The sequence below is a fragment of the Micromys minutus genome, assembly GCF_963924665.1.
Source record: "Micromys minutus genome assembly, chromosome: 2".
Taxonomy (NCBI): domain Eukaryota; kingdom Metazoa; phylum Chordata; class Mammalia; order Rodentia; family Muridae; genus Micromys; species Micromys minutus.
In genome coordinates this window covers 57,352,308-57,416,781 of record NC_137971.1, presented here as the reverse complement: position 1 = coordinate 57,416,781, position 64,474 = coordinate 57,352,308, and the positions used below count along the sequence as shown (strand labels likewise).

The 64,474-nt window shown below is 45.1% G+C and overlaps 6 protein-coding genes across 6 annotated transcripts; 1 reads left to right on the top strand and 5 right to left on the bottom strand.

The window, feature by feature from the left end:
* Positions 1-13,895: 13,895 nt before the first annotated feature.
* On the bottom strand, positions 13,896-14,528 carry LOC308417142 (uncharacterized protein; the record flags this gene model as incomplete). The annotated part of the gene is made up of 1 exon (XM_080912274.1): positions 13,896-14,528. One exon carries the CDS (start codon positions 14,526-14,528, stop codon positions 13,896-13,898), a length of 633 nt encoding a protein of 210 aa, XP_080768400.1.
* Positions 14,529-21,153: 6,625 nt separating this feature from the next.
* LOC308417139 (uncharacterized protein) lies at positions 21,154-21,786 on the bottom strand (the record flags this gene model as incomplete). The annotated part of the gene is made up of 2 exons (XM_080912272.1): positions 21,154-21,641; positions 21,759-21,786. 2 exons carry the CDS (start codon positions 21,784-21,786, stop codon positions 21,154-21,156), a joined length of 516 nt encoding a protein of 171 aa, XP_080768398.1.
* A 6,671-nt stretch (positions 21,787-28,457) lies between these two features.
* LOC308417141 (uncharacterized protein) lies at positions 28,458-29,090 on the bottom strand (the record flags this gene model as incomplete). Its single annotated transcript, XM_080912273.1, has 1 exon — positions 28,458-29,090. The coding sequence occupies one exon, from the start codon at positions 29,088-29,090 to the stop codon at positions 28,458-28,460; it is 633 nt and encodes a 210-aa protein (XP_080768399.1).
* Positions 29,091-35,748: 6,658 nt separating this feature from the next.
* LOC308417143 (uncharacterized protein) lies at positions 35,749-36,381 on the bottom strand (the record flags this gene model as incomplete). Its single annotated transcript, XM_080912275.1, has 2 exons — positions 35,749-36,236; positions 36,354-36,381. The coding sequence occupies 2 exons, from the start codon at positions 36,379-36,381 to the stop codon at positions 35,749-35,751; spliced, it is 516 nt and encodes a 171-aa protein (XP_080768401.1).
* Positions 36,382-43,037: 6,656 nt separating this feature from the next.
* On the bottom strand, positions 43,038-43,670 carry LOC308417138 (uncharacterized protein; the record flags this gene model as incomplete). The annotated part of the gene is made up of 2 exons (XM_080912271.1): positions 43,038-43,525; positions 43,643-43,670. 2 exons carry the CDS (start codon positions 43,668-43,670, stop codon positions 43,038-43,040), a joined length of 516 nt encoding a protein of 171 aa, XP_080768397.1.
* Positions 43,671-51,575: 7,905 nt separating this feature from the next.
* Positions 51,576-52,124, top strand: LOC308417144 (uncharacterized protein; the record flags this gene model as incomplete). Its single annotated transcript, XM_080912276.1, has 2 exons — positions 51,576-51,730; positions 51,830-52,124. The coding sequence occupies 2 exons, from the start codon at positions 51,576-51,578 to the stop codon at positions 52,122-52,124; spliced, it is 450 nt and encodes a 149-aa protein (XP_080768402.1).
* Between the last annotated feature and the right edge of the window lie 12,350 nt (positions 52,125-64,474).

Genomic DNA, 64,474 nt, shown 5'->3' with positions numbered 1-64,474 from the left:
TATTCCTTGTGGCTAAAGCCCCATTGCATATATAAACCACGTTTTCTTTATCCACTAGTCTGTGGGTGGGCATCTTGGCCGATCCTATAGTCTGGCTGTTGTGTGTGGACTGAGGGTGCAAAGGAGTCTCTGCTCTGATGATGTGGGTTGCTTTGGCTGTCCTCCCAGGAGTCATGTGCTGGGTCTCACGATAATCCTATTCTTCATCCTTCAAGAACTTCCATGCTGGTTTCCATTGCGGCTATAATTTTCCCTCCAGCAGTGTTTGAGAGTTTCTCTTCATCTTGTTTGTTGTTTTTAACAGTAACCATTTTGACTGGGATGAAGCAGAATCTAGTATCCTTTGGATTTTTCAGTTCTCTGACGGTAAGAATAAGAATATAAAGTCTTCTGAGAGGCATCCAGCTCATGGAAACAGATGCGGAGACCCATAGTGGAACATTAGGTGGAGCTCGGGAAATCTTGTGGAAGAGTGGGGACAGGGACTGAGGAAACCAGAGGGGTCAAGGACAGCACAAGAAGACCTATAGAGCTAATTAACCTGGACCCATGGGAGCTCACAGAGACTGAACCACCAACCAAAGAGCATGTATGGGCTCGCCCTAGGCCCCCTACACATCTGCAGCAGATGTGCAGCTTGGTCTTCGTGTGGGTGTCCTAACAATTGAAGCTGTCTCTGACTCTGTTGCCTGCCTTTGGATTCCTTTTTCCCTAGCTGGGCTGCCTTGTCTGGCCTCAGTGGGAGAGGATGTGCTTAGTCTGCGGTGATTTGATGTGCCAGAGCAGATTGGTACCCATGGGGGCTTCTCTTTCTCTGAGGAGAAGGGAAGAAGGTAATGGAGGGAGTTCTGAGGGTGGGACTGGGAGGAGAGGAGAAAGGGAGGGACTGTTCAGGATGTAAAGTGAGTGAATAAATAAATGAACGAAATAAAGAAAAAGAAGAATGTTGATTTTCCTAGTGTATTTTTGGCAATTTGCACTTAACTTTTTATTAATTTTTAGGTTTATTTATTTTATTTTGTGTGTATAAATGTTTTGCCTGCATGCTCTGCAATGTGTGCCTGGCACCCTCAGTGAGCATCAGATCCTCTAGAACTAGAGTTGGATGTAAACCAAGTGGGTTGGTTATAAAGCCATCAGTTGGGGACTGGGCACCAATCTGGGACCTCTGTAAGAGCAGCTGAAGTTCTCAACAGCTGAGTCACCTCTCCAACCCCAGTGCTTCCTCTTTTAAAAATTTATTTTATCAACTTTGAGAAGTTCCTGAAATGTATTTAGATAATATTTACCCAACTTCTCCCGTAACTCCCAGGTTTGTTCCTACCTCCTACCCACCCCATTTTCATATCCTGTTTTATTTGATTTTGTTAATTTTTTGAGACAGACTCTCACTATATCAGCTTTTGCTGGCCTCAGCTCATGAAAATCCACCTACCTCTGCCTCCCAAAAGTTGGAATGAAAAGCATACACCCATATGCCTGAGTCTTCAGGGCCTTTTAAATTTAACATTTTATCATCTGCAAGATAAATAAACTTCTTCCTTTCCAGCACCCTTCTTTTTCTTTTTTCTTTTTCTTTTTTTTTTTTTCTTTTTCTTTTTTTTTTTTTTTTTTTTTGCTTTATGTCTCTGGCTAAACTTCAAGCCCTACACTAAAGGAAATCAAAGAGAATGGGGCTGAAGAGATGACTTTATGGCTAATGGAACTTGCTGCTTGTCCAGAAAACCAAAGTCGGGTTCCAAGCACACATGTAGGTTGGCTCACCTATCACTCCAGATCTTTAGGGGATCCAACGCTCTCTCCTGGCCTCTGCATTAATATACACATACAGACATTCAGACATGCATGCATACTTACATATGAAAGTAATAAAAATAATAAATATTTTTAAGGGTAAAGAGAATGGATCCCCTGTGTTTTTCCTGATTTTCAGGGAAATAGCTTCCATTTAACCCCATTTAGTGTAATGCTAGCTACAGGTTGTTATATACAGCCTTTAGTATGTTACAGTGTGGTCCTTATCGGCCTGCCTTCACCCACCTGAACAGAGATATGGATATTCTCTCTTGCCTTTAGGGTTTTATTAATCCTAAAGAGGTGTTAAACTTTGTCAAAGGCTTTTTCTGTATCTACTGTCATGATCATGTGATTTCTGTTCCTGGCCCATTGATGTTTAGTGTTTGCTTGTGGACATTTTTCTCTTCTCTTTTGTTTGTAGTCACAGAGTTTGGGGAGGGTATTCCTTCCTTCCTTGTGGCATTAGTCAGGGTCTGTTAAAGAGGAACAGACAGATAGAGCAAGTATATATTAAAAGAGGATTTGTTGGGTTAGTTACATGTTGTGGACTGGGTAGTCTAACAATGGCTGTCTTCACACTATACAACATCGGATCCAGGATGGGACACGTATAAGGCTTACTCGTTGCTGGGACAAGGCAACTCAGGAAGGAAGGGTTTATCTTGGCTCACAGTTTGAAAGTGCAGTTCCTCATGGCCAGAAGGCCTGGTGACAGGGATGGATGCCCCCTCTGCCTATTTATTTACCCAAGCCCACTGGTTGTTGCTGTCCACTGTCAGGGTAGGGCTTTTTTTACCTTTCCTTTAAAATTTTTTTTTAATTTTATGTGTATGGGTGTTTGCCTGTGTGGATGTATGTGAACCACATGCATGCAGTGTCTGAGGGGACCAGAAGAGGGTGCCAGATCCCCTGAAATCGGAATTACAGATAATCATGAGTTGCCATGTAGGTGCTGGGAATTGGACCTGGGGTCCTGTGGAAGAGCAGCCAGTGCTCTCAACAACTGAGCCATCTCTTCAGGCTTTTCTTTCTTTTTTGAAAATTTTATTTATTTAGTTTATTTTAAAATGTGATATTTATTTGAATTTAGTTTTTGATGTTTTGTACATGTATACAATGTATTTGATCATATCCACCCTGGCTCTACTGTATTAATACCAACATCCTGAGGGTGGCACTATTATGATATTTTTAGTATGATGCCATATGAAAGCTGAGACAGGTAATTAGGGCACCCTTTATGCTTTGTTGTGACTAATATGAACCCACAGCTTTCCAAAAATGAAGCATTAAACCTGTAAGAAAGGAGTGGGAAGTTCAGAAGAGTTTCTGCTTGCTGGGGGAGCTGATGTTTACAGGTTGCACGACAGTGCTAAGTGGCAATTAGAAGGTGCCATTGAGGTTGGGTGTGGCAGCCGAGGTAATAGTTAGGTTAAAGTACTAGTTAGGCAATTAGCATATTAAGTCCTAAGTGTATTTCAAAGATTCAGCTAATGGGGGTTGCTTCTGGTTGGAAGTCTGGTGACACTGAGGAGGCTGGCCTGAGCGCTAGGAGATGGAGCCACCCATTATTACCATGATGGAACAGGTCGGGGAAGAGCTGGTTCCAAGGCAGAGCAATGGGCTGGGTCCAGGACCCAGGCTCATCTGTGTGTCCCTCTTTGTCACCCTATAACCTCAGCTATCTGTCTGGATTTTACCCTCACAGGCCTTGGTGCCTGCTAGTTATTGTCACATATGTTATGTAACATGTATCCCACTAAACATGTGTCCAGATGCATAGCCTAGAAGAAGGCCACAAATGTGGCCACTGATAGTCAAGAAGAAACTGGGAGGCCTGAGCTGCCCTTCACTTTAGGACAGTCTGTATTTTACCTTGCAGCAGAAACATGCTGGGATTCTCCCTCAGGACTTGTTCCATAGCTGAGCTCCTCCAGACTAAGTAGCCATGAGGGTTTGATCATTCCAGTTTGGATTACCCAAGTTTACAGTCAGGATAAAAGCCTATTTTAGGGGCTAGAGAGATGGCTCAGCAGTTAAGAGCACTGACTGCTCTTCAGAGGTCCTGAGTTCAATTCCCAGCAACCACATGGTGGCTCACAACCATCTGTAATGGGATCAGATGCCCTATTCTGGTCTGTATGAAAACAACTACAGTGTATTCACATAAAATAAATAAATACATATTTTTTAAAAAGCTGATTTTATCAAAAATATTAACACATTGATCATGTCTGAAACAGGCCTTCACTCAGAAACTCATCCATGTACCAGTTCTCCATACTGACACACGCGTGGGTGCACTCACAGATGGGCACACATACATGCATACACACATTCATGCACACACACATATGCACACACATACATGGGTGCACTCACAGATGAGCAGACACACACACACACACACACACACATATACATATGAACACACACAAATATACACACACATGCACACTCACTTTGAAACACAGAGGATTGCATGATATCAATGAAAGTGACCCCACCATTTTTGTACAGGACTTCTCCTCTCACTACCAGACAGTCAATCATTATGCAGAAGATGATTCCCACACACACACAAAGATGGTGGAGCCCACTTTTATGACATCTACTTGTGTCCATGCTCAGTTTACTCTGGGGGTCCTACACTTGTCATTCAGGACACTTCTCTTGCCCTAGGTGCTGGAGTTCTGTTGTGACTGATATGCAGATCAGGGCAGGTACAAGATAAGGCAAAGCCTATTATTGGGCAGTGAAAAGATAGGTGGGGACAAAGTTTTGGAAGTGTGGAGAAGAGAGAAGAGAGAAAAAAGCTAAAATGAAGGAGGAAGATGGCCCATCTCTGTGTGGCTTCAAATATCTTAATAGGGAAGGATTATTATAGGATAATTTGTCTTATTTAGGTGGTTAGTTTATACCAATATCAATTGTCTCTGAGTTTATTGTGTGGACATTTTGTGGAGTGAGAATTTATTGATATAAATCTAATTGATAAATTACAAGTTTCTAGAGTTTTGATTTTGTCAGGGTAGTGGGAATTGTGATACTAGCCACAGCAGGCAGTTGCTGAAAATGTGAGCAGAGTCTGTAGCAGGGAGCTGTGGGAGGGCAGCCCACTTCTGGAACCAGAGAGTAGCTGGCAGCAGAGAGCCAGGAGGATGGTCACTGATGGGGACAGAGAGTGGGAGGAGGTAGCGTAGCATGTCTTAGAACAGCATGCTGCTCTTTTAATATTTACCGCAACACAGTTCACTATATCTGGCTTTGGCAGTGTTCAGCCACTATTCTTTGGGTCACTTTTATAAATGTCATGGAATCTTCTGTGTTTTGTGAGATGTGCAGCTTCCCTTTGAAAAATATATGCACCTAATCACATCATATGTACAGCCAGGAGCTTAGAGAAGGGATACATGCATGCTAACTTACTTGCTTGTTCTCAGCTCCATTTCTCAACATGTATACAGCACAGGACCCCCTGCCTAGGGAATGGTATTACCCACAGTGTGCTGTATCTTTCTACATTAAAAAACTTAATCAAGATAATCCTACACAGACATGCCTACCTACTATCCCAATGTAGACTATTCCTCATTGAGACTCTTCCCAGGTAGGCAACCCTCACACTTTCCTTTTCCTCCATCCCTAAACTTTTCATGAAGAATCTGGGTCCATCCTATTCTCAGTGGACCTACAACAGCAGGAGGCCTTTCTCTGCCAGTGGCTGTAATGGTAGGTATGATATTGGTTCCTACATTTCAGGGTTTTCTGAGCTACAGACACGTTCTCCTCCATGCTCCATGGAAAAACTCCTTCCCCATAAGCAAGTCAGATACATATAAGAACTGCTAGTGAAAGGTAGCCAGTGCTCATTTCTGGGTTCCCACTCTAATCTAGGAGGAAGCATCTGTTAACTGCAGGAGGTTGAACGCAGCCTTGGACAACATGGAGGTGAACATTTAAAATAGGTTTGTTCCAGACTAGTAGGACAGCTCCTTTGGTAGAGCACCTGCCATGCATCTTGCAATGACTCTAGTTTCATCACCAGAACCCATGTAAAATGCCAGGTAGAGGCTCAGTTCGAGAAGACAAGAGACAGCAGGATCACTGGTCAGCCAGCCTACTCTAGTCACCAAACCTTAGGTTAGTGAGAGACCCTGCCTCAAAGGAGGTGGACAAAGTTTCTAATAATGAGAACCAAGGTTGTTCTCTGAACTCCACACATGTTTATATATTGTGCTGGATATGTCAACTTGACACAGCTAAGGTCATCTGAGAGGAGGTAATCTTAATTAAGAAATTAATTATGAAAGTACCTCCAAAAGATCAGGCTGTATACAAGTCTGTAAGGTATATTTTTAATTAGTGATTAATGGGGAAGGGCTCAGCTCATTGTGGCTAGTGCTATCACTTGGCTGTTGATCTTAGGTTCTATAAGAAAGTAGGCTGATAATACCATGGGAGCAAGCCAGTAAGCAACACTCCTCTATGGCCTCTGAATCAGCTCCTGCCTCCAGTTCCTGTCTTGTTTGAGTTCCTGTCATGAATTCCTAAAGTGAGAAGCAATGATATGATAGTGTAAGCCAGATAATTTTTTTCCTCCCCAACTTGCTTTGGCCATGGTATTTTATTACAGCAATAGCAACCCTAACTAAGACACACATTAAAATAAAATTAAATTGGGTTTATTTTTTTAATTTAATTCTCCCCAAATTTTCATTCATTTTCTGCAGGGCAATTGGTAGTAAAGGGTACCCTGAATCTCAGTTGAGATAAGTGAAACCCCAGGTACCCTAAGGAACAGTAAGAAGCTTCCTAGTCTCCTGAGAGATCAATCCCCCCATGCACAACAGTCCCCTATAGCCCCCTGAAGAGTGGTGTAGGTCACACCACAAGCCCCTCCTCCACAGGGGAGGATGTGACACAAGTGTGGATGTGACATAGAGTCAAGCCAGAACACTGCGCCCAAGGCCCTCCTCTCTAGGCTCAAGACAGAAGCAGGACCACACCCCCAAATATGTAGATGAGGTATTCCCAAGCCCTCAGGCCAAGCCAACAGAAAGCACCTGTTGCCAGACTCTGAAATGTCCCAAAACTGCATATATGAGGCCTGTTCAAAATTAAAGGTGTGCAGAAATTACTCCATTGTCTGAAAACTTCCGTATAAGAGCTGTAACACCGCCACTTGGGGAGATCTGCTCTCCAGATTTACTGCTGCCTAGTCACTTCCCTAGAATCCCTTTCCTGCTATCCTGAATCCACACACCTAGCTGGACCCATCAGCAGAGGCAACAGAGGCCATTCCCCATCCCTGATGTGAGATCTCCATGTGCGGTCTCTGGAATACAGCCCCACAGTTTTCTACATCTTTCTTTCTTTCTTCCTTTCTTCCTTCCTTCCTTCCTTCCTTCCTTCCTTCCTTCCTTCCTTCCCTTCTTCTTCTTCTTCTTCTTCTTCTTCTTCTTCTTCTTCTTCTTCTTCTTCTTCTTCTTCTTCTTCTTCTTCTTCTTCTTCTTCCTCTTCCTCTTCCTCCTCCTCCTCCTTCTCCTCCTCTTCTTCTTCTTCTTTTAAAAAAAAGATTTAATATTATCTATAAGTACACTGTAGCTGTCTTCAGACACACCAGAAGAGGACATTAGATCTTATTATAGATGGTAGTGAGCCACCATGTGGTTGCTGGGATTTGAACTCAGGACCTCTGGAAGAGTAGTCAGCACTCTTAACCAATGAGCCATCTCTCCAGTTCACATATTTTCTTCTTCAAGTAAGATAATTATTTGAGTTTCTGTCTCCCAACCCGTCACTGAGTTCAGCTACAGTAGCAGCACAGAGCAGGCATCCAGTTTTACTAATTTGACCCCAGAAGTAAGAGGCTAATACTCCTTTGTCATTTGCCACCCAGCTAATAAACCGAGGCAATAATTTCTGTAATGAGAGGTTACTGGGTCAACCCAGATGGACCATTTGTGCCATTCAGTCCAGCTAACACTGTCCTTCGGGGAAGTTACACACATCACACCCTAGTTTTCTTTCTATTGCTATAATAAACACAGTGGCAAAAGCAGCTTTGAGAGACAATAATTTATTTTCCCTTACATCTCACAGTTTAATCAGGAAGGAGAGTCATGGCAGGGACATTAAAAAAGGACTGAAGGAGAGGATGTGGAGGAATGCTTCTTACAGGCTTCATCTCCATGACTTGTTATACTTGCCTTTTTATACACCCAAAGATGACATGCTCAGAAAGCATTGCCTGTAGTGCAATGGACCAGATCTTTATTTTTGTGCTTTCCTTTACTTAGAACACAGGTTCCACTTGAAGGAAGATCTTCATGTCACACAGACCAAGGGCCTGTGAAGGTTATAGAGGACATGCTGGCTTCACTCTGCTCCCCTGCTCTTGACATGTCAACGCTGTCTTCATTACACACAGTTCTATGTTAGAGAGAAAGTAGGGGTACCACCTGCAAAAAAAAAAAAAAAAAAAAAAAAAAAAAAGAAAAAGAAAATAACAAGGAAAGGGACATGGTGAGATGGAACACATGTGAGATCTCAGAGACTTGCAGGTCACACACAAATAAGTGAGAAAGACTGAGTCCTGGAAAGAAACTCATCAGAAGGGTAGGACTGACTCAGGACCCTGTAACTCTGGAAGTTTAGTGTTCCTCTGACCAAAAGTACTAAGGCATGTTGAGAATTGAACTCAGGATATCTAGAAGAGCAGTCAGTGGTCTTAACTGCTGAGCTATCTTTCCAGCCCCATTTTATCCTTTCAATGTAGCCACCCCAAATGAGTCTCTTTTCTCACTGTTTTGTTATACTTGTCTGAGTAACTATGGTGTGAGAGCAGAGTGTTTTAATCCAGCTCCTTAGAAGTGTCACTTTTCAACCATAGGACCCTAGGAATTACACTCAGGAATTCAGTGGACAGAAAATAAACATTAGCAGAAAGGTGACCGGAGGAGAACAGAGGTTGAGTGGTCCCACAGTGGGACAGTATTAATTTACCTGACAGACCTGCTTCTCTTCCCCCTAAAGCCAGAATCAGTTGTTGTGACCTGTACAGGGTAGAGCATTAAAGTTGATGTGATGGTTTTGAGAACAAAACCCTTCCTAGGATCCTGTTGAGCTTATCTGGGAAGGTAGTGTGAGGAACAAGGATCCTCACTTCACCAAGAGAGCCCTGCAGGCTCAGAGCCTCAAACATGATTTGGAAAGTATTACAGCTTTGCAAAGCTGAGCCTCAGCCCAGAATGGGCGGCACCCTGGATGCATGCAAACTACATCTTAGAACACTCCTGAATGGAGATATCACCTCTATCCTTCCTTTACAGCTGAGTGATTAGGACAGTACTCACTTACCCAGCAGCTGGTTTCATCATTCTACTGCTCTGGTTTGTCTTTTTCTCAACAAACACCGTGCATAGCTTCATCTCTTCAATTCATGTCCTGCTCAGTTTCAAGCATCCCAGGTCCATGACCTCCCACGGCATCTCGGCTGTCATTAAGTGACTAGTGTCACATCCTAGTTCTGTGCATGTTAGAGAGAGATGTGGGAAGTAGAGGGAGTAGCTGATATCCTGGTCTCATTGTTGGTTTGTTTTCCTTCATTTGAATTTTGACATAGCTGGATAAAGACATGTTCGAATGAATGATCAGAATTTATATCCTATAGCAAGGGGGCAGAACAATTCATGGTTACCAGAGCAATGAATATCACTTTAATAAGAGAAAGTAAGAAAGAGCTACCAAGACTGGTAGGGTCCAGGTCAGCTTTTCTGTGCCTTATGCTGGGGACAGGAGCAGTGTGTGTTGAGATGGGCCATTGCTTGTAGATTAGCAGGGTGAACCAATAAGGAATATATATTCACTTGCCATTTCGACTTCTTCTGACAAGTTCAAGAATTACTGCCTCTCTCAGTGGAGGTTCAATTAGCCTAGGTCTTTGTCCCCCAGAGTTTTTACCCTTACTTTCTAGAAAGAGTCACCATGTGCCTCAGTCTCCAAAGTGTGTTTTGGGTTTGTTTTGGTTTCTTGATATCTCTTCTGTAAATTTCACTCTGCTTATTATACCATGGGCTCAACAGAACACCCATACCTCAACAGATAACCAAAGACCAAGGTGTTTGCACCTTCCCTAGTATAAGGTCGATACCACCAATACCAAGCTAGAACTCTCAAAGACAAAGCCTTTCACCAACATTTGGTGGCCAAAATGAGTGGAAATGAATCCTCACAAACCAATAGATCCCAGACCTACAGACACACAAGGTTCCATTAAAAACCTACTGAGCCATTTGTGTCTGGCAGAAGCAGAGGTATTGGGGAGAACTCTGCTGTGGATTGCGAAGTGTGCAGATATCAAACTTCTGGAGACTCTGTTCTTCCAAGGCAACATGCAGATACAAATGAGTCCCTACAGACTTAGCATTGGTGGAAACAAATTATGGCAAAATGTAGCCTGCCCCAGTATCTCCAAGAAACTTACATGGGGTTCTCTGGCTCCTTCAGTTGTGTGTATGTGTTTCTTAACTTATTTCACAATACAGTTTCTTTCACATCATATCAAATGTAAAATATGGGTGTGTGTGTGTGTGTGTGTGTGTGTGTGTGTGTGTGTGTGTGTGTGTGTGTGTTTGTGTGTGTGTGTGTGTGTGTGTGTGTGTGAGCATGTGTGTTTGTATAGTATGTTTGTAATTGTGTCAGTTTGTAGTGTCATTGTGACCATGTAACGCAGTGTTGAGTTTTGTATGTGTCAATGTAGAAATTATAGATACCTTTTTGATGTGTGTTAATTTATAGGAGAATATTATTCTTTTAACCATTTCCTTAAAAATGACTTGCACATTACAATAATTTACTAGTTTACTATAAGATTGGGGATAAAAAGTAAGCAGTTCTTCTATGTGTCATTATCTCCAAAAATATAAATAAAATGCCAGCTCTTTATGTGAATACTGGGTAAAACATTTTGACCTTGCTGCCTCCAAATGGAAACTGAGAATGAGAAAGCAAATCTAATCCCAGCACTCAGTACAGACAACACATCCTATAGAGCAAGCATCTTAGAGATCAGAAGCCTCTATAACAGGTAAGTAAGAGGAGAATCTGAAAGAGAACACAGGGATTAAAACTAAGATGAAGGTTTTTTCATAGTTTTTGAAGGCTACAGAGATGTTGTTGAGAGATTTCTCTCTAAACAAATTCTCCCTCCTCAGCATCCTCCCTAGCATTCGGATCAGACTCATGCCAACCAGAGCTGGCTGTTTGTATTGTTTTGTTTATTAAACAGGCTGTTATTCTGTATCCAAGGCATCTTGGAATTGGCTCCATAGACCTGGCAGAACTCCACCTCACAGAGATCTGTCTACTTGGGCCTCAAGTGCTAGGGATTAAGCCCATGCCACCATGCTTGGTAACGCCTGACACTTCACATAGGTTTTGTAGCAAAAGGTCAGGTCCTCTTGCTTACTGGGCAAACATTAAACCAACTGAATAGTCACTTTCTCTTCAGAACTCTTCCCTTCCCTTCCCTTCCCTTTTCTTCCCCTTCACTCTACCTCCCTCCTCTTAGTTCCCCTGTTCTTCCCCTTCCCCAGCCTCTTCACCTCTAGCCCTTCCCTTGATGCCTGTTCCCTCTGTCCATTCCCCTTTCCTTCCTCATCTCCTGTTACCTACCCTCTCCTCTGCTTCCCTGTCCTCCCCTCCCCTACTGCAGCACCTCCACTCTCTACTCCCTTTCCATCTCTAACTGTTCTCACTTCCCTCCCCTCTTCTGCCTCTTTCACCTTCCTTTCTTTCCTTCCCTTCCTCCAATTCCCACTCCACCTCTCTACCTTCCCTACACTCCTAGTCCTTTACCTCCACCCTTGATCCTTTCTTATAGTTCCCCTTCCTTTCCCCTTCTTCAGTTCCTTACCTTCTCTTCTGATTCCCTTTCCTTAACCCCCTTCTTCACAATTTATCACCTCCCCTCCTTTCACTCCCCTTCCTTCGCTCCTTCCCCTCTCATTCCCTTCCCTTCCCTTTAATCCCCACCTTAACTAGCCAGGATGTACACAAATTTACAGTCTTTTACAGCTCTCCACAAATGAATTTGGATGCCCACAGCCTTTGCTTCCTGTTAGCAAGGCTGCCTTGGGCATATTGGCACTGCATCCATAGGTAGCTGCTTTTCCACACAAGAGAGAAGGTATGAGGAGTTGAAGAGCACAGGCAGCCAGAGAACCTTCAGCTGGAAGAACCTCTCACACTGCCACCGTGTGGCTCCTGGAGAAACAGCATGTAGCTGCTCCCTTGATCAGATTTGGGCAGGAAGCTGGACACACATATTTACACAGAATTGCATTGTGTCACTGGGAAGCTGGGATACTAACTATGTCTATGCCTGGGTATAATCCAACAGGGCTAGAATGTGCTTTTATAGTGAGCTACGTGGAGAAGAAGTGAGCCCTTGAATCAATCTTTTGACAGGGTTACAGTACATGCTGAATGTTTACAGTGCATTGAGCACATGGGAGCCCAGCAGTCCTCATGGCTGAGCTCAGGTTCCCACAAGTTCAAATTCAGTCCCTAGGTCAGATATCTAAAGGCCATGGCCAGAGAGCCATAAGGCTGCCTCATCAAGAAACATCGCTGTTAAAAGTACTGTTCAGCCAAGCATGATGGAGCACTAGAGAGGCTGAGACAGGAAAGAAAGCTGCTATTTCCAGGCCCCACTGAACTACAGGATGTGTTCATGGTATCTCTTTTTAAAGAAAAAAGAAAACAAAACAAAGAATGCCAACATGGGATTTTACTGAGTGTGTATATATGCAGGCAATACAGTGGGGTTTGAGCCCCCAAATCACTATATAGGAAAAAACCATCTCCTCTATCATGTTTCTATGCATGTATGTACTTATATATGTAAGTATATTTATATAAGTGTGTATATGTTATATATGTGTATGTATATGTGTGTATGTACATTTATGTATGTGTAAGTTTATATGAATGTATAAAGTATGTATGTAGGTAAGTATATATATCAACATATCAACATCATCAAATACTAACAAATTCAATGAATTAAAGAAGCACAACCTTGCTGTGGTGTTGTGGTGCTAACTCAGAATGAGGCCTTTGCTCTCCCCGACCCTCCATTGAGTTCTTAGCTCCCGTTCATTACCAAGCAGATCTTGGGTCCCCATCTTCAGAGTAACACCACGAATACTGCCACCAGCAAGGTCCTGAGCTGCAATAGCCAGATTTAATTCTTTGCTTTGTTTAGCTTAGGACACAGGCTCCTCCTAGGAAAGGGATTCAATGTCTCACAGTCCAGAGCCTGTCTGGGTTTGGAGGACTTGCAAGCTGTACAGCCCTTTTCTGCTCATGCTTTGCAATTATGTCTCCCAGAGAGGCAGCTCAACATAAGTCAGAGGAGTGGATCTGATGCAGCCTGGACTTGTCACAGCTGCAGTGCCATGGTTGGCCGGGAGGTCTAGTGTTCCTCTGATGAAACTAGGAAGGAGTAAGAGATATGAATCCCAAGAGAGGAAGGAGAGAGGAAAAATTAGATGTGAGACAGTAGACCTCTGCTGCCCCAAGTACCACCAGCATTCTGGCAGGGTTCCTCACAGTCTTCCAAGGAAATGAAATCATGGAGTAACAAGGAGGGACAGGATGAATGAATGAATGAATGAATGAATGAATGAGGCAAGCTGGTATAGTTCCATGCAATGTGTTTATTAGTTTGTGACTTTTAATTTAAGAGAAAGCAGGGGTGGCTATTCCTTGGCATATTACTCCAAGTATCTCTGAATGCTCACCTTAGTTCAGGAAGTGGGTGGCCTAAGGTGAAGACAATACAGGCAGCATGCCTGCAGAAGACACTGTGTTAGCACACCGTGGATGAGCAGCTGGCCTCTTCTTGGGCACTAAAATCCAGTTTTGACTTGAAGCTGAGAAAAACAGGAGTGCTAAGGGAACATGCAGGATAATCAGGAACCCAGTGATAAAGTGAGGGCCACAGCAGAGGAAGGTAGCTCAGAGTGGTGGGGACAAGTTGAGAGTCATAGATCTTGCATTGGCAACACATGGGGAAAGTGCAGCCTGCTTCAGCAGCTGTCCTGACAACAGGAAGACCCACAGCCTGAAGAGCAGCAGGGCTTGCAGCAGCTGGACTGACAGCAGCAGGGCTTGCAGCAGCTGGACTGACAGCAGCAGGGCTGGCAGCAGCTGGACTGACAGCAGCAGGGGTTGCAGCAGCTAGACTGACAGCAACAGGGCTTGCAGCAGCTGGACTGGCAGCAGCAGGGCTTGCAGCAGCTGGACTGGCAGCAGCATGGCTTGCAGCCTCCACAGCTGGAGCAGGAACAGACAGGCACACAGCAGCACACAGGCTTGCAGCAGCTTGAGCCACAGCCACCACAGCTAGAGCCACAGCCCCCACAGCTGGAGCCACAGCCCCCACAGCTAGAGCCACAGCTCCCACAGCTAGAGCAGTTACAGACAGGAACACAACAGCACACAGGCTTACAGCAGCACACAGGCTTGCAGCAGCTGGAGCCACAGCCCCCACAGCTGGAGCCACACCCACCACAGCCTGAACAGGAACAGGTGGGTACACAGCAGCACATGGGCTTACAGCAGCACACAGGCTTGCAGCAGCTGGAGCTACAGCCCCCACAGCTGGAGCCACAGCCCCCACAGCTGGAGCCACAGCCTCCTGAACAGCCACAGCAGGTCATGGTTCTGGTGTTTGGTTGAGGATGGAGTAGGTAAGAGGAGAAGGTGGAGAGAAAGGTGTGCAGATGTGAGCCTCCTGAGCCTGGGTCTTTATATCCCTACCTAGGTCACGTGGGAGGCTCACATGGTCACTTCCTGGAGGCTGAATGTGTCATAGCCTAGTATTCTGTTGTGCATGGTGCTATCTGTTCCTATATAGTACTGTGTTTTTCCTATGGCTTTCCCAAACAGACTGCCATGTAACAGGAAATGCTGCCCATTGGTAAACATTATTAACAAGTGTCCATCAGAAGATGTCCTTGCCTTTTCCTTTTTTCTTTTCTTTTCTTTTCTTTCATTATATTTATTTATTTATTTATTTATTTATTTATTTATTTATTTATTTATTGAGCTGTATAGACATTGGCAAGACTTAGTCCCTTTCCTTGGGTACCACTTCTTAGTGTTTGTGGACTTGCCTCCTGGATTCCAAGCTTCACTGCCCAACTCAGCACTCACTGTCAGCAGTCTATACCATTGCTGCTGTTTTCCTCTGGCCTGAGCCCTGTCACTCCCTGGTCACCTGGTCCTCTCCTTAACATAGGACAGGCCAGTTTTGGGTTGTCAAAAAAATGGTTTGATGGAATTGCCCCATCCTGTCTTCCCATTGTGGCCTTGGGTTCTTGGAAAATGTCATGCAGTGCAAATGTAGTGTTTGGCAACAAACTTACCTGAGTGTGGACATAGATGACTTCAGTCCCAGCAGCTGGGAGTCAGAGGCAGACTAAACGATCTGGTTAGAGGTGAGTTCTAAATGATCTGGGTTTATATAAAACATGCTAGTCTCCCAGGGCAACACTGTCAGAGCACCGATACAAATTTGGAAGGCAGATTCTGAATCCCAGGTACTTCCACCTTCTGACAAAGAGGTGCATGGACCCATATGCAGGTAAAGGAAATGAGAGAATTCATTAATATGGAATAGACCACCTTACAAGAGCCAGGAGACTGATGGAATGTTGGGGCAGTACTTCCCCTTGACCTAGACTGCTTAGCTATGTACTGCTTCTGCTCAGACTAATCTGCATATGATGTCGAGACACACAGGAGAACTGGTACACTTTCTTTCTTTCTTACTTTCTCTTTCTCTTTATTTCCTCATTGTTTTAAGATTTGTTTATTTTACATATGAGTACACTGTTGCTATCATCAGACACAACTGAAGAAGGCATCAGATCTCATTACAGATATTTGTGAGCCACCATGTGGTTGTTGAGAATTGAACTCATAAAATCTAGAAGAGCAGTCAGTGCTTTTAACTGCTGAGCCGTCTCTCCAGCCCTATTCCAACCTTTCAATGTGGCCACCCCAAATAAGTCTCTTTTCTCACAGTTTTGTTATACTTGTCCGAGTAACTATGGTGTGGAAGCAGGGTGTTTGAGCCCAGCTCTTTAAAACTGTCAGTTTCCAAACTCAGGACCCTAAGGATTTCACTAAGGACTTAAGTGGACAGTAAATACACATTAGCAGAAAGGTGACCGGAGGAGAACAGAGGTTGAGTGGTCCCACAGTGGGACAGTATTAATTTACCTGACAGACCTGCTCCTCTTCCCCCTAAAGCCAGAATCAGTTGTTGTGACCTGTACAGGGTAGAGCATTAAAGTTGATGTGATGGTTTTGAGAACAAAACCCTTCCTAGGATCCTGTTGAGCTTAGCTGGGAATGTAGTGTGAGGAACAAGGATCCTCACTTCACCAAGAGAGCCCTGCAGGCTCAGAGCCTCAAACATGATTTGGAAAGTAGTGCAGCTTTGCAAAGCTGAGCCTCAGCCCAGAATGGGTGGCACCCTGGATGCATGCAAACTACATCTTAGAACACTCCTGAATGGAGATATCACCTCTATCCTTCCTTTACAGCTGAGTGATTAGGACAGTACTCACTTACCCAGCAGCTGGTTTCATCATTCTACTGCTCTGGTTTGTCTTTTTCTCAACAAACACCGTGCATAGCTTCATCTCTTCAATTCATGTCCTGCTCAGTTTCAAGCATCCCAGGTCCATGACCTCCCAGGGCATCTGGGCTGTCATTAAGTGACTAGTGTCACGTCCGAGTTCTGTGCATGTTAGAGAGAGATGTGGGAAGTAGAGGGAGTAGCTGATATCCTGGTCTCATTGTTGGTTTGTTTTCCTTCATTTGAATTTTGACATAGCTGTATAAAGACATGTTCGAATGAATGATCAGAATTTATGTCCTATAGCAAATAGGCAGAACAATTCATGGTTACCAGAGCAATGAATATCACTTTAATAAGAGAAAGTAAGAAAGAGCTACCAAGACTGGTAGGGTCCAGGTCAGCTTTTCTGTGCCTTATGCTGGGGACAGGAGCAGTGTGTGTTGAGATGGGCCATTGCTTGTAGATTAGCAGGGTGAAACAATAAGGAATATATATTCACTTGCCATTTCGACTTCTTCTGACAAGTTCAAGAATTACTGCCTCTCTCAGTGGAGGTTCAATTAGCCTAGGTCTTTGTCCCCCAGAGTTTTTACCCTTACTTTCTAGAAAGAGGCACCATGTGCCTCAGTCTCCAAAGTGTGTTTTGGGTCTGTTTTGGTTTTTTGATATCTCTTCTGTAAATTTCACTCTGCTTACTATACCATGGGCTCAACAGAACACCCATACCTCAACAGATAACCAAAGACCAAGGTGTTTGCACCTTCCCTACTATAAGGTCGATACCACCAATACCAAGCTAGAACTCTCAAAGACAAAGCCTTTCACCAACCTTTGGTGGCCAAAATGAGTGGAAATGAATCCCCACAGGCTAATAGATCCCAGACCTACAGACGCATAAGGTTCCATTTAAAACCTACTGAGCCATTTGTGTCTGGCAGAAGCAGAGGTATTGGGGAGAACTCTGCTGTGGATTACGAAGTGTGCAGATATCAAACTTCTGGAGACTCTGTTCTTCCAAGGCAACATGCAGATACAAATGAGTCCCTACAGACTTAGAATTGGTGGAAACAAATTATGGCAAAATGTAGCCTGCCCCAGTATCTCCAAGAAACTTACATGGGGTTCTCTGGCCCCTTCAGTTGTTTGTATGTGTTTCTTAACTTATTTCACAATACAGTTTCTTTCACATCATATCAAATGTAAAATATGTGTGTGTGTGTGTGTGTGTGTGTGTGTGTGTTTGTGTGTGTGTGTGTGTGTGAGCATGTGTGTTTGTATAGTATGTTTGTAATTGTGTCAGTTTGTAGTGTCATTGTGACCATGTAACGCAGTGTTTTGTTTTGTGTGTGGCAATGTAGGAATTATAGATACCTTTTTGATGTGTGTTAATTTATAGGAGAATATTATTCTTTTAACCATTTCCTTAAAAATGACTTGCACATTACAACAATTTACTAGTTTACTATAAGATTGGGGATAAAAAGTAAGCAGTTCTTCTATATGGCATTATCTCCAAAAATATAAATAAAATGCCAGCTCTTTATGTGAATACTGGGTGAAACATTTTGACCTTGCTGCCTCCAAATGGAAACTGAGAATGAGAAAGCAAGTCTAATCCCAGCACTCAGTACAGACAACACATCCTATAGAGCAAGCATCTTAGAGATCAGAAGCCTCTATAACAGGTAAGTAAGAGGAGAATCTGAAAGAGAACACAGGGATTAAAACTAAGATGAAGGTTTTTTCATAGTTTTTGAAGGCTACAGAGATGTTGTTGAGAGATTTCTCTCTAAACAAATTCTCCCTCCTCAGAATCCTCCCTAGCATTCGGATCAGACTCATGCCAACCAGAGCTGGCTGTTTGTATTGTTTTGTTTATTAAACAGGCTGTTATTCTGTATCCAAGGCATCTTGGAATTGGCTCCATAGACCTGGCAGAACTCCACCTCACAGAGATCTGTCTACTTGGGCCTCAAGTGCTAGGGATCAAGCCCATGCCACCATGCTTGGCAACTCCTGACACTTCACATAGGTTTTGTAGCAAAAGGTCAGGTCCTCTTGCTTACTGGGCAAACATTAAACCAACTGAATAGTCACTTTCTCTTCAGATCTCTTGCCTTCCCTTCCCTTCCCTTTTCTTCCCCTTCACTCCACCTCCCTCCTCTTAATTCCCCTGTTCTTCCCCTTCCCCAGCCTCTTCACCTCTAGCCCTTCCCTTGATGCCTGTTCCCTCTGTCCATTCCCCTTTCCTTCCTCATCTCCTGTTACCTACCCTCTCCTCTGCTTCCCTGTCCTCCCCTCCCCTACTGCAGCACCTCCACTCTCCACTCTCCTTCCATCTCTAACTGTACTCACTTCCCTCCCCTCTTCTGCCTCTTTCACCTTCCTTTCTTTCCTTCCCTTCCCTCCAATTCCCTCTCCACCTCTATACCTTCCCTCCACTCCTAGTCCTTTACCTCCACCCTTGATCCTTTCTTATAGTTCTTTTTCCTTTCCCCTTCTTCAGTTCCTTACCTTCTCTTCGGATTCCCTTTCCTTAACCACCTTCTTCACAATTTATCACCTTTCCTCCTTTCACTCGTCTTCTTTCGCTCCTTCCCCTCTCATTCCCTTCCCTTCCCTTTAATCCCCACCTTAACTAGCCAGGATGTACACACATTTACAGTCTTTTACAGCTCTCCACAAATGAGTTTGGATGCCCACAGCCTTTGCTTCCTGTTGGCAAGGCTGCCTTGGGCATATTGGCACTGCATCCATAGGTAGCTGCTTTTCCACACAAGAGAGAAGGTATGAGGAGTTGAAGAGCACAGGCAGCCAGAGAACCTTCAGCTGGAAGAACCTCTCACACTGCCACCGTGTGGCTCCTGGAGAAACAGCATGGAGCTGCTTCCCTTGATCAGATTTGGGCAGGAAGCTGGACACACATATTTACACAGAATTGCATTGTGTCACTGGGAAGCTGGGATACTAACTATGTCTATGCCTGGGTATAATCCAACAGGGCTAGAATGTGCTTTTATAGTGAGCTACGTGGAGAGGAAGTGAGCCCTTGGATCAATCTTTTGACAGGGTTACAGTACATGCTGAATGTTTACAGTGCACTGAGCACATGGGAGCCCAGCAGTCCTCATGGCTGAGCTCAGGTTCCCACAAGTTCAAATTCAGTCCCTAGGTCAGATATCTAAAGGCCATGGCCAGAGAGCCATAAGGCTGCCTCATCAAGAAACATCGCTGTTAAAAGTACTGTTCAGCCAGGCATGATGGAGCACTAGAGAGGCTGAGACAGGAAAGAAAGCTGCTATTTCCAGGCCCCACTGAACTACAGGATGTGTTCATGGTATCTCTTTTTAAAGAAAAAAGAAAACAAAACAAAGAATGCCAACATGGGATTTTACTGAGTGTGTATATATGCTGGCAATACAGTGGGGTTTGAGCCCCCAAATCACTATATAGGAAAAAACCATCTCCTCTATCATGTTTCTATGCATGTATGTACTTATATATGTAAGTATATTTATATAAGTGTGTATATGTTATATATGTGTATGTATATGTGTGTATGTACATTTATGTATGTGTAAGTTTATATGAATGTATAAAGTATGTATGTAGGTAAGTATATATATCAACATATCAACATCATCAAATACTAACAAATTCAATGAATTAAAGAAGCACAACCTTGCTGTGGTGTTGTGGTGCTAACTCAGAATGAGGCCTTTGCTCTCCCCGACCCTCCATTGAGTTCTTAGCTCCCGTTCATTACCAAGCAGATCTTGGGTCCCCATCTTCAGAGTAACACCACGAATACTGCCACCAGCAAGGTCCTGAGCTGCAATAGCCAGATTTAATTCTTTGCTTTGTTTAGCTTAGGACACAGGCTCCTCCTAGGAAAGGGATTCAATGTCTCACAGCCCAGAGCCTGTCTGGGTTTGGAGGACTTGCAAGCTGTACAGCCCTTTTCTGCTCATGCTTTGCAATTATGTCTTCCAGAGAGGCAGCTCAACCTAAGTCAGAGGGGTGGATCTGATGCAGCCTGGACTTGTCACGGCTGCAGCGCCATGGTTGGCCGGGAGGTCTAGTGTTCCTCTGATGAAACTAGGAAGGAGTAAGAGATATGAATCCCAAGAGAGGAAGGAGAGAGGAAAAATTAGATGTGAGACAGTAGACCTCTGCTGCCCCAAGTACCACCAACATTCTGGCAGGGTTCCTCACAGTCTTCCAAGGAAATGAAATCATGGAGTAACAAGGAGGGACAGGATGAATGAATGAATGAATGAATGAATGAATGAGGCAAGCTGGTATAGTTCCATGCAATGTGTTTATTAGTTTGTGACTTTTAATTTAAGAGAAAGCAGGGGTGGCTATTCCTTGGCATATTACTCCAAGTATCTCTAAATGCTCACCTTAGTTCAGGAAGTGGGTGGCCTAAGGTGAAGACAATACAGGCAGCATGCCTGCAGAAGACACTGTGTTAGCACACCGTGGATGAGCAGCTGGCCTCTTCTTGGGCACTAAAATCCAGTTTTGACTTGAAGCTGAGAAAAGCAGGAGTGCTAAGGGAACATGCAGGATAATCAGGAACCCAGTGATAAAGTGAGGGCCACAGCAGAGGAAGGTAGCTCAGAGTGGTGGGGACAAGTTGAGAGTCATAGATCTTGCATTGGCAACACATGGGGAAAGTGCAGCCTGCTTCAGCAGCTGTCCTGACAACAGGAAGACCCACAGCCTGAAGAGCAGCAGGGCTTGCAGCAGCTGGACTGACAGCAGCAGGGCTTGCAGCAGCTGGACTGACAGCAGCAGGGCTTGCAGCAGCTGGACTGACAGCAGCAGGGGTTGCAGCAGCTAGACTGACAGCAGCAGGGCTTGCAGCAGCTGGACTGGCAGCAGCAGGGCTTGCAGCAGCTGGACTGGCAGCAGCATGGCTTGCAGCCTCCACAGCTGGAGCAGGAACAGACAGGCACACAGCAGCACACAGGCTTGCAGCAGCTTGAGCCACAGCCACCACAGCTAGAGCCACAGCCCCCACAGCTGGAGCCACAGCCCCCACAGCTGGAGCCACAGCCCCCACAGCTAGAGCAGTTACAGACAGGAACACAACAGCACACAGGCTTACAGCAGCACACAGGCTTGCAGCAGCTGGAGCCACAGCCCCCACAGCTGGAGCCACACCCACCACAGCCTGAACAGGAACAGGTGGGTACACAGCAGCACACGGGCTTACAGCAGCACACAGGCTTGCAGCAGCTGGAGCCACAGCCCCCACAGCTGGAGCCACAGCCCCCACAGCTGGAGCCACAGCCTCCTGAACAGCCACAGCAGGTCATGGTTCTGGTGTTTGGTTGAGGATGGAGTAGGTAAGAGGAGAAGGTGGAGAGGAAGGTGTGCAGATGTGAGCCACCTGAGCCTGGGTCTTTATATCCCTACCTAGGTCACGTGGGAGGCTCACATGGTCACTTCCTGGAGGCTGAATGTGTCATAGCCTAGTATTCTGTTGTGCATGGTGCTATTCGTTCCTATATAGTACTGTGTTTTTCCTATGGCTTTCCCAAACAGACTGCCATGTAACAGGAAATGCTGCCCATTGGTAAACATTATTAACAAGTGTCCATCAGAAGATGTCCTTGCCTTTTCCTTTTTTCTTTTCTTTTCTTTTCTTTCATTATATTTATTCATTCATTCATTCATTCATTCATTTATTTATTTATTTATTTATTTATTTATTTATTTATTTATTGAGCTGTATAGACATTGGCAAGACTTAGTCCCTTTCCTTGGGTACCACTTCTTAGTGTTTGTGGACTTGCCTCCTGGATTCCAAGCTTCACTGCCCAACTCAGCACTCACTGTCAGCAGTCTATACCATTGCTGCTGTTTTCCTCTGGCCTGAGCCCTGTCACTCCCTGGTCACCTGGTCCTCTCCTTAACATAGGACAGGCCAGTTTTGGGTTGTCAAAAAATGGTTTGATGGAATTGCCCCATCCTGTCTTCCCATTGTGACCTTGGGTTCTTGGAAAATGTCATGCAGTGCAAATGTAGTGTTTGGCAACAAACTTACCTGAGTGTGGACATAGATGACTTCAGTCCCAGCAGCTGGGAGTCAGAGGCAGACAGATCTCTGTGAGTTCTAAACGATCTGATTTATATAAAACATGCTAGTCTCCCAGGGCAACGCTGTCAGATCACAGATACAAATTTGGAAGGCAGATTCTGAATTCCAGGTACTTCCACCTTCTGACAAGGAGTTGCATTGACCCATATGCAGGTAAAAGAAATGAGAGAATTCATTAATATGGAATAGACCACCTTACAAGAGCCAGGAGACTGATGGAATGTTGGGGCAGTGCTTCCCCTTGACCTAGACTGCTTAGCTATGTACTCCTTCTGCTCAGACTAATCTGCATATGATGTCGAGACACACAGGAGAACTGGTACACTTTTTTTCTTTCTTACTTTCTCTTTCTCTTTATTTCCTCATTGTTTTAAGATTTGTTTATTTTACATATGAGTACACTGTTGCTATCATCAGACACAACTGAAGAAGGCATCAGATCTCATTACAGATATTTGTGAGCCACCATGCGGTTGTTGAGAATTGAACTCAGAAAATCTAGAAGAGCAGTCAGTGCTTTTAACTGCTGAGCCGTCTCTCCAGCCCTATTCCAACCTTTCAATGTGGCCACCCCAAATAAGTCTCTTTTCTCACAGTTTTGTTATACTTGTCCGAGTAACTATGGTGTGGAAGCAGGGTGTTTGAGCCCAGCTCTTTAAAACTGTCAGTTTCCAAACTCAGGACCCTAAGGATTTCACTAAGGACTTCAGTGGACAGTAAATACACATTAGCAGAAAGGTGTCCGGAGGAGAACAGAGGTTGAGTGGTCCCACAGTGGGACAGTATTAATTTACCTGACAGACCTGCTCCTCTTCCCCCTAAAGCCAGAATCAGTTGTTGTGACCTGTACAGGGTAGAGCATTAAAGTTGATGTGATGGTTTTGAGAACAAAACCCTTCCTAGGATCCTGTTGAGCTTAGCTGGGAATGTAGTGTGAGGAACAAGGATCCTCACTTCACCAAGAGAGCCCTGCAGGCTCAGAGCCTCAAACATGATTTGGAAAGTATTACAGCTTTGCAAAGCTGAGCCTCAGCCCAGAATGGGCGGCACCCTGGATGCATGCAAACTACATCTTAGAACACTCCTGAATGGAGATATCACCTCTATCCTTCCTTTACAGCTGAGTGATTAGGACAGTACTCACTTACCCAGCAGCTGGTTTCATCATTCTACTGCTCTGGTTTGTCTTTTTCTCAACAAACACCGTGCATAGCTTCATCTCTTCAATTCATGTCCTGCTCAGTTTCAAGCATCCCAGGTCCATGACCTCCCAGGGCATCTCGGCTGTCATTAAGTGACTAGTGTCACGTCCGAGTTCTGTGCATGTTAGAGAGAGATGTGGGAAGTAGAGGGAGTAGCTGATATCCTGGTCTCATTGTTGGTTTGTTTTCCTTCATTTGAATTTTGACATAGCTGGATAAAGACATGTTCGAATGAATGATCAGAATTTATGTCCTAGAGCAAAGAGGCAGAACAATTCATGGTTACCAGAGCAATGAATATCACTTTAATAAGAGAAAGTAAGAAAGAGCTACCAAGACTGGTAGGGTCCAGGTCAGCTTTTCTGTGCCTTATGCTGGGGACAGGAGCAGTGTGTGTTGAGATGGGCCATTGCTTGTAGATTAGCAGGGTGAACCAATAAGGAATATATATTCACTTGCCATTTCGACTTCTTCTGACAAGTTCAAGAATTACTGCCTCTCTCAGTGGAGGTTCAATTAGCCTAGGTCTTTGTCCCCCAGAGTTTTTACCCTTACTTTCTAGAAAGAGGCACCATGTGCCTCAGTCTCCAAAGTGTGTTTTGGGTTTGTTTTGGTTTCTTGATATCTCTTCTGTAAATTTCACTCTGCTTATTATACAATGGGCTCAACAGAACACCCATACCTCAACAGATAACCAAAGACCAAGGTGTTTGCACCTTCCCTAGAATAAGGTCGATACCACCAATACCAAGCTAGAACTCTCAAAGACAAAGCCTTTCACCAACCTTTGGTGGCCAAAATGAGTGGAAATGAATCCTCACAGGCCAATAGATCCCAGACCTACAGACACACAAGGTTCCATTTAAAACCTACTGAGCCATTTGTGTCTGGCAGAAGCAGAGGTATTGGGGAGAACTCTGCTGTGGATTACGAAGTGTGCAGATATCAAACTTCTGGAGACTCTGTTCTTCCAAGGCAACATGCAGATACAAATGAGTCCCTACAGACTTAGCATTGGTGGAAACAAATTATGGCAAAATGTAGCCTGCCCCAGTATCTCCAAGAAACTTACATGGGGTTCTCTGGCTCCTTCAGTTGTGTGTATGTGTTTCTTAACTTATTTCACAATACAGTTTCTTTCACATCATATCAAATGTAAAATATGGGTGTGTGTGTGTGTGTGTGTGTGTGTGTGTGTGTGTTTGTGTGTGTGTGTGTGTTTGTGTGTGTGTGTGTGTGTGTGAGCATGTGTGTTTGTATACTATGTTTGTAATTGTGTCAGTTTGTAGTGTCATTGTGACCATGTAACGCAGTGTTGAGTTTTGTGTGTGGCAATGTAGGAATTATAGATACCTTTTTGATGTCTGTTAATTTATAGGAGAATATTATTCTTTTAACCATTTCCTTAAAAATGACTTGCACATTACAACAATTTACTAGTTTACTATAAGATTGGGGATAAAAAGTAAGCAGTTCTTCTATATGGCATTATCTCCAAAAATATTAAAAAAATGCCAGCTCTTTATGTGAATACTGGGTGAAACATTTTGACCTTGCTGCCTCCAAATGGAAACTGAGAATGAGAAAGCAAGTCTAATCCCAGCACTCAGTACAGACAACACATCCTATAGAGCAAGCATCTTAGAGATCAGAAGCCTCTATAACAGGTAAGTAAGAGGAGAATCTGAAAGAGAACACAGGGATTAAAACTAAGATGAAGGTTTTTTCATAGTTTTTGAAGGCTACAGAGATGTTGTTGAGAGATTTCTCTCTAAACAAATTCTCCCTCCTCAGCATCCTCCCTAGCATTCGGATCAGACTCATGCCGACCAGAGCTGGCTGTTTGTATTGTTTTGTTTATTAAACAGGCTGTTATTCTGTATTCAAGGCATCTTGGAATTGGCTCCATAGACCTGGCAGAACCCCACCTCACAGAGATCTGTCTACTTGGGCCTCAAGTGCTAGGGATCAAGCCCATGCCACCATGCTTGGCAACTCCTGACACTTCACATAGGTTTTGTAGCAAAAGGTCAGGTCCTCTTGCTTACTGGGCAAACATTAAACCAACTGAATAGTCACTTTCTCTTCAGATCTCTTGCCTTCCCTTCCCTTCCCTTTTCTTCCCCTTCACTCCACCTCCCTCCTCTTAATTCCCCTGTTCTTCCCCTTCCCCAGCCTCTTCACCTCTAGCCCTTCCCTTGATGCCTGTTCCCTCTGTCCATTCCCCTTTCCTTCCTCATCTCCTGTTACCTACCCTCTCCTCTGCTTCCCTGTCCTCCCCTCCCCTACCGCAGCACCTCCACTCTCCACTCCCCTTCCATCTCTAACTGTTCTCACTTCCCTCCCCTCTTCTGCCTCTTTCACCTTCCTTTCTTTCCTTCCCTTCCCTCCAATTCCCTCTCCACCTCTATACCTTCCCTCCACTCCTAGTCCTTTACCTCCACCCTTGATCCTTTCTTATAGTTCCCCTTCCTTTCCCCTTCTTCAGTTCTTTACCTTCTCTTCTGATTCCCTTTCCTTAACCCCCTTCTTCACAATTTATCACCTCCCCTCCTTTCACTCCCCTTCCTTCGCTCTTTCCCCTCTCATTCCCTTCCCTTCCCTTTAATCCACACCTTAACTAGCCAGGATGTACACACATTTACAGTCTTTTACAGCTCTCCACAAATGAGTTTGGATGCCCACAGCCTTTGCTTCCTGTTGGCAAGGCTGCCTTGGGCATATTGGCACTGCATCCATAGGTAGCTGCTTTTCCACACAAGAGAGAAGGTATGAGGAGTTGAAGAGCACAGGCAGCCAGAGAACCTTCAGCTGGAAGAACCTCTCACACTGCCACCGTGTGGCTCCTGGAGAAACAGCATGGAGCTGCTTCCCTTGATCAGATTTGGGCAGGAAGCTGGACACACATATTTACACAGAATTGCATTGTGTCACTGGGAAGCTGGGATACTAACTATGTCTATGCCTGGGTATAATCCAACAGGGCTAGAATGTGCTTTTATAGTGAGCTACGTGGAGAGGAAGTGAGCCCTTGGATCAATCTTTTGACAGGGTTACAGTACATGCTGAATGTTTACAGTGCACTGAGCACATGGGAGCCCAGCAGTCCTCATGGCTGAGCTCAGGTTCCCACAAGTTCAAATTCAGTCCCTAGGTCAGATATCTAAAGGCCATGGCCAGAGAGCCATAAGGCTGCCTCATCAAGAAACATCGCTGTTAAAAGTACTGTTCAGCCAGGCATGATGGAGCACTAGAGAGGCTGAGACAGGAAAGAAAGCTGCTATTTCCAGGCCCCACTGAACTACAGGATGTGTTCATGGTATCTCTTTTTAAAGAAAAAAGAAAACAAAACAAAGAATGCCAACATGGGATTTTACTGAGTGTGTATATATGCTGGCAATACAGTGGGGTTTGAGCCCCCAAATCACTATATAGGAAAAAACCATCTCCTCTATCATGTTTCTATGCATGTATGTACTTATATATGTAAGTATATTTATATAAGTGTGTATATGTTATATATGTGTATGTATATGTGTGTATGTACATTTATGTATGTGTAAGTTTATATGAATGTATAAAGTATGTATGTAGGTAAGTATATATATCAACATATCAACATCATCAAATACTAACAAATTCAATGAATTAAAGAAGCACAACCTTGCTGTGGTGTTGTGGTGCTAACTCAGAATGAGGCCTTTGCTCTCCCCGACCCTCCATTGAGTTCTTAGCTCCCGTTCATTACCAAGCAGATCTTGGGTCCCCATCTTCAGAGTAACACCACGAATACTGCCACCAGCAAGGTCCTGAGCTGCAATAGCCAGATTTAATTCTTTGCTTTGTTTAGCTTAGGACACAGGCTCCTCCTAGGAAAGGGATTCAATGTCTCACAGCCCAGAGCCTGTCTGGGTTTGGAGGACTTGCAAGCTGTACAGCCCTTTTCTGCTCATGCTTTGCAATTATGTCTTCCAGAGAGGCAGCTCAACCTAAGTCAGAGGGGTGGATCTGATGCAGCCTGGACTTGTCACGGCTGCAGCGCCATGGTTGGCCGGGAGGTCTAGTGTTCCTCTGATGAAACTAGGAAGGAGTAAGAGATATGAATCCCAAGAGAGGAAGGAGAGAGGAAAAATTAGATGTGAGACAGTAGACCTCTGCTGCCCCAAGTACCACCAACATTCTGGCAGGGTTCCTCACAGTCTTCCAAGGAAATGAAATCATGGAGTAACAAGGAGGGACAGGATGAATGAATGAATGAATGAATGAATGAATGAATGAATGAGGCAAGCTGGTATAGTTCCATGCAATGTGTTTATTAGTTTGTGACTTTTAATTTAAGAGAAAGCAGGGGTGGCTATTCCTTGGCATATTACTCCAAGTATCTCTAAATGCTCACCTTAGTTCAGGAAGTGGGTGGCCTAAGGTGAAGACAATACAGGCAGCATGCCTGCAGAAGACACTGTGTTAGCACACCGTGGATGAGCAGCTGGCCTCTTCTTGGGCACTAAAATCCAGTTTTGACTTGAAGCTGAGAAAAGCAGGAGTGCTAAGGGAACATGCAGGATAATCAGGAACCCAGTGATAAAGTGAGGGCCACAGCAGAGGAAGGTAGCTCAGAGTGGTGGGGACAAGTTGAGAGTCATAGATCTTGCATTGGCAACACATGGGGAAAGTGCAGCCTGCTTCAGCAGCTGTCCTGACAACAGGAAGACCCACAGCCTGAAGAGCAGCAGGGCTTGCAGCAGCTGGACTGACAGCAGCAGGGCTTGCAGCAGCTGGACTGACAGCAGCAGGGCTTGCAGCAGCTGGACTGACAGCAGCAGGGGTTGCAGCAGCTAGACTGACAGCAACAGGGCTTGCAGCAGCTGGACTGGCAGCAGCAGGGCTTGCAGCAGCTGGACTGGCAGCAGCATGGCTTGCAGCCTCCACAGCTGGAGCAGGAACAGACAGGCACACAGCAGCACACAGGCTTGCAGCAGCTTGAGCCACAGCCACCACAGCTAGAGCCACAGCCCCCACAGCTGGAGCCACAGCCCCCACAGCTGGAGCCACAGCCCCCACAGCTAGAGCAGTTACAGACAGGAACACAACAGCACACAGGCTTACAGCAGCACACAGGCTTGCAGCAGCTGGAGCCACAGCCCCCACAGCTGGAGCCACACCCACCACAGCCTGAACAGGAACAGGTGGGTACACAGCAGCACACGGGCTTACAGCAGCACACAGGCTTGCAGCAGCTGGAGCCACAGCCCCCACAGCTGGAGCCACAGCCCCCACAGCTGGAGCCACAGCCTCCTGAACAGCCACAGCAGGTCATGGTTCTGGTGTTTGCTTGAGGATGGAGTAGGTAAGAGGAGAAGGTGGAGAGGAAGGTGTGCAGATGTGAGCCTCCTGAGCCTGGGTCTTTATATCCCTACCTAGGTCACGTGGGAGGCTCACATGGTCACTTCCTGGAGGCTGAATGTGTCATAGCCTAGTATTCTGTTGTGCATGGTGCTATCCGTTCCTATATAGTACTGTGTTTTTCCTATGGCTTTCCCAAACAGACTGCCATGTAACAGGAAATGCTGCCCATTGGTAAACATTATTAACAAGTGTCCATCAGAAGATGTCCTTGCCTTTTCCTTTTTTCTTTTCTTTTCTTTTCTTTCGTTATATTTATTCATTTATTTATTTATTTATTTATTTATTTATTTATTTATTTATTTATTTATTTATTGAGCTGTATAGACATTGGCAAGACTTAGTCCCTTTCCTTGGGTACCACTTCTTAGTGTTTGTGGACTTGCCTCCTGGATTCCAAGCTTCACTGCCCAACTCAGCACTCACTGTCAGCAGTCTATACCATTGCTGCTGTTTTCCTCTGGCCTAAGCCCTGTCACTCCCTGGTCACCTGGTCCTCTCCTTAACATAGGACAGGCCAGTTTTGGGTTGTCAAAAAATGGTTTGATGGAATTGCCCCATCCTGTCTTCCCATTTTGGCCTTGGGTTCTTGGAAAATGTCATGCAGTGCAAATGTAGTGTTTGGCAACAAACTTACCTGAGTGTGGACATAGATGACTTCAGTCCCAGCAGCTGGGAGTCAGAGGCAGACAGATCTCTGTGAGTTCTAAACGATCTGGGTTTATATAAAACATGCTAGTCTCCCAGGGCAACGCTGTCAGATCACAGATACAAATTTGGAAGGCAGATTCTGAATTCCAGGTACTTCCACCTTCTGACAAGGAGTTGCATTGACCCATATGCAGGTAAAAGAAATGAGAGAATTCATTAATATGGAATAGACCACCTTACAAGAGCCAGGAGACTGATGGAATGTTGGGGCAGTGCTTCCCCTTGACCTAGACTGCTTAGCTATGTACTCCTTCTGCTCAGACTAATCTGCATATGATGTCGAGACACACAGGAGAACTGGTACACTTTCTTTCTTTCTTACTTTCTCTTTCTCTTTATTTCCTCATTGTTTTAAGATTTGTTTATTTTACATATGAGTACACTGTTGCTATCATCAGACACAACTGAAGAAGGCATCAGATCTCATTACAGATATTTGTGAGCCACCATGCGGTTGTTGAGAATTGAACTCAGAAAATCTAGAAGAGCAGTCAGTGCTTTTAACTGCTGAGCCGTCTCTCCAGCCCTATTCCAACCTTTCAATGTGGCCACCCCAAATAAGTCTCTTTTCTCACAGTTTTGTTATACTTGTCCGAGTAACTATGGTGTGGAAGCAGGGTGTTTGAGCCCAGCTCTTTAAAACTGTCAGTTTCCAAACTCAGGACCCTAAGGATTTCACTAAGGACTTCAGTGGACAGTAAATACACATTAGCAGAAAGGTGTCCGGAGGAGAACAGAGGTTGAGTGGTCCCACAGTGGGACAGTATTAATTTACCTGACAGACCTGCTCCTCTTCCCCCTAAAGCCAGAATCAGTTGTTGTGACCTGTACAGGGTAGAGCATTAAAGTTGATGTGATGGTTTTGAGAACAAAACCCTTCCTAGGATCCTGTTGAGCTTAGCTGGGAATGTAGTGTGAGGAACAAGGATCCTCACTTCACCAAGAGAGCCCTGCAGGCTCAGAGCCTCAAACATGATTTGGAAAGTATTACAGCTTTGCAAAGCTGAGCCTCAGCCCAGAATGGGCGGCACCCTGGATGCATGCAAACTACATCTTAGAACACTCCTGAATGGAGATATCACCTCTATCCTTCCTTTACAGCTGAGTGATTAGGACAGTACTCACTTACCCAGCAGCTGGTTTCATCATTCTACTGCTCTGGTTTGTCTTTTTCTCAACAAACACCGTGCATAGCTTCATCTCTTCAATTCATGTCCTGCTCAGTTTCAAGCATCCCAGGTCCATGACCTCCCAGGGCATCTCGGCTGTCATTAAGTGACTAGTGTCACGTCCGAGTTCTGTGCATGTTAGAGAGAGATGTGGGAAGTAGAGGGAGTAGCTGATATCCTGGTCTCATTGTTGGTTTGTTTTCCTTCATTTGAATTTTGACATAGCTGGATAAAGACATGTTCGAATGAATGATCAGAATTTATGTCCTAGAGCAAAGAGGCAGAACAATTCATGGTTACCAGAGCAATGAATATCACTTTAATAAGAGAAAGTAAGAAAGAGCTACCAAGACTGGTAGGGTCCAGGTCAGCTTTTCTGTGCCTTATGCTGGGGACAGGAGCAGTGTGTGTTGAGATGGGCCATTGCTTGTAGATTAGCAGGGTGAACCAATAAGGAATATATATTCACTTGCCATTTCGACTTCTTCTGACAAGTTCAAGAATTACTGCCTCTCTCAGTGGAGGTTCAATTAGCCTAGGTCTTTGTCCCCCAGAGTTTTTACCCTTACTTTCTAGAAAGAGGCACCATGTGCCTCAGTCTCCAAAGTGTGTTTTGGGTTTGTTTTGGTTTCTTGATATCTCTTCTGTAAATTTCACTCTGCTTATTATACAATGGGCTCAACAGAACACCCATACCTCAACAGATAACCAAAGACCAAGGTGTTTGCACCTTCCCTAGAATAAGGTCGATACCACCAATACCAAGCTAGAACTCTCAAAGACAAAGCCTTTCACCAACCTTTGGTGGCCAAAATGAGTGGAAATGAATCCTCACAGGCCAATAGATCCCAGACCTACAGACACACAAGGTTCCATTTAAAACCTACTGAGCCATTTGTGTCTGGCAGAAGCAGAGGTATTGGGGAGAACTCTGCTGTGGATTACGAAGTGTGCAGATATCAAACTTCTGGAGACTCTGTTCTTCCAAGGCAACATGCAGATACAAATGAGTCCCTACAGACTTAGCATTGGTGGAAACAAATTATGGCAAAATGTAGCCTGCCCCAGTATCTCCAAGAAACTTACATGGGGTTCTCTGGCTCCTTCAGTTGTGTGTATGTGTTTCTTAACTTATTTCACAATACAGTTTCTTTCACATCATATCAAATGTAAAATATGGGTGTGTGTGTGTGTGTGTGTGTGTGTGTGTGTGTTTGTGTGTGTGTGTGTGTTTGTGTGTGTGTGTGTGTGTGTGAGCATGTGTGTTTGTATACTATGTTTGTAATTGTGTCAGTTTGTAGTGTCATTGTGACCATGTAACGCAGTGTTTTGTTTTGTGTGTGGCAATGTAGGAATTATAGATACCTTTTTGATGTGTGTTCATTTATAGGAGAATATTATTCTTTTAACCATTTCCTTAAAAATGACTTGCACATTACAACAATTTACTAGTTTACTATAAGATTGGGGATAAAAAGTAAGCAGTTCTTCTATATGGCATTATCTCCAAAAATATAAATAAAATGCCAGCTCTTTATGTGAATACTGGGTGAAACATTTTGACCTTGCTGCCTCCAAATGGAAACTGAGAATGAGAAAGCAAGTCTAATCCCAGCACTCAGTACAGACAACACATCCTATAGAGCAAGCATCTTAGAGATCAGAAGCCTCTATAACAGGTAAGTAAGAGGAGAATCTGAAAGAGAACACAGGGATTAAAACTAAGATGAAGGTTTTTTCATAGTTTTTGAAGGCTACAGAGATGTTGTTGAGAGATTTCTCTCTAAACAAATTCTCCCTCCTCAGCATCCTCCCTAGCATTCGGATCAGACTCATGCCGACCAGAGCTGGCTGTTTGTATTGTTTTGTTTATTAAACAGGCTGTTATTCTGTATTCAAGGCATCTTGGAATTGGCTCCATAGACCTGGCAGAACCCCACCTCACAGAGATCTGTCTACTTGGGCCTCAAGTGCTAGGGATCAAGCCCATGCCACCATGCTTGGCAACTCCTGACACTTCACATAGGTTTTGTAGCAAAAGGTCAGGTCCTCTTGCTTACTGGGCAAACATTAAACCAACTGAATAGTCACTTTCTCTTCAGATCTCTTGCCTTCCCTTCCCTTCCCTTTTCTTCCCCTTCACTCCACCTCCCTCCTCTTAATTCCCCTGTTCTTCCCCTTCCCCAGCCTCTTCACCTCTAGCCCTTCCCTTGATGCCTGTTCCCTCTGTCCATTCCCCTTTCCTTCCTCATCTCCTGTTACCTACCCTCTCCTCTGCTTCCCTGTCCTCCCCTCCCCTACCGCAGCACCTCCACTCTCCACTCCCCTTCCATCTCTAACTGTTCTCACTTCCCTCCCCTCTTCTGCCTCTTTCACCTTCCTTTCTTTCCTTCCCTTCCCTCCAATTCCCTCTCCACCTCTATACCTTCCCTCCACTCCTAGTCCTTTACCTCCACCCTTGATCCTTTCTTATAGTTCCCCTTCCTTTCCCCTTCTTCAGTTCTTTACCTTCTCTTCTGATTCCCTTTCCTTAACCCCCTTCTTCACAATTTATCACCTCCCCTCCTTTCACTCCCCTTCCTTCGCTCTTTCCCCTCTCATTCCCTTCCCTTCCCTTTAATCCACACCTTAACTAGCCAGGATGTACACACATTTACAGTCTTTTACAGCTCTCCACAAATGAGTTTGGATGCCCACAGCCTTTGCTTCCTGTTGGCAAGGCTGCCTTGGGCATATTGGCACTGCATCCATAGGTAGCTGCTTTTCCACACAAGAGAGAAGGTATGAGGAGTTGAAGAGCACAGGCAGCCAGAGAACCTTCAGCTGGAAGAACCTCTCACACTGCCACCGTGTGGCTCCTGGAGAAACAGCATGGAGCTGCTTCCCTTGATCAGATTTGGGCAGGAAGCTGGACACACATATTTACACAGAATTGCATTGTGTCACTGGGAAGCTGGGATACTAACTATGTCTATGCCTGGGTATAATCCAACAGGGCTAGAATGTGCTATTATAGTGAGCTACGTGGAGAGGAAGTGAGCCCTTGGATCAATCTTTTGACAGGGTTACAGTACATGCTGAATGTTTACAGTGCACTGAGCACATGGGAGCCCAGCAGTCCTCATGGCTGAGCTCAGGTTCCCACAAGTTCAAATTCAGTCCCTAGGTCAGATATCTAAAGGCCATGGCCAGAGAGCCATAAGGCTGCCTCATCAAGAAACATCGCTGTTAAAAGTACTGTTCAGCCAGGCATGATGGAGCACTAGAGAGGCTGAGACAGGAAAGAAAGCTGCTATTTCCAGGCCCCACTGAACTACAGGATGTGTTCATGGTATCTCTTTTTAAAGAAAAAAGAAAACAAAACAAAGAATGCCAACATGGGATTTTACTGAGTGTGTATATATGCTGGCAATACAGTGGGGTTTGAGCCCCCAAATCACTATATAGGAAAAAAACCATCTCCTCTATCATGTTTCTATGCATGTATGTACTTATATATGTAAGTATATTTATATAAGTGTGTATATGTTATATATGTGTATGTATATGTGTGTATGTACATTTATGTATGTGTAAGTTTATATGAATGTATAAAGTATGTATGTAGGTAAGTATATATATCAACATATCAACATCATCAAATACTAACAAATTCAATGAATTAAAGAAGCACAACCTTGCTGTGGTGTTGTGGTGCTAACTCAGAATGAGGCCTTTGCTCTCCCCGACCCTCCATTGAGTTCTTAGCTCCCGTTCATTACCAAGCAGATCTTGGGTCCCCATCTTCAGAGTAACACCACGAATACTGCCACCAGCAAGGTCCTGAGCTGCAATAGCCAGATTTAATTCTTTGCTTTGTTTAGCTTAGGACACAGGCTCCTCCTAGGAAAGGGATTCAATGTCTCACAGCCCAGAGCCTGTCTGGGTTTGGAGGACTTGCAAGCTGTACAGCCCTTTTCTGCTCATGCTTTGCAATTATGTCTTCCAGAGAGGCAGCTCAACCTAAGTCAGAGGGGTGGATCTGATGCAGCCTGGACTTGTCACGGCTGCAGCGCCATGGTTGACGGGAGGTCTAGTGTTCCTCTGATGAAACTAGGAAGGAGTAAGAGATATGAATCCCAAGAGAGGAAGGAGAGAGGAAAAATTAGATGTGAGACAGTAGACCTCTGCTGCCCCAAGTACCACCAACATTCTGGCAGGGTTCCTCACAGTCTTCCAAGGAAATGAAATCATGGAGTAACAAGGAGGGACAGGATGAATGAATGAATGAATGAATGAATGAATGAATGAGGCAAGCTGGTATAGTTCCATGCAATGTGTTTATTAGTTTGTGACTTTTAATTTAAGAGAAAGCAGGGGTGGCTATTCCTTGGCATATTACTCCAAGTATCTCTAAATGCTCACCTTAGTTCAGGAAGTGGGTGGCCTAAGGTGAAGACAATACAGGCAGCATGCCTGCAGAAGACACTGTGTTAGCACACCGTGGATGAGCAGCTGGCCTCTTCTTGGGCACTAAAATCCAGTTTTGACTTGAAGCTGAGAAAAACAGGAGTGCTAAGGGAACATGCAGGATAATCAGGAACCCAGTGATAAAGTGAGGGCCACAGCAGAGGAAGGTAGCTCAGAGTGGTGGGGACAAGTTGAGAGTCATAGATCTTGCATTGGCAACACATGGGGAAAGTGCAGCCTGCTTCAGCAGCTGTCCTGACAACAGGAAGACCCACAGCCTGAAGAGCAGCAGGGCTTGCAGCAGCTGGACTGACAGCAGCAGGGCTTGCAGCAGCTGGACTGACAGCAGCAGGGCTTGCAGCAGCTGGACTGACAGCAGCAGGGGTTGCAGCAGCTAGACTGACAGCAACAGGGCTTGCAGCAGCTGGACTGGCAGCAGCAGGGCTTGCAGCAGCTGGACTGGCAGCAGCATGGCTTGCAGCCTCCACAGCTGGAGCAGGAACAGACAGGCACACAGCAGCACACAGGCTTGCAGCAGCTTGAGCCACAGCCACCACAGCTAGAGCCACAGCCCCCACAGCTGGAGCCACAGCCCCCACAGCTGGAGCCACAGCCCCCACAGCTAGAGCAGTTACAGACAGGAACACAACAGCACACAGGCTTACAGCAGCACACAGGCTTGCAGCAGCTGGAGCCACAGCCCCCACAGCTGGAGCCACACCCACCACAGCCTGAACAGGAACAGGTGGGTACACAGCAGCACACGGGCTTACAGCAGCACACAGGCTTGCAGCAGCTGGAGCCACAGCCCCCACAGCTGGAGCCACAGCCCCCACAGCTGGAGCCACAGCCTCCTGAACAGCCACAGCAGGTCATGGTTCTGGTGTTTGCTTGAGGATGGAGTAGGTAAGAGGAGAAGGTGGAGAGGAAGGTGTGCAGATGTGAGCCTCCTGAGCCTGGGTCTTTATATCCCTACCTAGGTCACGTGGGAGGCTCACATGGTCACTTCCTGGAGGCTGAATGTGTCATAGCCTAGTATTCTGTTGTGCATGGTGCTATCCGTTCCTATATAGTACTGTGTTTTTCCTATGGCTTTCCCAAACAGACTGCCATGTAACAGGAAATGCTGCCCATTGGTAAACATTATTAACAAGTGTCCATCAGAAGATGTCCTTGCCTTTTCCTTTTTTCTTTTCTTTTCTTTTCTTTCGTTATATTTATTCATTTATTTATTTATTTATTTATTTATTTATTTATTTATTTATTTATTTATTTATTTATTGAGCTGTATAGACATTGGCAAGACTTAGTCCCTTTCCTTGGGTACCACTTCTTAGTGTTTGTGGACTTGCCTCCTGGATTCCAAGCTTCACTGCCCAACTCAGCACTCACTGTCAGCAGTCTATACCATTGCTGCTGTTTTCCTCTGGCCTAAGCCCTGTCACTCCCTGGTCACCTGGTCCTCTCCTTAACATAGGACAGGCCAGTTTTGGGTTGTCAAAAAATGGTTTGATGGAATTGCCCCATCCTGTCTTCCCATTTTGGCCTTGGGTTCTTGGAAAATGTCATGCAGTGCAAATGTAGTGTTTGGCAACAAACTTACCTGAGTGTGGACATAGATGACTTCAGTCCCAGCAGCTGGGAGTCAGAGGCAGACAGATCTCTGTGAGTTCTAAACGATCTGGGTTTATATAAAACATGCTAGTCTCCCAGGGCAACGCTGTCAGATCACAGATACAAATTTGGAAGGCAGATTCTGAATTCCAGGTACTTCCACCTTCTGACAAGGAGTTGCATTGACCCATATGCAGGTAAAAGAAATGAGAGAATTCATTAATATGGAATAGACCACCTTACAAGAGCCAGGAGACTGATGGAATGTTGGGGCAGTGCTTCCCCTTGACCTAGACTGCTTAGCTATGTACTCCTTCTGCTCAGACTAATCTGCATATGATGTCGAGACACACAGGAGAACTGGTACACTTTCTTTCTTTCTTACTTTCTCTTTCTCTTTATTTCCTCATTGTTTTAAGATTTGTTTATTTTACATATGAGTACACTGTTGCTATCATCAGACACAACTGAAGAAGGCATCAGATCTCATTACAGATATTTGTGAGCCACCATGCGGTTGTTGAGAATTGAACTCAGAAAATCTAGAAGAGCAGTCAGTGCTTTTAACTGCTGAGCCGTCTCTCCAGCCCTATTCCAACCTTTCAATGTGGCCACCCCAAATAAGTCTCTTTTCTCACAGTTTTGTTATACTTGTCCGAGTAACTATGGTGTGGAAGCAGGGTGTTTGAGCCCAGCTCTTTAAAACTGTCAGTTTCCAAACTCAGGACCCTAAGGATTTCACTAAGGACTTCAGTGGACAGTAAATACACATTAGCAGAAAGGTGTCCGGAGGAGAACAGAGGTTGAGTGGTCCCACAGTGGGACAGTATTAATTTACCTGACAGACCTGCTCCTCTTCCCCCTAAAGCCAGAATCAGTTGTTGTGACCTGTACAGGGTAGAGCATTAAAGTTGATGTGATGGTTTTGAGAACAAAACCCTTCCTAGGATCCTGTTGAGCTTAGCTGGGAATGTAGTGTGAGGAACAAGGATCCTCACTTCACCAAGAGAGCCCTGCAGGCTCAGAGCCTCAAACATGATTTGGAAAGTATTACAGCTTTGCAAAGCTGAGCCTCAGCCCAGAATGGGCGGCACCCTGGATGCATGCAAACTACATCTTAGAACACTCCTGAATGGAGATATCACCTCTATCCTTCCTTTACAGCTGAGTGATTAGGACAGTACTCACTTACCCAGCAGCTGGTTTCATCATTCTACTGCTCTGGTTTGTCTTTTTCTCAACAAACACCGTGCATAGCTTCATCTCTTCAATTCATGTCCTGCTCAGTTTCAAGCATCCCAGGTCCATGACCTCCCAGGGCATCTCGGCTGTCATTAAGTGACTAGTGTCACGTCCGAGTTCTGTGCATGTTAGAGAGAGATGTGGGAAGTAGAGGGAGTAGCTGATATCCTGGTCTCATTGTTGGTTTGTTTTCCTTCATTTGAATTTTGACATAGCTGGATAAAGACATGTTCGAATGAATGATCAGAATTTATGTCCTAGAGCAAAGAGGCAGAACAATTCATGGTTACCAGAGCAATGAATATCACTTTAATAAGAGAAAGTAAGAAAGAGCTACCAAGACTGGTAGGGTCCAGGTCAGCTTTTCTGTGCCTTATGCTGGGGACAGGAGCAGTGTGTGTTGAGATGGGCCATTGCTTGTAGATTAGCAGGGTGAACCAATAAGGAATATATATTCACTTGCCATTTCGACTTCTTCTGACAAGTTCAAGAATTACTGCCTCTCTCAGTGGAGGTTCAATTAGCCTAGGTCTTTGTCCCCCAGAGTTTTTACCCTTACTTTCTAGAAAGAGTCACCATGTGCCTCAGTCTCCAAAGTGTGTTTTGGGTTTGTTTTGGTTTCTTGATATCTCTTCTGTAAATTTCACTCTGCTTATTATACAATGGGCTCAACAGAACACCCATACCTCAACAGATAACCAAAGACCAAGGTGTTTGCACCTTCCCTAGAATAAGGTCGATACCACCAATACCAAGCTAGAACTCTCAAAGACAAAGCCTTTCACCAACCTTTGGTGGCCAAAATGAGTGGAAATGAATCCTCACAGGCCAATAGATCCCAGACCTACAGACACACAAGGTTCCATTTAAAACCTACTGAGCCATTTGTGTCTGGCAGAAGCAGAGGTATTGGGGAGAACTCTGCTGTGGATTACGAAGTGTGCAGATATCAAACTTCTGGAGACTCTGTTCTTCCAAGGCAACATGCAGATACAAATGAGTCCCTACAGACTTAGCATTGGTGGAAACAAATTATGGCAAAATGTAGCCTGCCCCAGTATCTCCAAGAAACTTACATGGGGTTCTCTGGCTCCTTCAGTTGTGTGTATGTGTTTCTTAACTTATTTCACAATACAGTTTCTTTCACATCATATCAAATGTAAAATATGGGTGTGTGTGTGTGTGTGTGTGTGTGTGTGTTTGTGTGTGTGTGTGTGTTTGTGTGTGTGTGTGTGTGTGAGCATGTGTGTTTGTATACTATGTTTGTAATTGTGTCAGTTTGTAGTGTCATTGTGACCATGTAACGCAGTGTTTTGTTTTGTGTGTGGCAATGTAGGAATTATAGATACCTTTTTGATGTGTGTTCATTTATAGGAGAATATTATTCTTTTAACCATTTCCTTAAAAATGACTTGCACATTACAACAATTTACTAGTTTACTATAAGATTGGGGATAAAAAGTAAGCAGTTCTTCTATATGGCATTATCTCCAAAAATATAAATAAAATGCCAGCTCTTTATGTGAATACTGGGTGAAACATTTTGACCTTGCTGCCTCCAAATGGAAACTGAGAATGAGAAAGCAAGTCTAATCCCAGCACTCAGTACAGACAACACATCCTATAGAGCAAGCATCTTAGAGATCAGAAGCCTCTATAACAGGTAAGTAAGAGGAGAATCTGAAAGAGAACACAGGGATTAAAACTAAGATGAAGGTTTTTTCATAGTTTTTGAAGGCTACAGAGATGTTGTTGAGAGATTTCTCTCTAAACAAATTCTCCCTCCTCAGCATCCTCCCTAGCATTCGGATCAGACTCATGCCGACCAGAGCTGGCTGTTTGTATTGTTTTGTTTATTAAACAGGCTGTTATTCTGTATTCAAGGCATCTTGGAATTGGCTCCATAGACCTGGCAGAACCCCACCTCACAGAGATCTGTCTACTTGGGCCTCAAGTGCTAGGGATCAAGCCCATGCCACCATGCTTGGCAACTCCTGACACTTCACATAGGTTTTGTAGCAAAAGGTCAGGTCCTCTTGCTTACTGGGCAAACATTAAACCAACTGAATAGTCACTTTCTCTTCAGATCTCTTGCCTTCCCTTCCCTTCCCTTTTCTTCCCCTTCACTCCACCTCCCTCCTCTTAATTCCCCTGTTCTTCCCCTTCCCCAGCCTCTTCACCTCTAGCCCTTCCCTTGATGCCTGTTCCCTCTGTCCATTCCCCTTTCCTTCCTCATCTCCTGTTACCTACCCTCTCCTCTGCTTCCCTGTCCTCCCCTCCCCTACCGCAGCACCTCCACTCTCCACTCCCCTTCCATCTCTAACTGTTCTCACTTCCCTCCCCTCTTCTGCCTCTTTCACCTTCCTTTCTTTCCTTCCCTTCCCTCCAATTCCCTCTCCACCTCTATACCTTCCCTCCACTCCTAGTCCTTTACCTCCACCCTTGATCCTTTCTTATAGTTCCCCTTCCTTTCCCCTTCTTCAGTTCTTTACCTTCTCTTCTGATTCCCTTTCCTTAACCCCCTTCTTCACAATTTATCACCTCCCCTCCTTTCACTCCCCTTCCTTCGCTCTTTCCCCTCTCATTCCCTTCCCTTCCCTTTAATCCACACCTTAACTAGCCAGGATGTACACACATTTACAGTCTTTTACAGCTCTCCACAAATGAGTTTGGATGCCCACAGCCTTTGCTTCCTGTTGGCAAGGCTGCCTTGGGCATATTGGCACTGCATCCATAGGTAGCTGCTTTTCCACACAAGAGAGAAGGTATGAGGAGTTGAAGAGCACAGGCAGCCAGAGAACCTTCAGCTGGAAGAACCTCTCACACTGCCACCGTGTGGCTCCTGGAGAAACAGCATGGAGCTGCTTCCCTTGATCAGATTTGGGCAGGAAGCTGGACACACATATTTACACAGAATTGCATTGTGTCACTGGGAAGCTGGGATACTAACTATGTCTATGCCTGGGTATAATCCAACAGGGCTAGAATGTGCTATTATAGTGAGCTACGTGGAGAGGAAGTGAGCCCTTGGATCAATCTTTTGACAGGGTTACAGTACATGCTGAATGTTTACAGTGCACTGAGCACATGGGAGCCCAGCAGTCCTCATGGCTGAGCTCAGGTTCCCACAAGTTCAAATTCAGTCCCTAGGTCAGATATCTAAAGGCCATGGCCAGAGAGCCATAAGGCTGCCTCATCAAGAAACATCGCTGTTAAAAGTACTGTTCAGCCAGGCATGATGGAGCACTAGAGAGGCTGAGACAGGAAAGAAAGCTGCTATTTCCAGGCCCCACTGAACTACAGGATGTGTTCATGGTATCTCTTTTTAAAGAAAAAAGAAAACAAAACAAAGAATGCCAACATGGGATTTTACTGAGTGTGTATATATGCTGGCAATACAGTGGGGTTTGAGCCCCCAAATCACTATATAGGAAAAAACCATCTCCTCTATCATGTTTCTATGCATGTATGTACTTATATATGTAAGTATATTTATATAAGTGTGTATATGTTATATATGTGTATGTATATGTGTGTATGTACATTTATGTATGTGTAAGTTTATATGAATGTATAAAGTATGTATGTAGGTAAGTATATATATCAACATATCAACATCATCAAATACTAACAAATTCAATGAATTAAAGAAGCACAACCTTGCTGTGGTGTTGTGGTGCTAACTCAGAATGAGGCCTTTGCTCTCCCCGACCCTCCATTGAGTTCTTAGCTCCCGTTCATTACCAAGCAGATCTTGGGTCCCCATCTTCAGAGTAACACCACGAATACTGCCACCAGCAAGGTCCTGAGCTGCAATAGCCAGATTTAATTCTTTGCTTTGTTTAGCTTAGGACACAGGCTCCTCCTAGGAAAGGGATTCAATGTCTCACAGCCCAGAGCCTGTCTGGGTTTGGAGGACTTGCAAGCTGTACAGCCCTTTTCTGCTCATGCTTTGCAATTATGTCTTCCAGAGAGGCAGCTCAACCTAAGTCAGAGGGGTGGATCTGATGCAGCCTGGACTTGTCACGGCTGCAGCGCCATGGTTGGCCGGGAGGTCTAGTGTTCCTCTGATGAAACTAGGAAGGAGTAAGAGATATGAATCCCAAGAGAGGAAGGAGAGAGGAAAAATTAGATGTGAGACAGTAGACCTCTGCTGCCCCAAGTACCACCAACATTCTGGCAGGGTTCCTCACAGTCTTCCAAGGAAATGAAATCATGGAGTAACAAGGAGGGACAGGATGAATGAATGAATGAATGAATGAATGAATGAATGAGGCAAGCTGGTATAGTTCCATGCAATGTGTTTATTAGTTTGTGACTTTTAATTTAAGAGAAAGCAGGGGTGGCTATTCCTTGGCATATTACTCCAAGTATCTCTAAATGCTCACCTTAGTTCAGGAAGTGGGTGGCCTAAGGTGAAGACAATACAGGCAGCATGCCTGCAGAAGACACTGTGTTAGCACACCGTGGATGAGCAGCTGGCCTCTTCTTGGGCACTAAAATCCAGTTTTGACTTGAAGCTGAGAAAAACAGGAGTGCTAAGGGAACATGCAGGATAATCAGGAACCCAGTGATAAAGTGAGGGCCACAGCAGAGGAAGGTAGCTCAGAGTGGTGGGGACAAGTTGAGAGTCATAGATCTTGCATTGGCAACACATGGGGAAAGTGCAGCCTGCTTCAGCAGCTGTCCTGACAACAGGAAGACCCACAGCCTGAAGAGCAGCAGGGCTTGCAGCAGCTGGACTGACAGCAGCAGGGCTTGCAGCAGCTGGACTGACAGCAGCAGGGCTTGCAGCAGCTGGACTGACAGCAGCAGGGGTTGCAGCAGCTAGACTGACAGCAGCAGGGCTTGCAGCAGCTGGACTGGCAGCAGCAGGGCTTGCAGCAGCTGGACTGGCAGCAGCATGGCTTGCAGCCTCCACAGCTGGAGCAGGAACAGACAGGCACACAGCAGCACACAGGCTTGCAGCAGCTTGAGCCACAGCCACCACAGCTAGAGCCACAGCCCCCACAGCTGGAGCCACAGCCCCCACAGCTGGAGCCACAGCCCCCACAGCTAGAGCAGTTACAGACAGGAACACAACAGCACACAGGCTTACAGCAGCACACAGGCTTGCAGCAGCTGGAGCCACAGCCCCCACAGCTGGAGCCACACCCACCACAGCCTGAACAGGAACAGGTGGGTACACAGCAGCACACGGGCTTACAGCAGCACACAGGCTTGCAGCAGCTGGAGCCACAGCCCCCACAGCTGGAGCCACAGCCCCCACAGCTGGAGCCACAGCCTCCTGAACAGCCACAGCAGGTCATGGTTCTGGTGTTTGGTTGAGGATGGAGTAGGTAAGAGGAGAAGGTGGAGAGGAAGGTGTGCAGATGTGAGCCTCCTGAGCCTGGGTATTTATATCCCTACCTAGGTCACGTGGGAGGCTCACATGGTCACTTCCTGGAGGCTGAATGTGTCATAGCCTAGTATTCTGTTGTGCATGGTGCTATCCGTTCCTATATAGTACTGTGTTTTTCCTATGGCTTTCCCAAACAGACTGCCATGTAACAGGAAATGCTGCCCATTGGTAAACATTATTAACAAGTGTCCATCAGAAGATGTCCTTGCCTTTTCCTTTTTTCTTTTCTTTTCTTTTCTTTCATTATATTTATTCATTCATTCATTTATTTATTTATTTATTTATTTATTTATTGAGCTGTATAGACATTGGCAAGACTTAGTCCCTTTCCTTGGGTACCACTTCTTAGTGTTTGTGGACTTGCCTCCTGGATTCCAAGCTTCACTGCCCAACTCAGCACTCACTGTCAGCAGTCTATACCATTGCTGCTGTTTTCCTCTGGCCTGAGCCCTGTCACTCCCTGGTCACCTGGTCCTCTCCTTAACATAGGACAGGCCAGTTTTGGTTGTCAAAAAAAATGGTTTGATGGAATTGCCCCATCCTGTCTTTTCATTGTGGCCTTGGGTTCTTGGAAAATGCCATGCAGTGCAAATGTAGTGTTTGGCAACAAACTTACCTGAGTGTGGACATAGATGACTTCAGTCCCAGCAGCTGGGAGTCAGAGGCAGACAGATCTCTGTGAGTTCTAAACGATCTGGGTTTATATAAAACATGCTAGTCTCCCAGGGCAACGCTGTCAGTGCACAGATACAAATTTGGAAGGCAGATTCTGAATCCCAGGTACTTCCACCTTCTGACAAGGAGTTGCATGGACCCATATGCAGGTAAAGGAAATGAGAGAATTCATTAATATGGAATAGACCACCTTACAAGAGCCAGGAGACTGATGGAATGTTGGAGCAGTGCTTCCCCTTGACCTAGACTGTTTAGCTATGTACTCCTTCTGCTCAGACTAATCTGCATATGATGTCGAGACACACAGGAGAACTGGTACACTTTCTTTCTTTCTTACTTTTTCTTTCTCTTTATTTCCTCATATTTTTAAGATTTGTTTATTTTACATATGAGTACACTGTTGCTATCATCAGACACAACTGAAGAAGGCATCAGATCTCATTACAGATATTTTTGGGCCACCATGTGGTTGTTGAGAATTGAACTCAGAAAATCTAGAAGAGCAGTCAGTGCTTTTAACTGCTGAGCCGTCTCTCCAGCCCTATTCCAACCTTTCAATGTGGTCACCCCAAATAAGTCTCTTTTCTCACAGTTTTGTTATACTTGTCCGAGTAACTATGGTGTGGAAGCAGGGTGTTTGAGCCCAGCTCTTTAAAACTGTCAGTTTTCAAACTCAGGACCCTAAGGATTTCACTAAGGACTTCAGTGGACAGTAAATACACATTAGCAGAAAGGTGACCGGAGGAGAACAGAGGTTGAGTGGTCCCACAGTGGGACAGTATTAATTTACCTGACAGACCTGCTCCTCTTCCCCCTAAAGCCAGAATCAGTTGTTGTGACCTGTACAGGGTAGAGCATTAAAGTTGATGTGATGGTTTTGAGAACAAAACCCTTCCTAGGATCCTGTTGAGCTTATCTGGGAAGGTAGTGTGAGGAACAAGGATCCTCACTTCACCAAGAGAGCCCTGCAGGCTCAGAGCCTCAAACATGATTTGGAAAGTATTACAGCTTTGCAAAGCTGAGCCTCAGCCCAGAATGGGCGGCACCCTGGATGCATGCAAACTACATCTTAGAACACTCCTGAATGGAGATATCACCTCTATCCTTCCTTTACAACTGAGTGATTAGGACAGTACTCACTTACCCAGCAGCTGGTTTCATCATTCTACTGCTCTGGTTTGTCTTTTTCTCAACAAACACCGTGCATAGCTTCATCTCTTCAATTCATGTCCTGCTCAGTTTCAAGCATCCCAGGTCCATGACCTCCCAGGGCATCTCGGCTGTCATTAAGTGACTAGTGTCACGTCCGAGTTCTGTGCATGTTAGAGAGAGATGTGGGAAGTAGAGAGAGTAGCTGATATCCTGGTCTCATTGTTGGTTTGTTTTCCTTCATTTGAATTTTGACATAGCTGGATAAAGACATGTTCGAATGAATGATCAGAATTTATGTCCTAGAGCAAAGAGGCAGAACAATTCATGGTTACCAGAGCAATGAATATCACTTTAATAAGAGAAAGTAAGAAAGAGCTACCAAGACTGGTAGGGTCCAGGTCAGCTTTTCTGTGCCTTATGCTGGGGACAGGAGCAGTGTGTGTTGAGATGGGCCATTGCTTGTAGATTAGCAGGGTGAACCAATAAGGAATATATATTCACTTGCCATTTCGACTTCTTCTGACAAGTTCAAGAATTACTGCCTCTCTCAGTGGAGGTTCAATTAGCCTAGGTCTTTGTCCCCCAGAGTTTTTACCCTTACTTTCTAGAAAGAGGCACCATGTGCCTCAGTCTCCAAAGTGTGTTTTGGGTTTGTTTTGGTTTCTTGATATCTCTTCTGTAAATTTCACTCTGCTTATTATACCATGGGCTCAACAGGACACCCATACCTCAACAGATAACCAAAGACCAAGGTGTTTGCACCTTCCCTAGTATAAGGTCGATACCACCAATACCAAGCTAGAACTCTCAAAGACAAAGCCTTTCACCAACCTTTGGTGGCCAAAATGAGTGGAAATGAATCCTCACAGGCCAATAGATCCCAGACCTACAGACACACAAGGTTCCATTTAAAACCTACTGAGCCATTTGTGTCTGGCAGAAGCAGAGGTATTGGGGAGAACTCTGCTGTGGATTATGAAGTGTGCAGATATCAAACTTCTGGAGACTCTGTTCTTCCAAGGCAACATGCAAATACAAATAAGTCCTTACAGACTTAGCATTGGTTGAAACAAATTATGGCAAAATGTAGCCTGCCCCAGTATCTCCAAGAAACTTACATGGGGTTCTCTGGCTCCTTCAGTTGTGTGTATGTGTTTCTTAACTTATTTCACAATGCAGTTTCTTTCACATCATGTCAAATGTAAAATATGTGTGTGTGTGTGTGTGTGTGTGTGTGTGTGTGTGTGTGAGCATGTGAGTTTGTATTTGTATGTTTGTAATTGTGTCAGTTTGTAGTGTCATTGTGACCACGTAACTCAGTGTTGAGTTGTGTGTGTGGCAATGTAGGAATTATAGATACCTTTTTGATGTGTGTTAATTTATAGGAGAATATTATTCTTTTAACCATTTCTTTAAAAATGACTTGCATACTACAACAATTTACTAGTTTACTATAAGATTTGGGATAAAAAGCAAGGAGTTCTTTTATATGGCATTATCTCCAAAAATATAAATAAAATGCCAGCTCTTTATGTGAATACTGGGTGAAACATTTTGACCTTGCTACCTCCAAATGGAAACTGATAATGAGAAAGCAAATGTAATCCCAGCATTCTGTACAGACAACACATTCTATAGAATGCTTAGCCTCAGCCCTGAATATATGGCATCCTGGATGCATGCAGAGGACATGTTAGAATCCTCTTATATGGTGATTCCACTTCTATTTTTCCTTTTAGCTGAGTGCTTAGGACAGTAGACACTTACCTAGCAGCTGGTTTCATCATTCTACTACTCTGGTTTGTCTTTTTCTCAACAAACACCGTGCATAGCTTCATCTCTTCAATTCATATCCTGCCCAGTTTCAAACTTCCCAGGTCCATGACCTCCCATAGCAGCTTGGCTGTCATTAAGTGTCTAGTGTCACCTCTAGTTCTATGCATGTTAGAGAGAGACATGGGGGGTAGAGTGATTTATAGTGATCCCTCTTTTATTTAATTTTTTTCTTCATCTGAATTTGGAAGTAGAGGGCCTGGGGAACGACATGTTTGAATGAGTGATCATATTAATGTCCTCTTATAAGGATGCAGCATAACTTATGTTCCTCAAATCTATTAATGTAAACTTATTAAGGGAAAGTGAGAAAACATCTTCCCATTATTGGAGGGCTCTCTTATGTTTTTCAGAACCTTAAGGTGTAGACTGGAGAAATCTTTATTGAAATTCTCCATTTTTAGAGCATCCCAGGCTAAACCAATAAGGAATATTCACTTGTCATATCTGCTTCCTCTGACAAGAGTTTCTGGCTCACTCAGTGAAGGTTTCAGAAGCCCAGGTCACAGTGCACTATAGGTCTCACCCTCATTGCTTAGGCGTTACTATGTGTCTCAATCTCCAAAGGTGTGTCTGAGTTTTCTTTTGAACTCTTAGAAAATTTGACCCTCAGTAAATTTCTCTCTAGTTAGTGTCCTTGGGCTCAACTGAAACAAAAACCCAATGGCTCAACTGATACCAAAAGACTAAGGCATTTCACCTTTCCCAGCATGTGGCAGTTACCCAAAAAACGAATAAGGTCTCTAAACGTCAATTCCTTTCACCAAATGGTAGTGCCAGAATGGTTTGGAAAGAATCCTAACAGGTTAACAGTGTCCCAGTCTCACTGAACGCTCCAATTTTAAGTAACTAAGGAGAAACTGACTGAGCCACAAGAAAGAGTTATAATCTCTGCTGTGTTTGTGAACTGTGCAAATATAAAAATTCTTTCTGTTCAGTGCTCCCCAGAAAACATCCAAAATACTCTTCCTTACACGTCTACTGTTAAGGAATCTTTTATTTATCTGAAATAATTGTTGTCTCCAAGGCCTTCTGCCTTAATCTGCTAACCATGGTGCACTGGCTGGTTTTGTGAGTCAACTCGACACAAGCTGGAGTTATCACAGAGAAAGGAGCCTCAGTTGAGGAAGTGCCTCCATGAGATCCAGGTGTAAGGCATTTTCTCAACTAGTGATCAAGGGACCAGCCCATGTGGGTAGACCTGGGTTGGTAGACCTGGGTTCTATAAGGAAGCAGGCTGAGCAGGCCAGGTGAAGTAAGCCAGTAAGTAACATCCCTCCATGGCCTCTGCATCAGCTCCTGCTTCCTGACCTGCTTGGGTTCCAGTCTTGACTTCTTTTGGTGATGAACAGCAATATGGAAGTGTAAAGTGAATAAATCATTTCCTCCCCAACTTGCTTCTTGGTCATGATGTTTGTGCAAGAATAGAAGACCTGACTAAGACACATGGCCTAGTCCTGGAAGCTTCTGTCTGTATAATCTTACCTAGACCTAGAATGTTTTCAGCCTCTGAGAATTTTGGCTGAATAAACTTACTCTTCCTAGCTCTTTCTGAACTCTGGCTGGCTGCTCCACTCACCTGTTCTGACTCAAAACTTCTCTCCACACTGACTGATTCATACTGGCTACTTTCCACTTCTGACTGAATTGTTCTACTTGGTTGCAAACTGCCTTTGTCTTGCTTGTTCTGTCTTCAGCTGTCCCCAGCTAGTTCTCTCTCTGCAACCTGTCTCTGTACAACTGTCCCAGTAAAACTGTTCCCTCCATCTCTGTGTTGTTGCTCTCTTCTCACAAGAGCTGGGCATCTCCTATTTGCCAAATCTTTCTCTGATCCATCACTTTGTCTGCCTCTCCATTTAACATTACTTTCAAGCCTGGCTGCTTCCTTCTACAAACTAACTTCACCTTCACTGTTTGAAATCAAAGTTTTGTACTAAGGGTGGGTCTGTACTAAAGGTGTGTGCTAAGGCTGAGATACTTCATTGCTAGCAGCAAGTTTTTCCACTAAACAACACAATCTTGGGGTTCACAGTGTAATCAAATATCCTGCAACTTACCACGAGTTAACAAACTAAGGCAAAATGTAACCTGTACCCTGAATCCCCAGTGTGATACAGCAGCAAACCTCTGGCCCCTTCAGTTGTGTGTATGTGTGTGTGTGTGTGTGTGTGTGTGTGTGTGTGCGTGCGCGCGCATGCATGCATACATGTGTGAGAGAGAGAGAGAGAGAGAGAGAGAAAGAGAAGCTACCTAAGTGGGAATTGATTAGCTAACTATAACATTTGAGATATAAAACAGTTTGTAGGGCTTTACCTCTGACAAACCTAAATGAAACATGAGCTAACCGAAGTGTTGATTTTAAATTTCATTCTGGTTAGAACAGTTTAGTTCTACTTCTTCCAATGAAAACTGAGGCTGAGGGGGAAAAAAATCTCATCACAGGATTTAGAAAAGAAACCCAACCCTATAGAGCAAGCTTCTCGGAGAAACAAGAAGCATCTACCATTGATAACAGAAAGTACAGTTTGTATAAAACCTTGCTGCTTGCATCATAAGATAAAAATTCTAGTATAAAATTTTGTGTAGGCTACAGAGATTTCGCTAAGAATTTTCTTCTGAAACAAATTCTACAAACTCCTCATCTTATCCAGCGCGGGGATTAGGAACATGCCCCACTAGTCCTCGCTGGGTTTTGTTGTTGTTTCTAATGAGTTGTTATTCTGTATCTCAGGATTTTTGGAACTAGCTATATAGAACAGATTGGCCTCCAACTCACAGAGATCTGCCTACCTCTGCTTCTCCTGCTACGGATCAAAGCATGTGCCACCATTCTTGGCAATCCCTGACACTTCACTTAGGTTTTGTAGCAAAAAGTCAGGTCCTCTTGCTTACTGGGCAGTCAATTTACTAACGGAACAGTCACATTCCCTTCCTTTCCCTTCCTTCTCTTTCTTCCCCCTCCCCTCCCCCCCTTCCCTTCCTTCTCCCTTCCTTCCTGTCCTCTTCCCTTTCCTCCCCTCACCTTGCCTTACTTTCCCTCCCCAGCTCTCCTCTTCTGTCCCTTCCTAGCCCTCCCTTCTCCTCCTCTTTCCTCCCCTCCCTCCTCTTCCCTTCCCTGCCCTTTATTCCCTACATTAGCAAACCAATCTGTATGAGAAAATTAAACTCTTATTCCAGCTAACACCAGATGAGCTTGGATGCTCCTAGACTGTACTTTCTGCTGGCCAAGGCTTTCTTTGGCATTTTGGCACTGCATTCAGATGTAGCTGCTTCTCTTCACACAAGACTGGTTGGGAGGGAGTGGAACAGGACAAGCCACAAGAGAACCTTCAGCAGTAGGAACCCCTCCTATATGAGGCTGAGAAACAGTGGGCCTCTCTCAGCGCCATCGTGTGGCTTCTGGAGGAACAGCATGGAGCACCTTCCCCCTGCTCACACCCTGGACAGAATTCTAGACATATTTACACAAAATTGCACTAAGTGTCACTGGACAGCTGGGCCCCTACTGTCTACTATTGTGTGATAACATGAAAGCCCTAGAATGGTCCTGTTATGGACATAAATACTCATACGAAGTAGAACTGACCCCTGGAATCAAGTCTTCTGACTGTTCTAGTTAGTCCATGCTCAAAGCTTCATGGTGTCGTCCCATCACTAGAGAGAAGGCCTGAGGCCCAAAAGAGCTGCAAGTCCCAGTTCAATCTGAGATACTTACATAGCTCTGCCTACATAGAAAAACAGATTTTTTAAAAAGTGGTTCTGGGCAGAACAATACAAGTGAATAAAACTAGCAAATAAACTAGCAAGTCTGAGGCCACAGAGTCCTTCACTCCCATCTCTATGCTTCCCTACTGTCCCCAAACAAAGGGGCACCCACTGGACACTTGCTACTGCTTCCTGCGGGGCAGCATTCCCAAGGAGATGTGGCAGTCTGCTCAGGAAAGGAATCAGGAAAACAGAATAATAGAAAGGAACAGATAGCACCATGCAGAAGGGACTCCTAAGCTATGACACATCAGGAACCAGGAAGTGACTCATGACACCTGACCTGGGCAGGCATATAAAGGCCCAGGCTCAGGAGGCTCCACATCTGCACACCTTCCTCTTCACCTTCTCCTCTCACTTACTCCATCCTCAACCAAACACCAGAACCATGACCTGCTGTGGCTGTTCAGGAGGCTGTGGCTCCAGCTGTGGGGGCTGTGGCTCCAGCTGTGGGGGCTGTGGCTCCTGCTGCTGCAAACCTGTGTGCTGCTGTAAGCCTGTGTGCTGCTGTGTGCCCACCTGTTCCTGTTCCAGCTGTGGTGGGTGTGGCTCCAGCTGTGGGGGCTGTGGCTCCTGCTGCTGCAAACCTGTGTGCTGCTGTAAGCCTGTGTGCTGCTGTGTGCCCACCTGTTCCTGTTCCAGCTGTGGGGGCTGCAAGGGAGGCTGTGGCTCCTGTGGGGGCTGCAAGGGAGGCTGTGGCTCCTGTGGGGGATGTGGTTCCTGTGGAGGCTGCAAGGGAGGCTGTGGTTCCTGTGGAGGCTGCAAGGGAGGCTGTGGCTCCTGTGGGGGCTGCAAGCCCTGCTGCTGTCAGTCCAGCTGCTGTAAACCCTGTTGCTCCTCAGGCTGTGGGTCTTCCTGCTGTCAGTCTAGCTGCTGCAAACCCTGCTGCTGTCAGTCCAGCTGTTGTGCCCCTGTATGCTGCCAGTGTAAGATCTGAGGCTCTGGCCACAGATCTCAGGTAGCAAAGCTGATTCAAATACCCTTTATAGGCTGATGTTGCTCTGTTCTGGGGCTCTATGGTTTTCACACCATAGCTCACCAAGAAAAATTGAACGTTACAAATGCATTAATCATATCTAAATGATGATCATTAAAGTCAACATAAAAATGTTTAAACAAATAATTTTAACTCATACTAAAATGTTTTTTGTGTATACAGGTGTTTGTGTGTGTGTGTGTGTGTGTGTGTGTGTGTGTGTGTGTATGGTGTGATGGACATTCAGTGTATGTGTTGATAACATTTTTCATGCTCCAAATAATCATTTCTGTTGATGCATAGACACAAGTTTATCCTGGAGTCAAATATGAATGATCATGATAGAAGAATGCAGATGCATGTTATCCCAAACTCCATGTTCTGAAGAAAATTATAAATCACGACAGCAATGTAAGCCAGTCCCAACCAATCAGAAACACCTCTGCTGTGGGCTCAGGTATTACCTGAGTGCATCCTTAGATTTGGGGTTGGGGAAGTGAGGGTTCTGGTGTGTCATAAGGATGTCATGTATGTTAGTTCAGACATGGAGGTGAGCAAAAGTGAGATTAAGACTCCCTTGGTCTGTGACACTCTCCACAGTCATGAGAATTCCAATTGGCTGCTCAGCCTGATAGAACCTTACACAATCCCTGCTTCTGTCCACCCTGGCAACCTTAACTGACATTTTTTATAGTTTTGTTGAAAGTAAGAGGTAGAATCTATTCAACATAGTACTTAAAGTTCTAGCTAGACTAGTAAGACAACTAAAGGAAATCAAGGGGATACAATATGGAAAGGAGGAAATCAAAGTATTTCTATTTGTAGATGATATGATAGTATATATAAGCGACCCCCAAAATTCTATCAGGGAACTCCTACAGGTGGTTAACACCTTCAGTAAAATGGCTACATATAAGATTAACTAAAAAAAAAAAAATCAGTAGACTTCCTTTATACAAATGATAAATGGAGCTGAGAAAGAAATCAGGGAAACAACACCCTTTACAATAGCCATAAATAATATAAAATATGCTGGTGTAACCCTAAACAAGCAAATGAAAGACCTGTATGATAAGAACTTCAAATCTTTGAGGAAAGAAATTGAAGACATCAGAAGACAGAAAGATCTCCCATGTTCATAGATCCAAAGGATTAACATAGTGAAAATGGTCATTTCTTTCAAAAACAATCTACAGATTCAATGCAATTCTCATCAAAACACCAACACAAATTTTACAGACCTCTAAAGAGCAATATACAACTTCATATAGAAAAACAGACAAAAAAAGAAAAACAAACAAAAAAGATAGCTGAAACATTTTTAAAAAAAGATTTATTTTTATCTATGTGAGTAGACTGTCGCTGTCTTCAGGCACACCAGAAGAGGGTGTCAGATCACATTACAGATGGTTGTGATGAGTCACCATGTGGTTGGTGAGAATTGAACTCAGGACCTCTGGAAGAGCAGTTGGTGCTCTTCACTACTGAGTCATCTCTCCAGCCCAAAACAATCTTGTATAATAAAAGAACTTCCAGAGTGTGACCATTCCTGATTTTAAGCTTTACTACAGAGCTATAGAAATAAAAAATACATGGTATTTGCATAAAAAGACAGGTTGATCAATCGAATAGAATCAAAGAAGCAGATATAAATCCACACTTCTATTAACACCTGATTTTTTTTTTACAACAAAGCCAAGATTATACAATGGGGTGGGGGGAGAGCATCTTCAACAAATGCTGCTGATCTAACTGAATGTCAGCATGTAGAAAAATGCAAATAGATCCATACCTATCACCCTGCACAAGACTCGGGTCTAAGGATCAAAAAACCTCAACATAAAACTATATACACTAGAACTAATATGAAAAAAATGGGGAATAGCCTGGAACACATTGACCTAAAGAATGATTTTCTGTCCAGAACAATAACACTGGCAGTAAGATCAACAATTAATAAATGAGACCTCATAACTTTTACAAGGCAAAAGACACTCAATAGGACAAATCAGAAGTCTACAGAATGGGAAAGGATTTACACCAACTATACATCTGATAGAACATAAGAAACCAGATGTCAACAAATCAAGTAACCCAATTAAAATGGGGTAAAGATCTAAATAGAAAATTCTCAGTAGAAGAATATGAAATAGCTGAGAAACACTTAAAGAAAAATTTTGACATCCTTAGTCATCAGGGAAATGAAAATCAAAGCTTACACCTGTCAGAGTGGCTAAGACCAATAACGAAAGTGACAGCTCATGCTGCTGAGGATGAGGAGCAAGAGGGAGACTCCTCCATTGCTGGTGGGAGAGCAAACGTGTACAGTCACTTTAGAAGACAATATGCTCCTCAGAAAATTGAATATCAACATGCCTCAAGACCCAGATATGCCACTCCTAGACATATCCAAAGCATGTCCCATCACACCACAGGACACCTGCTCACCATGTTTATAGCAGCTATATTTGCAGTATCCAGAAACTGGAAACAAACCTAGATGTTCTTCAATCAAAGAATGGATCAAGAAAATGTGGTACATTTACACAGTGGAACATTATTTGACTTATAAAAAAGAAAAAGGGGATCAAGAAAATGTGATACATTTACACTGTGGAGCATTATTTGGCTTATAAAAAGAAAAAGGAAAAAAAGAAGAAAAAAGAAAACAATCATGAAATTTGCAGACAAATTGATGGAACTAGAAAAAAGTCATCCTAAGTGAGGCAACCCAGCCCCAGAAAGACAAACGTGCAAACACGGTATGTACTCACTTATAAGGAGAGCTTATCGATGAAGTACAGGGTAACCATGCTACAATCCACAGACCCAGAGAAGCTAAGAAACAAAGAGGGTGGGGGTGGGGTATGTGTGCATAAATGTCACTGTGACAGGGAAATAGGATAAGCCTGGCAGTGGGGGTGGGGTGGAGGGGAGGTCTGGATGGAGGGGTGAGGATAGGAACAGGAAGAAGGATCAGGCTGAGAAAGAGGAGCACTGGGGGAGACAACTGAAATGAAGGGTAGGCATCTCTGAGATGAGCTAAAAACAGTGCAGTGGAAATTCCCAGGAATCTATAAGGCTGACCCTAGCTAAGACTCCTAACAATGGGAGATACAGAACCTAAACCAACCCAGCTACAAAACCTGCAATCTTTTCCTGCCTACAAGACGTAGAGGGGGTAAAGATGGAGGAGAAATTATGGGAATAGCTAACCAGTGACTGGTCCAGCTTGAGACCCATGCCATGAGAGAGAGCCCACCCTTGACCCTGCCTGGGGCCAGGAACCAGAGGCAAAATAGCTCAGACACCTAGGATAGAACCAAACTGGAAAAAAGGTCAATGAAATGATTTTTTATGATATTCTGCTATACTCACAGATTGGCGCCTAGCCCAATTGTCATCAGAGAGGTTTCATCCAACAGTGATGGAAACAGATGCAGAGACCCACAGCCAACATTAGGTGGAGCTTGGGGAAACCTCAAGGAAATGGGGGAGGAAGAATTGTAAGGATTGTAGGAGCAGGGAGGTCAAGGACAGCACAAGAAACTCCATAATTTATTTAACCTGGGCTCCTAGGGGCTCAACCAGATTGGACTGACAACCAGGGAGCCTGCATGGGTCTGATCTAGGTCCTCTGTATATATGTTACAATTGAGTAGCTTAGTCTTTTTACAGGACTCCTCACGGTGGGAGCTAAGCTGTCTCTGACTCTTTTGCTTACTTTTGGGACCTGCTTATTCATACTGGATCGCCTCATCCAGCCTTAATATGAGGGAGGTGTCTCATAGCCTATGCCATTTTAGGTTGATATTCGTGGGAGGCCTGCTCTTTTCTAAAGAGAAATGCAGGAAGAGGGTATGGAAGTAGGGGAAGGCAGGAGGAACTGGGAAGAGAGGGGGAAGGGGAAACTGCAGTCTGGATGTAATACATCAAAGAAAATAAATAAAAATAAAATAATTGTTTAAAGTAAAGGGGTAGGTTTCAGAACAAGGTACCAATTCTGAATGTCTTCAAGTATTCCTCTTCTGTAGCATGGGTGGGACTTGAAGCTGTTCCCTAGGCAACACAGAATACCGGCTGATCAACAGTGCTGACACTACTAGGTTTTCCAAGAGAACGGGATGGATTAAAGTGCACTGTGAGTGTGGGTGTATCCATATCCCTTTAATGCTAACATGAAGGTGATGGTGGTGATCCAAAGCGAGACCCCATTTCTAAATTAGATTAGAACAAAACAATAAGATAGAAGACAATTCCATAAAAGCACCATGTCCTCATCCTGAGGAACAGAGCATTCGGAATTCCGGAGTTCCAGAGTTCCAGGGACTCTAAGATCACGGAGTTCTAGGAACCTGAGGATGGTGGAGGAAATCAGTGTTTCTAGTTATTTTCTACTGATTCTCATTTTTCATAGGAAATATGGTTCAGGCATCTTGGTAAAATAGACTGTGTTAGTGAATGTTAATGAGGCCTTTTCCCTCAGGAAAATTGGTCCTTTGAAAGGTTATACCGGAACTGGGGTTTTCAGGCTGTTTCTCTCCCTTTCCCTTCTGTTTCTCCTCCTCTCCCTTCTTTTTCTCCTCCTTAACAGGCAGCTTCTTTTCGTGGCCTCTGCAAAAGGATCTCGAAGAGGGGGCATAGAGTGGGGAATGCAAGGTTGGTGGGAGCAAAGCCCCCAATTTTTCTCTGAACCCCTGACATACAGTGGTTCATTCATGGGTGGGTTTTAAGTGGTACAGGCACAAGTGCTTATGATTCAGCCAGAAAAGGGAAAGGGAAGAAAACCGGCAGCATCCTGCTGTTCCCAAACAAGACCAGAACTGTCCCTTGGCAGTGGTTTATGAGACACACAGAGGTATGTGTCCTGAGCATGTCAGAGATAGTGATGGCCACATATGTTCTTCCACAGTGATGCTGTGTGTCAGATACAATGGGCGCACAAGGTACATCAGTTTCATTGCCTTTAGTTTGCCAAGTGGTCACAACTTCCCTTTAGATTTTGCTGTTGGCAAAGTTATTTCTACCCTACCTAAGACATAGCAAGACTCTCTCTCAAAAAATAATATTATAACCCAAACAAAAACAAAACCCAAGAGGATTAACTGGTTTTCACACAAATGCTACCCTAGTTACATGAAGGGCCAAGGCTTACACATATATGCACAAGTACACTGATTAACACCTCTACCAACTCTCAGATTCTTTACACAGTAATTAACCACTTTATATATTCAGGCTACTACAGGCTGGCAATAAAGAGCTAAGGAGGCCACTGCAGAATTCGAGAAGTTCAGAGAGGCCTAACTGAAGGCAGATTTAGAGAGCTGACAGGAATGGGGAGTGGAAGGGTCAGATAAGGAGCCCTGTTGGAGAGAACACAGCCAGCCTCAGAGTTGAGTGAAGCTGAAGACATTAGGTACAGAACTGGATCTAGATGAATAAATGGGTGGGTGGGTGGGTGGGTGAGTGTGTAGGTAGATGGGTAAGTGTGTAGATGGTTGGGTGGGTGAATGGATGGGTGGATGGGTGAATGGAGGGGTGGAGGGGTGGAGGGGTGGATGGGTGGGTGTGTGGGTAAATGGGTGAGTTGTTGGGGGATGGATGGATGGATGAGTGTGGGGGTAGATGGGCAGGTGTGTGTATGGGTGGGTGAATGGGTGTGTGGTTGGATGGATGGGTGGGTAGATGGGTGGGTATTGGATAGGTGGGTATATTGGATAGGGGATGGTTTGGGTGGATGGGTGGGTGAGTGAATAGATGGGTGGTTGGATAGGAGGATGGGTGAGTGAGTGTGTGGATGGGTATGTGGGTGGATGGTTGTGTGGGTGGATGGTTGTGTGGATGGTGGTTGGGTGAATGGGTATGCAGGTGGATGGGTGGGTGTATAGATGGACACATGGCTGGCTATTTAAGTAGACTGGGTCAACAGTGGGGTGACTGGAGCTCCTGGGACAGTTGGGAATTCTCTTTTAGTTCCCTGCTGCTGGGTGATGAGAGTACAGGCTGGTGGGGCTGTTGCCATCACTGTTAGGTGTCCTCGTTTTTATCAAGTCCAGATGAGACTATTGCGCCCTGTCGTCTGGTGTGTTCTAAGTCCTTGGCCCAACTTTCCTGAGGAGATTTTTACTGTCCCTGAGTTCATATGGTTCCAGTATGTTTTGCTAGGCTTTCAGCACGGCACCTTTGAACTTTAGAAACAGGTTTGTCTGTGCTTCTCAGCTGGTGCTGGGCAGCTGGTGGCGTCTACTCACGGGGGTGGGTGGGGTTAACACAGTCATCCCGACTAAAATGGAGCCAAATGCCACTTTGTGAAATGGAGTTGCCCAGAGCAAGACATAGCCTGTACACCACTGTGTACACAATATAGTGTCTTAGAGCAGAGTACAGCCTGATCTCAACTCCATCTCCTGGAGATTCTGTTGCCCTTGGCAACCTGGACAGATCTGCCCATAAAATTCTGGTTCAAGTGGTGCGGAGACTTTAGTATGAGAGACTGCCAGGTTTGGGAGAGTGCTGACATCATCATTCGGGGACTTAAACTACAGGCTTGCAGCTGGTTACCTTTCAGCTGGAGACCTCAGGCCCCCGGGAAGACATGAACTTGAATTTTCCAAGTAGCAAACAATGCCGAGAATGACTCCCAGCATGCACTAGAGTACAGCCCCTGCCCGAGCCTGCATCTGGGTCTCTAGGCTGCAGAGCAAGGCCTGGATGCCCATTTGGCTTGAACCCCATTATTTGGGGGAGATGAGTGGGATTTGGCAGGTGTGAAACTGAGAGGAGTCAGAAGAGGGTAGTGGGGCCAACAGGAGCCAAAGTGGCTAATAAACTTGAATTAAAATGTCACAGGAACCCCATTGCTTTGTACAACAAATGCATACCAATAAAAACAAAACAAACCATGAGCCGCAGAGATGGCTCAGTCAGCGAAGTGCTTGCCAATCTAAGCATGAAGACCTGAGTTCAACCCCCAGTGCCCATTAAAAAGCTGGATGTAGTGGCATGTGTCTGTCACAGCACTGAGGAAGCAAAGCAGGAGATTGCTGAGGCACACTGACCAGCCAGGATCGTTGGTGATCCCTACTTCCAGTGAGACATCCTGTCACACACACACACACACACACACACACACACACACACACACCTAGGTTGGATGGCACCTGAGGAATCTCAACACCCAAGGTTGATCTCTGCCTTCTTCGTCTGTGTGTGTCCGTGTGTGCAAGACTGTGTGTCCATGTCCATCTCTCTGTGTCCTTGTACCCCTCTCTGTGTATGTGTATGTGAGCATGACTGTGTGTGTTTGTCTGTGAGAGAGAGAAGGAGAGAGGGAGAGAGAGAGAGAGAGAGAGAGAGAGAGAGAGAGGGGAGAGAGAGAGAGAGAGAGAGAGAGAGAGAGAGAGAGAGTCTGTGTCCACGTGTCTGTATGTTCATGTGTATAAAAAGAGAGAGAAATGGCACTGTGGTTGGTTTTTGACTGTCCCAAGGATGTCCAGGCCTGTGTGACCATCTACAACAGAAACCCACAGCAAAACCAGGAAAGATGGGGCTGCTGAGCTGCAGAAGTCTTTGAAAACCTCCCTTCAGGACCTGGCTCTGGGTGTAGAGAATAAGAAGACAAGGGTTAGGAGCCATCTTCATCAGGGCCTTAGTACAGCCTTGCCCAGTGCTGATAAACCACTGGCTGATTTACAAGCTATATACTGGTAAAAAAAAAAAAAAAAAAAAAAAAAAAAAAATTAAAGAAAAACGGGCTTCCACTGAAGGTAGTTTCTGATTTCTGTCTCCATTGTGGTCTACTGATCAGGTGCCTGGCAAAGGCCATTTTATTTGTGCGTTTCTGAGTTCAAATGTCTTATATGCACGTAAAACCAGTATGAGCACGTATAATTCCAAGACAGGCTCGCGGAGACCAGGCTGGCCTCACACTGTAGTTGAGAGTGATCTAGAGCCCTTGGCTCTTCTGCCTCTACTTCCAGAGCGCCGGAACTGAAGAAATGCACTGTCACACCTGGTTTTTGCAGTGCTGGGGGATAGAACCCAGGACTTCAGGAGCCACTCCCCAGACCTGTGACCAGCTTTATGGTGGACTGAACTCCAGGGCTTTATTTTTAAAGTTAGATTTATTTATTTTATGTGTATGAATGTTTTGCTTGCATGTGTCTGTGTGCACTATGAATGTGGTTGTTGCCTGGGGAGGTCAGAAGAGAGTATTGTATCCCCCTGGAACTAAGGTTGCAGATGGTTGTGAATTAACTGCCCTTTAGGTGCTGGGAATTGAACTCATGTTCTCACAAGAGCAGCAGCAGCAGCTCTTAACCACTGAGCAGTCTCTCCAGCCTCAACTTCAACATTTTATTGTAGCAGTCAGCATGGGTGCCTATATCTGTCTCAGCAAAGGAAACAACACCAAACAAAATGCCTTTTTCAAGAGCTTTGGGCTCCAAAAGGACCCAAAGTTTCAGGCTTGGAAATGAAGATAAGATGGCTGCCATTTCATGAGGCTACCACCAGGTGGCACTGTTGAATGAGAAAATGAACAAGTCGGCGCTAGCTAGGATGGATAGAGCCCCTCACCCAGCCAAAGCAGCCACCGCTCTGAACTGAGTCCCCATGTGAGGGACCCTGACTTGGACCTACATTAAGGGCTGCACTGACAGAGCAGCGAGTGACACAGAATAGTGACAGATACCAACATGCTGTCTGGTGGCTCAGTTCTGTCTGAGAAGTGAAGGCCCGTGAACAATTCTTTTATTTGTGAGCAGAACATGGCTGCCCATCTCAGGCCCCCAACCTCACCGAGGCTTCAAGCTGAAGCAGTGTAATTTGTAGCAGTAGGGAAGATGAGGGTTGGGGGTCCCTGTATTCCCAAATAGCCCCCTTCTATCTATTTAGCACAGCACACTAATGCCTGGGGGTCCTGAACCTGGCCTCACTGCATGCCCATTGAATGACCCAGGCATCTGTTGACTGAGTTTGATTAATGCTTAGCACACACACTTCAGGTAAAAGCATGAAGGAAACCTTTGAACCTTGGGGTGGGTCTGGTTCCCCGCAGTCAGATATTGATGACTGTGCTTAACTCCTGGCTTTGTTTTGGCTCCAGGCTTAGAAGTCATATGACAGAAGTCCTGGGGCCCTTGCAGGGTCAGGGCTGGGGTCCACAGCTGCCTTTGCTACGTGCTGCAAAGCAGCTCTGAGCCCAAGGCCTTTCCTATGACATATGAGCAGGCTTTCCTATTGAACGTGGGAAGTCCCCCCCCCCCACCTACCTTATCTCAGAAGTCTGCTCACCCTGGATGACATCATTACTGGCCTATGACAGGGTTCAGCAGCCTAGGGATACACACCATGGCCCAGTTAGGCTTCAGCCTGAAAGGAAGAAGGAAGTCAGTCCTATCTCTTTACAGACCTTGGGGGCTGGCATGCTCCTTATACAACTTGAGGCCACTCAGACAGGAACCGAAAAGGTGGGTAGGAGCCCCAGTAAGCAGGAGTCTCCTGTCGTTGTATCCCCCAAGGGGGCCTACTTGGCCTTCACAAGAGGCAGGGAAGGCCGGCACTTAGCCTCTGTTGTTGGAGAAAGATCACTCGGGCTAGGGAGACCCCTCAAAGAAACAGCAGGGAAAGATGATTTCTGTGTAAGCTAATGAAATACAAGGATTCAGTATCTGTGCCCAAGACAGATGCCCCGGATAAAGTGCAGCAGCTGTTTGGAAAGGGACCTGTCCTAAAGGTAGGAAAAAAGTGCTTGAATCCAAAACATCAGAACTTTCTCAAAGGCAGCCTGGGTCCCTCACATTCAGATGCAAACCTCAAACTATCGCCACAGTTGGAGACACCCGGCTCTGTCACCACTGTGAGTGACTGTAGGTCTAACCCACACAATGTGTGAGGACCATACGAACTACACACACATACATCTCCTGCCTGTATGGGGGGGGTGCAGGAGAGAACATGGCCCATAATTTGAGCCATGCATCTAACAGAGGTGTTAATAGTTCCACTGTAGAGTGAAGTATATCATGGTCCCTTATCTGATGGTAATTCAGAGAGAAGTTAGGAGCCAGGCTTGTAGCCTAATCTTTTTTTAAGAGAAAAAGAAATGCCTTGATCAAGATGAGAACATGTGCTAACAGAAGAAGGAAAAGAAAAGAGAGAGAAGCAAAAAAACAGAGAGCAGAGGGTTGGGGTCCAGCATCTGACAAGCCAGGCCCCAGCCATAGACAAAAGCAAGCTGCATGCAAGGTGGAGCACACTGCCTCTGGCGGGAGATGGTTTTCCATCCCTGGGAGACAGTGTTTATGTGTGGGGTAGCAGCCTTGACAGTGGGAATACACAGAGCTGTGACAGTCGTGCAGCTGAGGATGGCGTTGGCAGAAATCAATTAAACACAAAAGGCTTACTGCCTTGGGCAATAAACCAGGAAACTGATTGAGCCAGCACATTTCATAATCAAACTTGTGAGCTGTGAGCCTGCCCAGGTCGGTAAAGTGTATGTTCCATGCCCTGTGGGAAGTCCGCCATGCATCAAGTCCCCTGTGGGAAGTCCGCCATGCATCAAGTCCCCCAGTGCCAGGCTTGTCAAGGACTCGGGCCTCTGCCCTGAGCTCGTGGGTGGCAGGGACTCCCCAAAGCTGGCAAAGGGTGGTGGATAATGGGGCTGAGAGGCTCTGTCATGCTCTGCTGCAGGGGTGTCAGAGGGAGGGATGGAAGGAACCAACCACACGGTACAGGAAGAGCTCTCTGGGATGGCTCCAGAGGATGGCGGCCAAGGCTAGAGCTGAGACCAGGCCGACTAAGGTGAGACAGGGGTGGTGTCAGTACCATAAAGCAACAAGAAAGATGGAGCCATGGGTGTGTGACTCGGTTCTAGCTCCTATGACCTTGGCTAACACAGCAGGGGTATGGGACATCAAGACAGTGTGCACAGAGGACCTCACAGGAAACAGATGTGCTGTTTGTCACGTAGCATTGGGTCACAGCTAACAGCAGCATGGCAGCAGCAAAGTGTCCCTCCCTGCCCGGGAGATGAGAAAGGTGCAGGCGGCCACACAGGGTCCACACATTTCTTCACAGAAACTGTTTATCAGCAGAGGCTAGTGAGGCCAAGGGGACTGACGCCAGGCAGAGGCATGCAGAGCTGGCTGGGGACAACAGTCTTTATTTACGGCGCTGAATGATACTCTATGCCCAGGGCACACGCTAACAGGCCGAGAAACCCCTGGGCCTGTGGTACCTTGAGTATCCCAGCTGGACTAGGCTCAAAGGCTCATAGTGTCTCCACCAAGGCTTGGGTTCCCGGTGACAGAGAGGACTTCTACCTGGCTGTGTTGTCCTCTTTGTAGAACTCAGAGTTCCCACCTCACCACACTGAGGCCACTCTCTGCTCTGAAACCTCTGTCTGGGGTGCAGACCATGTTCTGAGCCAGGAGCCACTTTCCTCTCCACTCCCAGCTTGGTTTACCAAGCCTTGAAACGCCAGACTCTGGGGGGGACCTTGAGTTTTCTGGGGTCCTTTCTGAGATAGTAGAAGTTACCTCCTATTGGGACCATGAGCCTTATCCCATCAATGAGGCATTTACTGTCTTGCTGCGACCGTCACTGTCACTGCCTTCCTTACACAGGGGACAGCCCACTTGTGCCGAGTGAGTGCCTGTCTCTGTGGTTAAGAGAACAAACAAGAGTGTTCAAGATGACAAGTTAAGTGACAACTAGAAAATTCCAACAATGACAAATGTGTCTCAGGAGAACAGAGTCAGCCTCACAGACTGACCAAACTCTCAGAACTTATTAAGGAGCTAAGCACTCTAGTCAGTAAATCACAGACAACTGAATCTGTGACCACAAGTGTGAACTGCATCAAACCACAATGAACGGGGAAGAAAGGGAGGAAGTGGGGGGGGGAGGTGGAAGGGGACTGGGAGGAAGTGGGGGCTGGGAGAATGAAAGGAAAGAAAGGAAGAGGAAAGGAAACAGGGAAGGGGAAGGAGGGAAGGGGGAAGAGAGGAAACAGAAGGGAGTATTGAGCAGCAGGCATTGGAGAGCTGCTGGCCTGTGCCTTCATCCCTGGGCCACTGGTGTATCAGCCACTGCATGGCTGCAGGGGGCTAACCAAGTACTACAGTCAGCGTCTGTGGGGGAGCAGAGTGAGCCAACTCCTGCTTCAGCATTGCTTGGGTGCAGAAAGCTCACTGATATTGGTTGGAAGGTTGGATATCTTTCTGGAAGTCCCGGGACAAAATGTCACCAGAGTCTTCAGAATAGCAATCTCCTGCCTCAGTGAGAGCAGTGGTCACAATGTATGG